Genomic DNA, 72,089 nt, shown 5'->3' with positions numbered 1-72,089 from the left:
CTCTTCTGACTTAGATGATCAAAAATAAAACCAATCAGAACTCCAGTGCACGTAAAAGTATATTTCATGTCAGAAATGCTAAGTGTAACTTAGCAGTGCCACAGAGCAGAGGCAAGAACAGCACAGAGAGAGGGAGATAACACTCTGTCCCTGAGTGTCTGGCTTTTTCTGCAGGGTCGATTCAGAAATGTAAACAAAAAAAACATGCGTGGGTCAATACCAGAGAGAGCCAATAACAAAGCCAAAGGGACATCCAGAAAATAGTACAGGCAAAAACACAAGTCAAAACCAAAGGGTCAAAACACAGAACAAATCCAATAAATCGCACAGGCAAAAACATGGTCAAAAGTATGAACAATAAGGTCAAACACAATGTAAGCAATGACAGGAAAAATGCTTGGTACACTATGTGAACGAGGGCAATACTTCACAAAGTACTGGCTGCAACAGTCTTTTTAGGATTCTGTGAATGAGGAACAGATGAAGCTGATCAGAATAGGCCCTTTTCACATCCCCCTATTTCTTCTGCTGGAAGTAGTTGTTGATGAGTAGAGCATGTACCGGTTACTCAAGCAAAAACAAACTTATCTCAGTTTCAGTGCTTTGTCAGCTGACAATGAGCAGAGAAAAAAATGAGTTTGTGTGATTAACAAAAGAATAAACTTTGTCATATGGAGGAAAAGTGGAACTTGTAATACCCAGCGTTTACGCACTTCTATTTCTTGTAAAAAGGACCTGTTCTGGTGAGGCCGCTCTCTGCAAAAGTTCATGATTAGTAGATGATGTCACATGGTCCCCCAGAACTCTGGGAGTTCATATGAGCAACAGTCTGCACTACAGAACCAGAAGGTGGCGAGACACATGTACACACATACAATAGCAAAATACATGTATCCTTTCATAATACTCCTACTTATATACATGTTGTGTACAAAGTATAATAAATTTACATTATCCCTGATTTATACTGATAGTACAATAGATTCATACTGCTGGATTCATATAAAATTACCCTGTTAGGATGTTTATTGCTTGATACTTCTTTATGTTTAGATATATTTGGATATGTATTTTAATTAACATGCTGATATTGATGTAGCTCATGAACGCTGTGTGAAACAGGGTACTACAGGATACTACACTGAATCAGTTGCCTTTATACCTAGTATGATGCATTTTAGATGTTTATGACAAGACAGTTTGTATCTGGTTGGGGCAGCTGGAACCTGACTGAGTCATGTGGGTTCTTAAACTCCATTGCTGTGTTCTTAGAAGCTGCAGTTAAAAGTAGACCTGTTGTTTAAACTCACCTCAACTGCTGTGTCATCAACAATGTAAATATAAGACACTGCGTTGTACAGGCCCAGTGACACACACAGACACAGATTTTGTAATTTGCTTTGTTATATTAGTCATATTCATAGATCTTTGTATTCTTAATGAGTGTTGAGGTTTAAGGATGTTCATATAGCATTTTTAGCAGTTTTGGGGCATAATAACAATAAATAAACATATTTAACATTTTATTATTCAACACAGATTTTTTCTGTTTCAAATCGTGACTTAAATAGTACTTAATTAAAATGATGAAGTTCTGTCTAGTTTCAGTGATCAACACTCCAGGGAGCAGATGCTACAAAGTGACTGCAGGGTGTCTGGGTCTGTTGAGTGTTCTCCTGCTGGCTGCTATCTCAGTGCTGTGTCTCAAGTTTACTGAGATACAGACCAAATACGACAATGACAATAGAGAGAGACCTGTTACAGACCAAATACATCAATATGACAATACAGAGAGACTAGTTACAGATTAGTAATGAGGATCTTAGGCAGGATAAAGACCAGCTAAATGACAAAATGAAGCAAATAACTGATGAAAAGAAGAAAATACAGACCTGCTACAACATCGCAAAACAACAACAGGACCAGTTACAGAAGGAGAAAGAAAGATGGACTTTAAAGATTAACTGATTGTGGTGAGTAAATACCGGTGCTTAGAGTGACCAATGAGATCCTCTATAAACCATGCTAAAGTAGCATGCTATCCTATACCAGTGCCAATGGTGCAACTGATGATAACAGCTGTTCCTTTAGGGTAGATGTGAAAACAATGTACAATGTAATCCTCGTTTATGAATTAAAAATATGTTACTGCAACACAAGGCTGTAACTTTGGTTTAGACACTGGAGAGGGTGAACAGGACCATCAGTGGGTAGCAACTTTTTGATGCCGCCAGACGTGAGGTCCTTATGTCAGATGTCAAGCATCAAAGGGGTGGAAAGTGTTGGGCTGTAGAGCAGTGAAACTGTTTTATTTTCCTGAACATAAATTTTGGTTGGCTGAAGCTTCTGAAATGGAACTGGCCCAGTGCTGACTCTGGTAAGTATGGCTATTATGGTGACACCATCATAATACAGGTTATAGTGCTACTGAGCATCTGTCAGCTTTTCAAAATGCATGAACTAAATTAAACTTTTTAGCTCACACTGGGAAGTGTGTAATAGTGCACTTAAGTGTTCACCCCATTAAAGCTCTGTAAATTCAAGCTTGGAGACAGAGTTTATCTTTAACAGTTATTTCAGCTGACACTGCTGTTCAACTCATCTCCAACCTATCTCCTATAATCTGCATAGAAAAGCATTGATATTAGAATGGGACTCTCTGGAGAAGCTGCACACGAGTCACCATGCCTGATGCCCAGCGTCAGTGGAACAGTGGAACTGCATTCTCTGGAGTGACAGACCTATGGGATGAGCGGGAATGGTGTAAATTATATAGTTACATGATTAATTGCATAGTTTTTCACGTGAGGAATTACATTTACATTCAGTTTACATTCTACCTTGAGTTTGCAATTTCAACCTTTTCTAATAGTTATGATGTCAGAAATGACAAAACTGTGGCAAATTTATAGATTTTGTTTTGTTCATTTATAACATAACTACATGACATAACAAACGGCAACATGCAGCCACACAAATGTTGCCATGGTGAAAGCACATGGGTGAAAATGGATGGTTATCATTGGAGACAGTGTTGATTGTTTATTTAAAGTGGAAAAAGTCAGGAGGATTTTCTGTACTCTGTTAAAGTTTTGTTGTACAATACTGAGTGAGTCTGGACTTTAACATTGAGACGTCTGCTATGTGTGACGGCAAAAGTTGGGAAAATTGAACTCTAGGCTGACTGCTGCAGTGCGCTGCTGTTGGCACTGGTGGAGGAATCACTGTTCCATTGAAAACAATTGAATATCACCATCATGTAAACACAGTGTTAAACTACTCATATTCAAATATGTCTAACAAGTTTTGTGTAAAAAAACAAATGATGGACAGATACAGCCTTGATACACTCTTGTTCTTTTTCTAATAATTTAAAATGTAACTATTTTTTAGGATCAATTTCAAGATAAAATATTTTGAATAAATTTAATGCTATGTTTAGGTAAAGTATATAAAAAGTATTTTAAAGTACTTGAGTTTTACTGTTTCAAAATCATTTCTGAAACATTGTTTCCTAAAAAAATGTTTTTTGTTTTTCAATTTATTTTGTTTTGTGTAGCCCTTAAAGTGGTGGTGGACTTTCCAGAGCAGTCTGACTGGGCTGGTAATCCATCAGAAATGGAGCTGTGTTTAAAGAAAACAGAAAAAGGAGTCCAGGATTACAGAGTGAATCTACTGTCATGTTGTCTAATAACTACAGGTGAATCTGTGTATTAGCTGTAAGCTAAAATCAGCTTTCTGTCAGAGTGCTGTTTGCAACGTACCTCAGCCAGAGAATGTTATTAGAAGAACCAGCAAGTCTAAAAGCTGCACACATCACCAACTGATTTATATATGAATCAAATTCATTTGAAACATTTAGGAATGTGAGTATCTTAACTTTCACATACAATAAACTACTTTTATAAATGTACATTTTTCTATGGAGTCTCCAAAATGAAGGACTACAGTGTCAGTATACATACAGTATATATAGTTTATAAAGCTGATTTATCTTATAAGGTTTAGCCATCAGCACTTGAAAATGTGTTTATCCTTGGAGTTTTATGACTTATCAGTTTGCTACAGATATGGCAAGAAATGATTAAATGAATGAATGAATGAATGAATGAATAAATAAAAAAAATGTTTTATCAAAACAGTGAACTTCAATTAAATTCTTATATGAATATGCCACATGTAAGATGCTATTACAGAACAGGAGTTGGTGGACATCAGAGGATCCCAGGCCATCAGTGAACTATAAGGAGACCTCAATATGAATTAAAAATTTTTACAGTTGGGAAGGTTCAGAAACATTTTAAAGTGATGCTGTTAAGAATCATTTAATTACCTCTTTTCAATCTCTCAAATATGACCTGAGATCCCTTGGATGTCCCTGCCATCCCCTGCTTGTGTTAAAAAAAATAACACTCACAGACTGTCTTTCAGACCCAACAGTTGATCATAGTAATCAACTATTACCTAGAAGTGTATAAAGCGCTCCAACAGTGTTCTCTGTACCTTTGGTATGTGTTGGAGTGGCATTTGTGATCTAGAGCTAATCATCCAACATCAGCACCTGACCTCACTACTGCTCTTGTGGCTGAATGCAGTCAAATCCTCACAGCAATGTTTCAACATCTAGTATAAAGCTTTGGCAAATAAAGACATCTTAAGTCTAGTCAATATATCTAATATTTATCATTACATGATTTTACAATTATTACAATGTTTTTTGTAACTAAAGAAACACATACATACAGTACACAGCAAAAGAACTGTCAGCTATCAATTACTATATAGTAACAACAAAGGGAAAAAAGCTCTGCCCTAGACTTGTTTTCAAAAGTACTGTACTATGGTTGAAACAGTTATGAAAAATCCTTCCTTTTTCTTTTTAATTATGATCATATTTATCATTATGGGGAATTTTGCTAAAATATTTTTATAGCAACATAGAGATAGAAAAAATGTAATTGAAATGGGTATCAAAACTAAACTCAGATACTAATTATGATATTATTCCTGTCAATAATATTATATGATTTTTTTTCCATGTTTCAATATTCAAACATATGAAGTGAGGATGGAGGTGTTACAGCTTCCGTCTTTAATGCACAGAGAACAGAGTAGACTTTGTGGTCATAAACCACTAAAAAAAGTAAAAAAGAGGAACAAGAGAAAGTGAACAAGACTATATACATACACACACACACACACACACACATACATATATATATATATATATATATATATATAAAAAACGATAAACATGTAGCTTCATGATCTGACCCCAAAGTTGTTTTTTAAGATTAAATGGCTAAAGTGTCTTGCCTGGTAGCAGCTGTAACAGCTGTACCATTATGTTATTATCCAGATAATAAAGGGAACCGGCTCACAGAAGCATCTTCTTGTGTTCTCTCTACTTAAAGTCTCTTTGCACATTGTTGGTTCTACCTTATGAAATCACAGTTTGTAACGTGTTGCAAGACCAGACAGCAAAAATTTGTAAAAGAGGATCTGAGTATTCAAGGCAAGTGAAAATCTTACTGTGAAATATAAGACATTAACATTAATGGTTTAAGTGAAAACGGTTACCTCACTCACTCTCTTGAAATACATATGCATATACAGGGAAATTCACTGGAAAGAAGCCATGAAAATTCTGTTGTAACTCCCATGAGGATGAAGATATCTGAACCAAAAAATATGCTACATACCTTGACGTATGTGTAATCGATTGCATTACATGCGGTGCTGGAAGTGATCTCTGTTTTTTGCCAGACACATGAAGGGCTACGGGGGTTTATTAGCTATGTTATCTATCCACTAGATATGTTACAAAAGAACCACTGTAAATCTTTTTTACTGTTTCTATTTAAATACAGGTCAAAGTGAATTTTACAATCACTGCTTTCTGTTTTTATTCACATTTTAAGTGCTGTCAAAATTGTTTTGAAATATAGGTTTGTGACTCGGCACTGTAAACAACAAATTTCTTTTGTGGTATAGCACTTATTAATTCTCCCAGTTTAGTATTTGAACAACTGTTACATTTAGAATTTCTTAAAATTAAGATTTTTTTTTCTGTTTTCAGTAATAAACACTTCACAGAGAAAGTATGACTATAGATTTCCCGGAGCATAAATCTTGGACAGCTGCAGTTTCTGAAATGGAACTGGCACCATAAAACTGGTTATGATGCTACTGGACTGCAATCAAGTTTTGAAAGGTCTTTGAGATCACTGAGGAGTTTGTTATATCATACCTTAGTTATAAATCATTTACAACATTTACAACATTGAATGTATACACCAATTTGTTATTTTTCTCCAAATTCTATCATAATATATCCAAAATACCATCTCCTCTAGTTAAGAACACAAATAGTATTGATTGAATGTTTAAAATGTGCTCTATTGACAGACGTTTTCCTTTGTTCCAGCAGGTTAAGAGTGAGAGATAATTATCTAAACAAAATATGAGAAGTTATTCAAGATGTATATGCCATGGTGCATCAGTGAGGGTTAACTAATTTTATCCTAGTCTCAAATGGGGTGCAGCTTTCTAGTCTGCTCATCAGCCACAAAGGAACTCCAAAAAGAAGGGCAATCTGAAGCTGGGTGGTCCAGAAGTGTCAGAATGTCTGATTTATTTACAGATTGAATAGTTACAGAATTTAAATGTTACGGGATGGCAGAGAGGCGGAACCAAGTGCAGAGAGGAAAACCTGTGAGAAGGGGTCTTAAATGAATTAATGAAGTAATGGATTGATTCTGCACGTTGGGGTTGAGGTGGCTCAGAGCCAGGCTCTAACCGCCGATGTACTGAATGGCGGCATGAGGAATTATCACTGCAGGAAAGGGCTGACAAAAGGGGACGCTGAAAACAATGTGCTCAAACAAAGGCTGAGATAGAAAAGTAAAATAAAAGATAACCAGAAAACAAAAGACACTGAGGAAGATCATTTTATGTTTCACCTGGTTGTTTCGGCTTAGAGCCGTTTCTTGTTTAAGCCTTCTTTTTGTCTTTTCAGTAGTTTTAGGGCAATTTATTCTTTTTTTTAGCCCTCTTTTTTTTCTTTCTGTTGTTTTGGGGCAATTCCTTTTTTTCAGCCCTCTTTTCTTTTCTTTTCTTTTTCCTTTCCTTTTTTGTCTAAATACCCACCTGGGCTAAGTACCATACCGGTCACCCCTCTACAAAGGTGTGACAAAGTGCTGCTGTTTGCCAGGTCCTAAGTAGAGGGGTCCACAGGTGTGCCAGTTTGGGTCTAATCAGCCCAAGGGCTTCTGGGAATTGGAGTTCCCTGAACTGGTGGCACCTCGCCACCGTCGCCCTCTGCTGCCAGCCGACGGCACAGAAAAGCCTGAGCATGCAATGATTAATCACAAGGAGGAATTACACCAATTTTTCAAATGCATGTAAATTTCAATTGAGATGTAAAATGGACAGAGTTTCCCCTTCAATTATGAGTATGAAGATGATTAGCTGGTGAAGGCTCTTTTCAATCAACCTGAAGTCTAACATTTATCTTACAGATATTATTAATACTAAAATAATTTAGGCTTACCTAATTTAGCCTGAGAAATTACTTATTAACATATCCTTTTATTTCATCATATTGTTTGTAATTGTGTTATCATTTCACTTAAACCACTGTAGTTTCTCTTTCCATGGCTTAACTTCCTATGTAATGATAAAAATGTAACTATAATTAAAAGTGAACATAAATAAAGATTATTATTATTTTTATTATTATTATTATTATTATTATTATTATTATTATTATTATTATTATTATTATCATTATTATTATTATTGTTGTTGTTGTTGTCGTTGCTGCTGGTGTTGTAAAGGGCCTTAAAAGCCTCAAAAGAAAGAAGATAGAAATCAGTCTGTGTATGCCTGTTTCATGAATTCGACAAACATGCAGTGAAGATGGAGGTGTTTCAGCTTCAGCCTTTACTTCAGAGGAATGATAGGGCTGCACAGAGAGCAAAGTGAACTTTATAACCAAAAACAGCCAGAATACACAAATAACACGAGGATCAAGAAGAACAAGAGGAAGTAAGAACAAGATCAGGGAGAAAAAGAACACTTTTGCTCCTCTAAAAAATCTTTCAAAGGATGGTTCTTTAAGGACTATTTATGTAGATGAAATGTGTGAGTGCAAAGAACCTTTTGAAAGTTCAGAACCTCTTCACATAATATAGGCTAAAAAAAGATTTTATACCAATTAAAGGTTCTGGTAACACTTTATAATATTGTTTAATAGGTAACTATGTAGGGACTAAGCATGGATGAATGAATAGTGCTGTATTAACGCTTAAGGAACTACTACTATCAAGGAGCACTATGTAATTACTCTGTAGGCAAAGTGAACTAATGATTAGAATAGTTTACTATTAATTACTTTCATATCTCCTAGCGAGCTACTTAGTAACTATAGTTTCTTTATAAGCACTGCTAATGAATTACTGATCACTTCAACCTTTACTGCATTTTCTTCTTTTCTATACCTTTGCTTTAGTGGCCTAATATGTATTTTTGGTAGGTTATAAGGTTAAAAGTGGCTGGCCAAAACATATAGCTACAAGCTATAATCTTGTCTGCTGCTTAACTAAATTTTTACAAATATTTAAGTATGTCCATTACTCCATGCGAAAAACTGAAAGAAGCTGGCTCTGACTGAAAGACAACAGTTTTTAAGGGGAAACATGAAAATTGTTCCACTGAAAGCATCTGGAAATAGCATCCAACTTTAAAGCATAAACTACCTTCAGTGCCAGTGTAGCGTTATACAGTAGCAGTGAAATGCCGATATAAAAGTATTTTCTCTCTGTATCTTTCATTGCACAAACTCATATGTTTCTGCTCATGGTCAGGTGAGAAGCCATTTAAAAAGTGACCTAAAGTTGTTTTTTCTTCTTTTTTCTTTAGCTCACTGCTAAAAAAACTGAAAGTTTGAATTATTCGAAGAAATAATGGATAGTGTAACAGTTGCTAAGCAGTGACGGGAAAAGAAAAGGAAGAATGTTTAGGAAAGACGTGGAGAGCATCAGCATTATGATTGGCTATGTTTGGCAAAATAATTCTTTTTTTTTGCTGTGCCGCCATTAAAGTTTCCACCACGAGTCAAAACAAATGTTAAGATTTTCCTATAATTGCTCATGGGGGCCACCTGGTGGGTCGGGCCCGCAGCTAGCAGAGTAAAGTAATGAAGTTGTACTGTTGGACTAGTTTGTAACTTAAGACCCAGCAAATCTAATGTTAAGCTAGTAAAATGTTAAGCATTTTAAAGTAGTTTATTGCTATAGCTTATAAACAGCTTTGTCCACCATTATTTTTGGGTTTGAAAAGGGAAATGAACCAGGTTGTGTTGATTTCTGGGCAAGTTCTGCTGCTGAAGTCTACGCTGGTGTTCGCTCGAACTCTTGCCTATCCGATAATTCACACTTCACTTCAGCTAATAAAGTAGTAGAACAGCCCTTAAGATACATAGAGTTTTGTCAGCTTTTTTTTTAATCTAAAGTGCATTAAAGAAAATGGCTTTACTGAGAACCGTTGAATATATCACAAAACCTGTTTAAATCACATTTGGCTAAACTGTGTAAACCACTCTAATCCAGAGTGGTTTACACAGGCCCATGGGTTTTATAGGCATGGGCCACAGGTCTGAGCCACTAGGGGCACATGTGAGCAATTATGACAAAATCTAAATAGCTGCCTTGAGTCACAGTGAGAACTTTCAAGCGGCACAGTAGAAAAAAAAAAATCAAGTCTATTCAAAATGCTGTTGTTCTCCACGTCATTCCTGCTCAATGTCACTTAAACAGAAAACAAATAAATTACAAATAATTTTACTTCACATTAGGCCACATTAGCATGCATTATCTTTGAATTCTGTCAGTTCCACGTCACAAAACCACATATTGTGTAGCTTGCACTTAGACCAACAAACAAAACCAGCATATATGGACTGTTCTACCAAATTAGTTCAAGCTATGGTAAATAAAAAAAAAGGCATTTTAGAGCAGGATGGCCACATGGTGAGCAGTTAGATCTGACTGTTTTGAAATGAATGAGTCCTAAAGTCTGACAATCAGTGTGTAAGCTTAACAACTGTCACTACTGAAATATATTTTCTGCAATTAGGCAAATGTCTTTGTTTTTTAACTCAAAATCTTATGAGCTTATGTGTAGAGCACTTTTCAAAGCTGTGTTTGGTAGTCATGTACTGGCTAAATTGTCACTACTGAAACAGTCACTAATGACACATTTGGTAATGTTTCAGTTTTGTTATGATTGTTTTGTTTGTGACAAAATGAAATGTTCAATAATTTGTTTTAATAAAATGAACATAACTACAGCATAGGGTCACTCAAAGCAAAAGGAATCTAGTCGAAAGTCCAAGTCAGTTAAAAGTCCAAACTGCATTTTCAACTCTGAACCAATTTTATAGAGTGATACAAAATAGATGGCCAGAAATACAAAAGCTGAAAGTAGTGATCTTAACCTTGACACTGAAGCTCTGGGGCATGTGTCAGAAAAAACAACAAACTGCAAGGGTTTGAATAGTTTTGCACTAATAATAAGCTCTGATCTTGATTAAGAGTTCATATATGAATCATCACACCTTGACTATCACAGGATGGGTCATCACTAGGAAAATTTGAATAAAATTATGAGTGTATTTATTCAAGTCTGTCGTAAATACCAGCTGGAATTTATTCTCAAAACATTTTTTTATCATGTAGCACAGCTAAATTACATGATTATGTTCCTAAATACGTTTACTGCATTAGAAACTAACATGTTTTCAAATAACTAGGGGCAGATGTGGACTGTTTAGCCCAAAATCTAGCTACAGTATTCTCCATGGCAGATTTATAGCTGCTGTCTTTTTGCCCTGCAGCTGTCACTCATGTATAATGGTTTTAAAAGAGTAATGAACGCTTTACAGAATTTAGAAAGCTTCAGAAAGCTTTGATTTGCCAGCACTAGTTGAAAGCACAAAGGGAACATGGAATGAGATAAGGTGAGCAAGTCTGCCACAGCAGGCCCTTTTAAAGGGTTGGTGGAGTAAGTGCAGCTGTGGAGCAGATCAGAGAGTGTGGATCCAAAGAGTGAAGGGGAAACATGATACACAAAAACACAAACACCACAAGAGCAACTTTTAGCCATACAGTGTATCTATAAATATGGTAAATAAGTGGAAAAATAAAACCATGGCTCCACTCACATGTATTTATTAATCCCACAAACTTGATGAATTCTGTTCATGAATTCTGTTCATAGAATATATATATATATATATATATATATATATATATATATATATATATATATATTCCACTTATATTTATAGATACACTGCATGGCCAAAACTATGTGGACAGCTGACCATTACATCTAGATGAGCTTGTTGAATATGGTGTTGCCCCTCCCTGCTGTTACAGGCTCCACTCTTCTGTGAAGAAATCCAAAAGATTTTGTGTCTGTATACAGCGCCCTCAACAGTTATTGGCACCCCTCGTTAAGATGTGTTAAAAGCCTTAAAATAAATTCAATTTTAATTTTATTTCAGAAGCATAATCTCACACTGAAAATTGTAGAAAAATGTAACCTTTAACTCAAGTGAAAAAAAAAAAATCCCTGACTAAGAAATCATTATTTTTCATAAAATCACCTGTTCCACAATTATTGGCACCCCTAACAATTCCTAGAAAATAAATGTAATTGAAGCATTTCTGTCATTTCTACTGTAGTTTCTAAAGTTGATCAGAGTATCTAGGAACCTTTAATTAGCAATTCATCACTTCCTGTTTCCCTGGGGTATAAATAGGACATGACACAGAGGCCTATTTCTCTTATCCACTCTTCAACATGGGAAAGACAAGAGAACACACCATTCAAGTAAGGCAGATGTGTGTCGACCTTCATAAGTCAGGCAATGGCTACAAGAAAATAGCCACTCGCCTACACCTGCCCATATCTATAGTCAGAGGAATCGTCAAGAAGTTTAAAACAACTGGAACAGTGGCAAACAAGCCTGGATGAGGACACAAGTTTATCTTGCCACCATGCACAGTGAGGAGGATGGTAAAAGAAGTAAAGTTCTCCAAAGCTCACTGTTAGAGAATTGCATCAAGAGTAGCATCTTGGGGTCACAAAGTCTCCAGAACAACCATCAGGCACTATCTACATGCCAACAAGCTGTTTGGGAGGCATGCATGGAAAAAGCCTTTTCTCACCTACAAGCATAAACGTAAACGTCTGGAGTTTGCTAAGCGGTACTGGGACTTCAACTGGGACCGTGTGCTTTAGTCGGATGAGACCAAGATAGAGCTTTTTGGCAACAAACACTCTAAGTGGGTCTAGCGTAACACAAAAGATGAGTATGCGGAAAAGCTCCTCATGTCCCACTGTGAAGTACGGGGGAGGATCGGTGATGCTGTGGGCCTGTTTCTCTTCCAAAGGCCCCGGGAACCTTGTTAGGGTGCATGGCATCATGAACTCTTTGAAATACTTGGACATTTTAAATCAAAATCTGGTGGCCTCTGCCCGAAAGCTGAAGATGGGTCATCACTGGATCTTTCAGCAAGATAATGACCCTAAACATGTGGCCAAATCTACACAAAAATGGTTCACCAGACACAAAATCAAGCTCCTCACATGGCCATCTCAGTCCCCAGACCTCAACCCAATTGAAAACCTGTGGGGTGAGCTGAAGAGGAGAGTGCATAGGACTCTGGATGATTTAGAGAGATTGTGCAAAGAGGAATGGTGGAAGATCCCTCTCTCTGTATTCTTCCATCTTGTGAAATGTTATAGGAGAAGATTAAGTGCTGTCTTGTTGGCAAAAGGGGGTTGTACAAAGTATTAACATCAGTGGTGCCAATAATTGTGGCACAGATGATTTCATGTAAAAGAATTATTTCTTAATGTGGGATTTTTTTTCCCACTGAATAAATGCACTTGAATTAAAGGTTGGATTTTTCTTTTTTTGCATTGTTGTCCTATATTATTAAAAAAAAAGAAGAATTTATTAGAAGCCTAAGAACACATCTTAACGATGGGTTCCAATAATTGTTGAGGGCGCTGTGTATATATATATATATATATATATCGTATGCAGTAACATTTGTTCTTTGCATCTGCAGCTATTAATGATGAAAGTATGACTGTAGATTTTCCTGAGCACACTTCTTTGGTTGCTGCAGTTTCTGAAATGGAACTGGCTCTGAGTGCAGATTCAGATAATAGTGACCGTGACATTATGATAATGAATAGACTGGTTATAGGATTACTGGGCAGTCAGATTGTAAAAAAAAATAACAGGTAATGGACTTTTTATTATTGGCTTACATATACTATATCCTATTAAAGAGTACTAATGTGCTGCAAACCACTGTGCTCTGCATTTATTCTGCTTTCATTATACCTTAAAGTAAATATACTGTGCTTGTCTTTAAAGGTCCTCAGAAAGACTCAAGATCAAAATAAACACTTAAGATTGTTGGGCAGATTGTGTAATAGTGCTCTTCTCACTATGAATATGATTTTTCTGTTTGACATAGAGCTCTGTAAGTTCAAGCCTGGAGACAGAGTTTGAGTCTCAGGCTTAGCAGGAACTCCAAAAAACAGCTGGAGATACATCAGCCATAAATGTGTGGGCACGTGTTTATTTACTTCACATACATCTTCTGCCTTAAATGTTAGATTTTTTCATTAATGCTATTAAAATAGTTTTACATGGTATATGAAAAGTGCTTAAACAACAAACAAATGATTCATCAATAGATCAAAAGGAAGATAGTAATCTGCTTTTCAGTGACGTGAGAAGGAGATTGTTCTCAATCTGCTAAAATATAACATTTTTTTATGTAAAATCCTCCTGAAGCTCATAGATCTCTTTCTCTCCTGCGCACCTCCAGAAGCCTGACTGCCACATTTTTAGAAACAGAAGTACAGTAGGAGTGTTACAGTCCCCTAGGGCACTTTAAAGTCTTCTAATGCTGAAGTACCAGTGAAGTGTTAGGTAAAGCAGTCCAAAAACTCATATCTTGGGTACGGCAGTTATACTTTAGGGTTACTGTCCAGATTATATGTATATTTCAGGACTTTTCCTTTTTCCCAGAGAAAGCGCAGGTCACATGTTTCTGCTCTAGTGTTCTCTCTTCTAAAACAGAGGGTGACTGCATTTCTGCAACTTGCCAGGTCAACACCCTGAAATCACACATTTTGCAACAGACAGCAAGGCCAGCAAGCGAAATTAGTAAAAAGAGGATGTAAGAGTTCAAAGTAAGTGTAACCTGTAACTACTTCAGCGTAATCCTTTACGCAATTCCAAAGTTTTCCTGCTGTCATGGTGGATTTGGATGTCCTCATCAGCTAATCAGGTTAAGAAAGTGTTTAAAAAATCATATCCCAAATCTGGGAAAGGGTTAGACCAATGACATTGCAAAATATATATATTGTTGCAAGTATTTCCAAAATGGCAAATTAACAGGAGACGGCAAAAACATTCTTTACTTTTAATGTAAGTTAATGCGAAGAGGCTTTATTAAAAGTCATTCTGGAGCATTTCTATTGGTCCTATCATGATGACATTTTTGAACAATGCAAAGGGCATCTGGCTTGTTCAAATGATAGAGAAAAATAAAATTTGACAAAAATGGAGATGCATGTTTTTCTTTGGACAGCGATGATATATTGTTTATTGTTGGCTGGTAACTCTATCTCTCTTATCAATTATCATCATGCAAAAAATTGTGGGAAATGTAATATATTTACCATTACTTTGGTAGGCCAGATTGTTTTTCACCTTTGTCTTCTGAGTTAATGTGCTAACAGAGAACATACTTTCTGTTGATATGTCACAAATAGTGAACTTGGGTAACTTGGAACTTGCCTGAGTTTAACACTGACATTTACAGCTTTGTCAGCTTTTTGTGCAAACTCTTGTGGTAACCTCAGAAATGTATGAATTTACAAGGACTAAACGACCTCCAACAAGTAAGTACACTACATCATAATTCATATGTATTCACTACGTGGCCACATTCTTCCAATGCTAGTTAGATTTGTTATACCGTGTTAGTTTTCTTTTACAGATAATTCCCTTAGGGGGAGGTAACTGTAAGTAATTTTACACCGTTCTGTTTCACAAAACTCTCAGCATATGTGCATCACACATCTATATGCACATGTACACTGATGCCCCATCACAGGTACTGACGTCATGGTGACGATCATCCATAGTAAGGACTGGTAGAGCAACGTCCAGCATTTGAAAGCTGTCTTGAGATCCCTGAGATGAGTGAGACAAACATAACCCTAAGAATGGCACAGATGGTGGAGATAGTGTATCAGGGCTTTCACTTGGATCATGAGGACCTGCATCCCCAAATTGACAAGACTGCTGCAATCATGGCCTGCCCAAGGCCCAAAACCAAAAAGGAGGTAACACAGTACCTGGGACTGGCCTATGATCATATGATCATGGTTAAAGACGCACTATGTAAGAGCTTTTGTTAAAATTAAAAGAAGCAGCATCACTGAGTCAGAAGAAAAAAAAAAACACACTAAAATATAGTGGCATACTCTGCTGCAAGTCACCCTATAAAGACAAAGAAAATGACTTAAAAGTGGTGTCTAGACTGAGTTTTTTGGACCATATCATACATCTTTTCATATTAACATCACACACACAGACTCAAAAATGTCTTAAATGTAAAAGTCACATCCTTGGAGGACATGTCCTTCACCAGGTTTTGACTGAATGCACTCACAAACATCATTCTTCTGCTCTGGGAAGGGGTCTGAAGCACAACCACACACCTAGGGGCAATTTAGTATGTCCAATTGGCCTGACTGCACGTCTTTGGACTGAGGGAGGAAACCCACACAGACACGGTGAGAACATGCAAACTCCCCACAGAAAGGACCCTGGTCCAAATCCCCAAAACTTACATAGAGCAGGTTTAACTACTAGGACATCACTAGCCTGCGCAGTGAACTCACTAAAAAGGGACCTTTAGATCCTGTCAAGTGGACAAAGCAGTGCCAATAGGAAAATCGGTTAAAAAAGAAGTTCACAAATTTTTCGAAATATCTGCAAAATTAAATTGTGTAAAAGATAAAAGAAAAGATGTAAACAAAATCATTCAAAATGGTTTGATGTGAAAGTGCTCCATTGTCTTCACATTATCTAGAGTGGTGAGGATAGGAACCAGGGGTCATGGTGTTTACACAAATATAACCATTTTAATTACTATCCAAAACCACCAGTGAAACTACATGTCATCTTTTTTATATGTCATGTTAATCATGGAAATATAGTGGTAAATCAGAAAGAAAAAAGTTTTCTTCGTGTACTGTTTTGCATGCACTCCTTTTCCATGAATGGATTTAAAAAAATGACATTTCAGGCCAAAACCTTCTCTCAGAATGAACATAAAACAATGTCTTAGGCATCAGGCAAAGTATTCAGACATCTGGTTCTTATCAACACCACTGTAACTAATTCTGTCTCTGTCCATTTCTTTAACTGAGCATTTTAAGTCAAACCACTCTGAATGAGTTTGTTTACACCTTAACAATTAAATTATACAGAAATTAAATTATACAGAAATCCCCCTACCTGTGGTTGAATTCAGCTTTCTGTAAGGGCTGCTGTTGCATTCTTCTGTCATCTCTCTCCTTTATATCTTACAGAATGTCACTTTGGACATTTTCCCTGGTGGAGGGGAAGGGACAGCCCTGTGTCTCACAAGCAGGGGTGCAGTTTTCATCATACAAGTGGGGGGCACCAACACTGAGAGGCTGTAGCCTACATGCAATGCTACCTATAGATGATACCACGTTTTCTTTTCTAATGCCAATATTAAACCAATAGCATCGGCTGATACAGATAATGGGCCTCACTTACCAATACCAAGTTATTTCTTAAATGTGTTCTTGTGGAAGGTTCTAAGAAAAAGTTTATGTCAGATTCATGACGTGTTCTTAAACCGCAGAACTGTTCACACCTTTGTGCTCTTAAATGTGTATAGATTATGATCTTGCTTAAGAATAAATCCCAAATAAGAAAACATTGGTGAACATCAGAATGTTTGTGAAAACTGCGTATGTGGGTTTTAAGAAGAAACTGTTTCTTAAGAACAGTTGGTGAATGAGACCCAGTGAATGAGCCTCTGATGTTTCTTCTGCTGCAGACTGACAGGGGCTCCTTATTGGTACAGTTGATTGTACTCATGGTGTGTTTTTACATTGCAATCAATGAAATATAATTGATGTGTGAAACATCATGGAAAATATTGTCTCCCCAAATTTGCCTCCTTTTTTCCCCATAACATTTTCCAATTAAACTTTCAAACCAGTAAAAAAGTATAGAAACAAAGAAACTCCAGTGATAGTATGATCCAAACAGTTTTATAGTTTTAAAGTAACAACGTCTGTGGTTAAAAAAGCTTTTAAAACATTTTTTATCATGTCCTAATCCTCAAAGCAAGGAAAGTATAGGTCTTTTCATGTTTGCTTTCTTCTATGCTCTAACCTATGTTGTCTTTTTGTCGTGTCAGCTGTATTGTCTTACAGTTGTGTGCCTTTTGGTGTTTTATCTGTATTGTTTTATCTTTCCTGACCCCAGACCCTCTTTCCCTTCTTCCCCAACCTTTTGATTGTCACCTACTTCCCCTCCCTCTTTGCTTCCTGCCCCAACCCCCAGTATCTCTACTTAAACCATATCAGACCATGTATTCATCAGACTGGACTACTGATCAGACTGGACTAGAATGGACTGGTGGCCAGACTAGACTGTTGACACACTGATGACCAAGCTGTGCCCGTGGCATGATTGTCTGCATGCACATGAATAAGACTAGACTCCTGATACTGCTGATTGACTGTTGATCAACCATGCTGTACCCATACTCTGTGTGTGAAAATAAACTCCAGTCAACGCCAAAGCTCCAGTCTCCTGACTTTTCCTGCCAAATTTCTAACACTATCTAGTAATATGGTAGATTATATAGATAGAGTATCATTAAAAATTTGTTTTGTGCCATACTGCTAACAAAAAACATGATGACCATGTGTTTTACAAAATATGAGGAACATGATACATCTTTTACTGTCAGTTACACTCTGTGTGTCTTGGAAACCAAAGGTAGAAGTATAACAGATAGTTATAGATCAGTCCCCTAACTGTTTGTTCTCTAGAAAGAGAAGTACAACTGTACTAGTACATCTCACTTCCCTAAAGCACAAGCTCACAGCTTATGATCTGACCTCAAAGAAGTATTGTTTTGATTGCTTTTTATTAATCAAACATTCCAAGTATCCACATCTTGACGTACAACAGCCTTTATTTAGTTTGTCAGGTCAGCACTTTGAAGCATGCTGTAAAATCAGCAAGTTAAATTATGACGAGGATGTAAAAGCTTATAGGAGAATTCCACCATTTTTCAAAATTGACCAGACTAGACTGGTGACACACTGATGACCAAGCTGTGCCCGTGGCATGATTGTCTGTGTGCCATAGAGATGTAAAGAAAATAATTCAGATCGGTTTGACATGAAATATTTCATTGTAGAGATTGTAACAACTCTGATTTATTTACAGTAGTGGTGATAAGAACCAGTGGACATAATGTCTACATAAATATACATCACAAAACAATTTCTCATTCATCTTCTCAAAAAGCCTAACTGTCATAAACATGAGAAAAGAATGAACAGTATGATTATGCATCATTTCCCTTGCACTACCTCAAAAGCTCACAAAGAGACCTCAATATAGACTATATGGCTAAAAGTATGAGGACACTTGATCATCACAACCATATGAGCTTGCTGTACATCCTATCCCATTCCATTGGCTCACAATGCACGTAACAATTGATCTCCAGTTCATTGTTCAGTGGAGTTGAGGTCAAGGCTCCGTTTAGGCCACTGGAGTTCCTTCACAATAAACTCATCAAATCATGTCTTTATGGATCTCGCTTTGAGCACAGGGGCACAAAGGGCCCTCCCCCAACTGTTGTCACAAAGTTGGAAGCATATAATTGTTTAAAAAGTCTTTGTATGATGTAGCATTAACATTATCCGTGACTGGAAATAAGGGGTCCAGGGATGCAACAGAGCACAGGTGATTTGTATGCTACGTGCACTTCAGCACTCGGCAACCCACTATGTGAGTTTATGTGGTCGGCTACTTTAGGGTTTATTTCACAATAGCAGCATTTACAGTTAATTAAGACAGATATTTCACAAACTGACATGTGGCAGCAGTGGCAAACCTCTGACAGTGTCACACTTAAAGTCACTGAGCTCTTCAATCTGATCCTATTGTACTGCCAGTGTTTGTCTATGGAGATTGCACGGCTATGTGCTTGATTTTATGCAACACCTGGATTTAATAATTTGTAGGGGTATCCACAAACGTTTGGCCATATAGTATACTTTTAGACAAAACAGTACCCACAGCAGCTATACCCTAGGGTTACTGCCAAGTTAACAAATCAATTCTGGGCATTTCCTTTCCTTTGTTCCCCAGAGACTGCACAGGTTTGAAGTTCTTTCCTGTGTGACTGATCACTTTTAGGTGAGAAGGTGGACTTGGGTACTTCTAAAGTATGTTTTTTAAATAACATTGTTAACGTTTAATATTTCGTCACTGTTCTGAAGGTCATTGATCCTACCCTCATTCATCTCGAGAAGACTGACTGTCACAGTGTATAAAGAAGGAGGCAGTGTAGCAGGACTACGCATCACCTCTCTAAAGCACAGCCTCAAAGGTTTACAAAGTGACCCCGTTATATTTTTCAGACAAAACAGTCCAAGTGCCCACATCTCTGGGTACAACAGCTGTACTTTAGGGTCGACATCAAGGTATAATTCAGGCCATTTTTTTCTTTCTACCAGAGATTGCACAAGTCTGGAGTTCTCTTTCCTCAAAAAACTCTTAGTTTGCAAGACAATATATTGAAACCAAGTCTTGCAAGATCAGCAAACAAAATTAATAAAAGAGGACATACACGTTCAAAACAATAGTACCATGCTCAGAGTGACTCAGAATTTTATTTCAAACCGCTACGTTGCTTGAGTCTCATGTAGAGTCAAACATTCCAAACTGATATGAATCAAAACAGCTGAACTGATTTGCACTTCAATACAAGATAACAATCATCAGAGGAGAGCAAAATGGAGATGACTGAGAAAATTTATGCATATTCAAAAATCATTGATGATTCAAGTGTCGACGAGAACCCAAATGAAGAGATTTATGAGATTGAAGACAACTTCAAGACTCGCAGGACCAAAAGCAGTATGGGACCTGAGAACTTAGGTACAGTATATTCATGAGCACATGCACACACATTACCTCTTTTTTCTCATCCTACTATCTTTCCACAGAGCTGTATTACGGTATATTTTGTGTCACACCTTAAGAACAGAACAGAATTTGTCATTTTTCTGTTAAAAATCTAAACACATGGCCTGTAGTAAAGAAGATTAGAATCTGGTTGTGTTGAAGCAGGGGTGTCCAGTCTTATCTTCAAAGGGCTGGTGTGGCTGCAAGTTTTAATTCCAACAAGGCAGGAGTGCACCTGATCAGCAAATGAATTGAGAACAACTGATTAAACAAGTAAAATCAGGTGCGCTTCTACCTAATTGAAATGAAAACCTCCAGATAAGACTGGACACCCCAAGGTAACACAAAGTACAGTGGACTCCAAAAGTCTGAGACCACTGGTGAAAATGCTTCTATTTTGCATTCCTTTCTAATTTAATACAATGGTTATCATCACAAATGATATTATCAGCATAACACTTTGAGTGCAAGGTAGAATCTTTAAATGCTTCATGAATTTAAGAATTTCTTAGTATTTGGTACAGCCCATTTTTGCTTTAATGACAGTGTGTGCTCAAGCTGGCACAGACTCAGAGGATCAGTGGATCAAATCCACTTGAGAGTTATCTGAAAATGTGTTTTAATTAAAAGACTAGGAAAAAAGGCCCTTAAAAAGGCCTTAACAGGGTCAATTTCACAAATGTTTCTCAGTTTGAATAGTGATCCTGGAATAGTGCAAAATGTTGAATATTCCTTCTTCATTTTCATTTTCATAATTTTTCTTTCTTTTAATTTTTTGAGGTTCCAAAACATTGTTGTTTCTATTAAAAAGTGTTGTTTGATGTGGTCTTAAATTTTTGGATTCCACTGTATATTGGCCTTAACTGGACATGGTGAAGTGTTATACGTAACTCATTATGTCTCTCTTTTAACACACCTGTTTTATGAGCATAATTACTGCTGTGCCTATGCATAATTCAGACCCTGATTAAGCCAGTACATAAATGTTTCTCAATGGAAATGATTAATGATTTAAACAGAAACATTAACCCCCCAGTTATCCTTCTGAAATGAATTTAGTTCTGCTCTGTTCAGAACAGATGAGACAAATTCTCTATGGGAAGCTGAGTAATTAATAACATCTCAGTTGCCAGCTCTATGATGCATCTTATAGACTTACTCTGTATAGTTTCAGTGTTCAACACTGCACGAAGCAGATGCTACAAAGTGATGCCACAAAGCAGATGCTACAAAGTGACTGGAGTGAGCCTGGGCCTGTTGTGCGTTGTCCTGCTGCCTACCATCATAGTGCTGCATGCCAGGTTGATTGCAGAGAAAGACAGGTTACAGGCCAGTTACAACAATGTGACGAGAGAGAGAGACCAGTTACAGGCCAGTTACAACAGCCTGATGCTAGAGAGACCCCAGTTTCAGACTAGTTACAATCTAACGATAGAAAGAGACCAGTTACAGGACAAAATAAAGCTATTAACTCAAGAAAAGGAAAAATGGGAGACCAGTTACAACACCACAATAATCCAGTTGGACCAGTTACAAAGGGAGAAAGATGGACTTCATAAGAGGGTCACTGACTGTGGTGAGTAAATACCAGTTTTTAAAGTGACAAATGAACTAAATGAGTGTCTCTTACTAATGCGTTCTCTTCTTTTAACACAAAATACACAGTGAAGTATTTTATAAAATGGTTTAACCAATAATACTTAAAAAAAACTTTTGTTTTGTTTTGTCTTTTGTTAAAAACATAAGTTGCATGATAGAATTTCGCTTTTCCACAGGAAAGGTCCTTCATTATGGAAGTCCTAATTCTGCAGTAGCAATGCACTAAATACCTAATAAAAGAAACTAATTTTACATCATTTTATCACAAACATTCAGAGAGTGCACTTGTAAGTCATTAATACTGGATTCATTTTATTGTTAAAAAAGTGAGATGAGGTAGCTTGAAAATACCAGGCATGATCATGTGCTATATGCAGTCAGTGAACATCTTTCAAAAAATGCAAAGATGCAAAAAGAAATAAAACACAAGTGGATCTTAAAAGTGCTTTTCCAAGATGTAAATTTCTTCTTCTGCTTAAGGGAATGAAGTTGGGCACTAAGCTTCCTGGAAAGGTAATGCAATCAGTATGAAATGCACTAGAGTAGTTGTACGTATGTCAAGTCCACAGTGTGGCTGATCTTGCTTTACAGAGTTACTCCAACACTGCTAAAAGGCCAGTTTGTGTAGAGTGTGCCAGTTTGATACCAGGCTGGTTGGGATCCTGGAGCTTGATCTGAGTGAGAAAGAGGGAAAACTGATTATAGATTGTATGTTTTAGAATTTCCAAGAATAAAAAATGAGTGATAACGGTCAGCAACTCCTGTCTAACGTGGATTTATTCAGGATGGGTGAGCCTAGAATCTAGTTATGATTTCCTCTACGTTCTCTCAGTCATCTTTTATTCTGTCAGCCAAGCACCCAGGAAATCATTCTCCCCCAAGCACAGCACAGTACAGCAGCAGCTCACGGTCATTATTCAGGCAACCCATATTTATAGTATTAATTTTTTATGGGCCAATCAGAACTATAAGAAAGATAACAATAAGGAGAGCCACACTTCATGAGTGTGAAGATGGTTTTATTTTCACATATTTGGAATTCTTCGAAAGTTTTCGAATGGTAGATGAGAAACATCAAATGTGTCATCATTAGCAACTTAGACAATCAACTTCCATTTGATTTTCATCTAAAACTGCTGTAGAACACCTTGATTTCTATGGACAGTCATAACTGCAAAGAGAGCTTAGATACATCCACAAACTGCACTGCAAGCAGCACCCATCAGGGTGCATGCACTTTTCACATGGAACATTTAAATCATAAATGATGGGCAATGTTTTTAGAATGGCACTGATTTATAACTGATGCAGAGTCTGAAAAGGAGATTTTCAAATTTCCTACAAAGCTCCTTTCTTTCTCCTAGGACCTCTCCTAGGACCAATGCCACTGGACGACCCTACAGGGATTGGTTTTTGAACTTAAATTTTTCACTACTTATGAGTTTTTATGTCTATAATTTAAAGGTGAATGTCTTACTTATCAGTTGCTGATGCTTCTGAAAGAGAGATACTATAATGTACTTTTTTTAAAGTGGGTACTTTTATATATAATTGTGTACTTTAAAATAGTTTTAAAGGTACACCACATTCACTTTCCCAGAGGAAAGGGGCACTAGTAAGTAGTAAAATAAAATAAATAGGCTGGAGTCAAAACATGGTGAATGGAGTCAATGCAACTTGAAAAATATAACTGCAATGGAATACAGCTATGTTCCCTAAGAATAGGTATTAAAGAGGTGCTCTTGAGGGAACCACCCCAGTGACAATGTTTTCACCCAAAAAAGTTTTTTGAGTGTAATATAATAATATCAAGTAATTTTTGTCATAGCTTATTAGATGATGAATTAGCCATCATGATAATCTAAAATACTATATTTCTTTCTTTTAATGAAATCAATACTTCCTATATCCATGTTATAGGATGCTTCAGGGTTGGAGACCGAATAAAGGTGAAAGCCTCGGTTACTTCTCCAAAGTATGGATGGGGAGATGCCTCTCACAAGAGTGTTGGTGTGGTTACAGGCAAGAACATTTACAGTCATTTATACAGTTATTAATACACTTGGAAAAAATGTAACCTTAACTCACAGTAACTCACATGTATTAAGTAATCATATATGAATTACACAAAAAACAGTGGTGTTTTGTTTCTCTGCAGCTCTTATGGGTGATCGTTTGAAAGTAGATTTTCCTGATCATAAGTCTTGGCTGGCCGCAGTTTCTGAAACGGAACTGGCTTCCAGTACAGACCCAGGTAAGATCTGCTATTATGATGACACCATAATAGTACATCTACTGGTTATGGCAGTGGCTGTCAAACCAGCCCTAACCAATTAAAAAAGGTCAAAGCAAAACTAAAGTGTAATAAACTAGAGATTAAGTTTCAGTTTCGGTTTCCATTTCCCAAACGCTTTAGCCAGTGTTCTGTCGAACCGTGCATCTTGTTGAAATGTCCAATCACAGCACATATTTATAGGTTGCATAGTAGGCAGCCTCTCTACATTATTCACCACTATCATTGTAATATTTAATTTGATGTGTTTTCATCATCATAAACACAAAAAGGTGATAATAGGGGACAGTGGAGACTGTGTCCTCAGTGTCTGGGATTTTTAAAAAAACTCTATGCTGCCTATAACAGTTGAGATTATAGAAACGGACGGTAAAAACAGAAGTTAGGACACCATTGGGGTAGTCCTAAAGTTAGGACATTTCATGATTTAGGATGTTTCGGTAATACCGTTTTCTGATCTGGAGTTAGGATAAGATAATGAACTTAAGAGCTGTTGTTCTGCAATAGCTATTGTTCTAAATTCAGTCTTAACTGGAGTTGTTACGGTGACTACACAGATAAGATTTCAGAGTTGAAATGTTTCTGTAATACAGCCCCTGGAGGATAACCGCTTAGAGAAAATTGGGCGCAGGTGAGTGTAGAATCAGTGGCATGATACAACTACACTGGTTTCAGCAATGAAAAATGGGTCACACTATAATGCATTTTGTTAGTGATTGTAATTATAATTTAGTAATTAATATTTCGGTTTATCAAGGTGTTTACACACGTAAAAATAAGAGAGAAAAAAATAATAGGTAATACAAAAATAAAAGGAACAATTATAGGTATAAAATTAATGGACATAATAATCAATACAAAAACAAGTACTCACCAAAAGGGTATAGTCTGAAGCTATAGCTTATTTTGACTACCCTTTATAAATCATACGCAATCATGAAGGAACAGTACAGAATGTAGAGTGAATTTTGATTCAAGATATCTTTAGTTTTATATAATATTACAGTAGTGTTAGACATTTTAGTTTTTACATTATGTGCTGTTTCCAACATCATTTATGATCAATTATCACACCCAGAAATCTGTTTCCATAGACCATTTCTATTTCAACATCATCAATCATAATTTTAACTTTATTCTTGGTTTGTCAATTTCTAAATATTATAAACTTTGTTTTACTTAAATTTAGGGATAACTTGTTAATATCAAACCATTTCGTTAAAACTTTCAATTCCCTTCCCACTGTATTCAGTAGCTGTTCTAAACTTTTCCCAGAGCAATATAAATTAGTATCATCAGCAAATAAAACAAATTTAGACACTTTACAGAGATCATTTATATACAGTGTAAACAATATGGGTCCTAACAATGAACCTTGTGGAACTCCACAAGTGACTTTCAATAGTTTAGACTTGATATTATTTATTTGTACATATTAATATCTATTATCAATGTAACTCTTAAAAAAATAGTTTTTCTAAAATCTTTGAGAACTGGGAGAGCAGAGAAACTGGTCTATAATTAATTGAGTTAGAGTAGGTGCACTAGAGGTTTGTATGGACTAAGAGAGGACTTTAATTGGTATAGGTAGAGAGGAACATTCTGAGTAAGATCTGTCTTAATACATACTAAAGTGAGTATCAGTGTGTTCATATAAAGTATGGTGAGTTTAGAAAAGCAAGGATGGAGAGACAGGTTGAACACATCTGAAAGCTCCGAGCATCTTAGTAGGCCAAAGATAGCAAGGATAAAGACACCTTCTAGGAAAGGAAAAATGATCGTAGAGCGGTACTGCATGGAGTGTCAGCAGGCAATGTAACAAGTTATCTGAAGTTGTAGGTAAATGCTGTGGAGGAAGACAGGGTTTGTTTTTTCTGGAAAGAGAAGTGTCAGCCAAGGGTGATATACAGAGACATGAGGAGATCCAGTGATAAGTTCGATGAAGATGTTTACTGCGTCTTCTAGGGGTCATTCATTACTGGGGAAAACAAGCTACCCGTTCTGTCTCCTCCCGGGTCCAGCACAACCTCCCTTCTCACCAAGAAGAAAAGACGGTTGTTCCCCCAACATACTTCATTGAATTATATCCATCATATGGCATTACAAATAGTGTTTCTCACTCACACACAGTTCCCCAAAATGTTCACACATTTTCAAAGAAAGACAAGCTTCTCTGTTCTCTGTTGCCTACAGGTGGTTGGTGAAGGGTGCAGAGTCGTCTCTTATTTTCAAACCAAGCTAATTAGATAATGAATGACTGTTGAAAGAGGATTTTTGCTTATTTGTGTAACTTTTCTTCTCTGATAACAGAGTGAGGTATCTCACCACACTTCCCTTCTTAAATTACGCACAGGAAAAAGCATGTCGAGAATGTTGTATTGAATGTTGAATGTTAAATATTGAATGTTGAATATTGATTATATAGGAGACAATGCTATAGATCCAAGCCTGGTTTACGTAGCGGGCATTCATTACTTATATAAAAAATCAGTATAAATCAGTAAATCAGCAATTCCTCTCTCCATGTTAAAGGATACTTCAGGGTTGGAGACCGAGTCAGGGTGAAAGCCTCTGTTAGTGCTCCAAAATATAAGTGGGGAGATGCCTCTCACAGGAGTGTTGGTGTGGTTACAGGCAAGAACATTTTCAGACATTTATGTTCATTTACAGAATTGAAAAATGTAACCAACTTACAGTTCTTCATTAAGTAATCATACCAATTACACTAAATCTGTATCAGCTGTATGTAGTAAATAATGCTTCTCTCTATCTTCAGCTGTTGATGGTGAAAATATGACTGTAGATTTTCCTGAACATAAATCCTGGAAGGCTGCAGTTTCTGAAGTGGAGCTGGCTCCCAGTGCTGACTCAGGTAAGTTTGACGATTAAAGTGACACCATAATAGTGAAGGAACTGGTTGTAGGATGAAAGGACTTCAGACAAAAATTTAAATTATGATCTGGCCAAAAATCAAATTTACACAATTATACCTTTACTTCAAAAGTCTAGTAGCCAAGATGTGTTTGCTGCCTGAAGTTTACTTATTTATTACATTAAAATAAAATATGTAAATGATTACATTAAAAACGCCAACATATTGGTAAGTAATTTCAAATAAACTTGCTTAGATAGATAGATAGATGGATGGATGGATGGATGGATGCAGATAGATAGATAGACAGATGCAGCCAGGGCTTTTCTAGACTGAAGGTTTTTAACCTATGCTAGGCCTACAGAAATATATTTCACATAGAAAATAATAATTTAATAATGCCGCCCAAAACCTGTTTGCTGTACAAAAAAGGAAATATATGGGTAAGATTTCTTTGTTTTTTTAGTGAAATACATCCTTCTACTTTCTAAAATTAAAGAAACGTTCTGGGCAAGTCATTAGAAACTATTTTAACTTTTCGTTTTTAGCCGTTGAGCGCCATTTACTCCCATTCATTGAGGACTCACTTGTGAGCGGCCTCTGCTGTTTAGCAGTCCTGTTTTTGATATAATGGGGGGAATAGGAAGTGGCCAGGCTTCTCATAAACTGGCTCTAGCTGGGCTACTGTGTCCACTACCCCCGCCTGCTGTGTGCCTACTTCTGTTAGCTGGATCACATGGCCTATTCTGGAAAAAATGCTGAAAGTTGCTGCTACTGACATCGTGAACGACTGTAATATTTACTAAACTCTGGCAGAGTCTGATGCTCAGAGCTGTATGTGTGAGTAAACGAGGTGCATGTATGAGACAAATGACTTGAGAAATCCGGACGTAAAACAACATTTGGCTGTGTTTTTGCCAAGCCAGAGCAGCTGCTGTGTGCTTATGTGTACACTCCACAGATTTACCTCCATATTGATCAGTTCTGTGTATTGTGCACAATAAAGATATTTTACACTTACTTAACTTGTTAAACATGATCCATATTAGTAATACATGATATAAAATACTAAATACAGTAACTAATCAAAAATATTCTTGCCATCTACCTAGTCAAGCTGAGTATTTTTTACTTGTGACACAGAACATGGATTTTACCAAAATAAAATATTTTGAAATGGAATTGTATAAATTTTAGGACGTATATGTTAGTTAGGTTAGATAAAGTTAGTATTGGTATCAGTACTCGGTATCAACATATATTTAAGGAACAGGTATCGGTATTGGTATGAGAAGAGTAAAAGCGATATTGGTGCATCTTTAGCGAGCGGTACAGATTTAAAGAAGGTAAAAAACTGTATAGTAAAGAGAGAGAGAATATGTGACATTATCTATGAAAAAAAAACTAATGTGGTTACCTGAGGTACATGAAGTGAACTGTGTGAACTGGCTGTAGGGTTATGCATAGCAATAGTGTTAATAGTCAGATAGTGACACTGGCCTTTATACAGCTTCTCGTGGGAGTGGATATCGAACAAGAGGAAGGCAATTAAGTCCTGGGTCTAAATAACATAGATAATTGAATGTAAAAAAATGAAGCATGTAAAGCATGGATACCTCAGAGGTCTAAGAACCAATGTGTGCACTCAGGGGTGCTTTAACCTGCTTGTGAGACTTGTGAGCCCTATGGTTGTGGTTAAAATCCATGAAATCAGTATAATTCAACACAACATACCTGAGTTCCCTCCTGACTGATGTGGGCAAATTACACCAGTTTTAGTAAGCATGGAAAGAGGTAGTCACATGGCTAAGAATCAGCAGAACCAATGCCTAACGTAACCATGCATCAAACGGCACATAGCATCCAAAAATTCAAAACCATTTTTTTCAATGAATGTGCACTCACCACCACCGCCAGTCAGAGACATCCAGCATCCAGCACTGCCATTCATCATCTCTCCATTATTGCAGTAACTTAAACCCAGAACCAGACCAGTCGGTTAAGATTCTAAATTTACACTGAGAATGTAGTCAATCTAAAGTGCTAATCATCTTTTTTTATCTCAGCTATAGTTACTACCCTAGTCACATTTAACCTCATACTTTTTAGCTGGAAAACAGTGGGTTGTGAAAAGTAAGGCCTGCTTCACATGTAATACTTCTGTGTGGATGTAACATGGAATCTAAAACTAATATTTAGTTTGATAATATTCATGTATTAAATCAAATGAAAGAATTTGCATTTTTAAAAAGTTGTTTTTTGGTTTTCTGTTTCATTTAATTTCATTTCATCTTTTATCTCAGTTTATTTTGTTGTGTGTCCTGCAGTACATGGAATCTCTAATTACCATGCTGCTTCAGTGCTGTGTCTGCGACGCTCTGCTGCTCTGCGTCACTCACGCCATGCATGCTATATGTGAAGTAGGCCTAAGTTACATTACAACCATATGAGTACAGTAAGAAAGAATATAAAATATAAACTTATCCTGAACTTGAGATGAACATGATTTCATATGTGCTATATCTGCGCTCTGTCCAATCCACTGTGTGATACTGCAACATTTCTCCACTGAAGTGTGGTGCAGCTTACTCGATAAAACCATTAACATCAGCAAAACAACCAAGGTTTGTTTGCAAAGGGGCAAATATGCCCCTTTTCCTGATTTAAACACAGCAGAACTGTTAGCATTATTAGCATGGAACAATTAATAAACTCAGCATTCCATTCCCTCTTCTCCTTTTCTAAGCTCATATTTTCCTATAAGTATCTAGTTGTAACTTCTAAGTCAAATTCAGCCCAGGCAAACAGGTGCATTAAATCGCCCCTGCACACAATTTTGGCATTATATACTTACTACATGCATGGAATGTAATCATACTTTTCTGGCAAACTTATGTTTTCTGTTTCTTTTTTTTCCTCCTGATGCCAAAAATGCACATTTTACATAATTAAAGGACAGTTTGACTGGAAATGAAGAATATGAAAGGTGGTTTCTGATTTTTGCACAGTACTGGCTATTTATTTGTTTATTTATTTAATTCACAATCCTCAAAAATCCTCTTGAGGAAAAAAAGTAAAAGTAGACCCTTTCAGCTCACAAGTACTTCTTAAAGCTTATCATCTAGTAACTACATGCAACACAAGCAATGTGAGTGAGTTATTGTTAATTATTAAGTGTGAAAAATTGAAGTGTGGACCCACTGACAGGTCTGTGAAACTTAAAGGGTCAATGTCTTCATTTATCAGTATTTATTTCTTTAGAAGTTGTGTCTATTCATTCTTAAATGATTCCTATGACTTAGTCTTTACCACATGACACAGACAAATTGATAAACAAACTTTGTACATTATGAGTAACACTTTAACTGCTAGGATAACAAATGAACTCTTGCGCTTATCTAAAATATTGTGATTTTGTATTTCCTCTCTCCATATTATAGAAAACTTCAGGGTTGGAGACCGGGTCAGGGTGAAAGCCTCTGTTAGTACTCCAAAATATAAGTGGGGAAGTGCCTCTCACAAGAGTGTTGGTGTGGTTACAGGCAAGAACACTTTACAGTCATTTATGCTATTGGAAAAATGTTACTGTGACTTGAAGTTCTTCAATTATATCAATTACACTAAAGTTGTATGAACTCTACAGAGTAATAAGTGTCTTTTTTCTCCTTCTGCAGCTATTAGTGGTGAAACTATGACTGTAGATTTTCCTGAGCATAAATCTTGGAAGGCTGAAATTTCTGAAATGGAACTGGCTCCCAGTGAAGACTCAGGTAAGACTGACAATTATGGTCATGAAAATGAGTAAACTGATTATAGGATTATTACGCTTCAGTCAGATATTAAATATAATTGATTTTATTCCCTTTCCCTGTAGTCAATAAGCCTAGATGTGTTTGGTGTCTGAAGTTTCCTTTTTTAGTTTTGCACATTAGTTATGAAGTTAACATGTAATGCTTATATAGTCACAAGTTGACATTGTGCCTAAATAATAATAAAATAATCAGACACTTCAGGACACATCATGTTATTTTAAATAGACTTGCTTATCTGGTTTCTGACACTGTATGACAGTCTATATACTATGCACTACATTTGTATCTAGAGAAATGGACATACATATATATATATATATATATATATATATATATATATATATATATACGTATGTATATTGCATAAATGTTATAAAATGACAATTACCAATAAGTACACCAAAAAGACCACATATTTTTATTTGAAGTCCATTAGACTACACACAAACCAAAGATGAAGTCATTTTACTGCAGCATTTCAAATTAACTGCTAGCCAAAGTTACCAAAACAGTTAGCAGTTAACAATTAGTTCTTTGTGTGTGTGTTCACAAGCCACATAAGCAAGCTATTTGAGAATGACCATATACCTCAACATGTTTTTTAAGCAAGTGTGTGATAATTTAGACATGCAGTGTGCACTAAAGAAACGGATTTCAGACATCAAACATGTTTTGGCTGATTTGAATTTCTGGCCAACCACTGGTATGAAAAACATAGAATTAAACTAAAGGCTTTATGGTGTTATAAAGCTTAAAATTACAAGGCATCTGATTACTCAAATTTTCTTGAGTTGACTCAACTTGAGGGTTCACCCAATGCAAACTCTTAGTTAGGTCAAGCTTTCCCGCAGTTCTTCAGTTCTGCATCTGAGTTCAGTAAATAATATAGATTTTTAAAATATTATTTCACACTAGCTTGGACTTCCCTCAGTCAATTCAATTAGATAATTGGGTGAACTCTAGTGTTCTCAAGTTGAGTTACTTCAAGAAAATCTATGTAATCGTTTACCTTATTATGTCATATTGAGCTGACCTCTCATGTTTTCAGTGTAGGTCGCATTTAAATGAGATTAGATGAGACCTAATTGCTCTTACTACACTTAATAACTTAGGCCATCGTTCTCCTTTCGCCCTGACAATTTCAACTGATGATTTATGTAACTTCTAGCTTTCATTAAAAGCATTAGCAGTCTACCAAATTGCCAATACTGTAATAATAACATTTGTATATGTACTTTGTATATGTATGTACTTGTGCATGTATGCGATTTATTTATTTTTTATTTCACAATCTTTTTTAAGCCTATTAAAGAGAACAAAAAATGAAAGTTACCCATTTAAGATCCTCTTTATGTCACATTCTAAGGCTTATTATTCAGTAACTACATGGAAACCAATGCAAAGTGATTAATTAATTCTTGAAAGGTCATCTGTCTTTATAACGTATCACAAACAGACAAGCAGGTTAATAATTCATGTAAAAAAGCTATTGTAAGTAACATTTAGTAACAACTGCTAAGATAACATATATATTTAAAATATAGTGATATTTGTTTTCTTACTGGAAACAAATGTATTTATTCTCTCCATAATAAAGGAACTTTCAGGGTTGGAGACCAGGTCAGGGTGAAAGCCTCTGTTAGTACTCCAAAATACAAATGGGGAAGTGCATCTCACCGGAGTGTTGGTGTGGTTACAGGCAAGAACATTTATAGTTGTTTGTACCGGTGACAGTTCTTTATTATCATAACATCATAACAATTACAATAGATATGTATCAACACAATATAGTTAAAAGTGTCTTTTTTCTCCATCCTCAGCTATTAGTGGTGAAAGTATGACTGTAGATTTTCCTGAGCATAAATCTTGGAAGGCTGAAATTTCTGAAATGGAACTGGCTCCCAGTGAAGACTCAGGTAAGACTGACTATTATGAATAATGAACAGACTGCTTATGGGATTATTATAGGATATTAAAATAATGATTTAGCCAAAAATTTCACACAATTATTTTCTTACCCCAAATGTACTTGATCAGCTATGATGTGTTTGGTGTCTCAATTTTATTGAATTTTGCACTATCTATGAGGCTAACAACTAATGCATGCTCATAGTCACCTCTTAGCAAACTGCTTGCCTGAATGATGGCGTACTTGCCTCAAACCACATCATGCTGGAAAGTTTAAATGAACTTACTTATCTGGTTTCTGACACTGTGTAAAAGTCTACAAATAAGTCTTCTGACATTGGCCTGAGAAGGGGCCAAGTCTACTGAGAACAGGCACAAACACCAGCGCAGGTGAACAGCAGAGCTCAGTCATAGTGCCAAAAGTTAACTCTTAAATAGACTTTCCAAGAGTCCCGTCATTATCTCTCAGCATGGGTCAGTGGCCCAAGCTCCTCACTCTCCATGCTGGACAGAGTCAGTCTTTATAGTGTTTATGCTCCTCCTCTAATCAGCTGCACTGTCATAAATAAATGTATGTCAGAAACCACATAAACAAGTATATTTACGATAACAGCTCAACATGATTTCAGGCAAGAGGAAAGTGTGTGAAGATTCAGACAAGATATCAGACTACTGAACAAAAAAGTTTTAAAATCTTTTAAACTCTAAAATCTTTTTCGAGGAAACCCGAAAACAGTCCTACAGTAAAATGGGCTGAGCCCTGGAACTTTGCATGCCCATAATATCCCTGTATCTGACAAACTTTCGGTGGAGCTCTTATCTCTTCATGTAGTACATCCAAGGGCATAGCACCAAAATTTGGGCCCCAAAAATGTATTTATCACATTGTATTTCTTTATGAGGTTAGTTGGTATACATTTAAGAGTAAAACAGCCAATAATCAGTAAGATAAGTTGCACTTTCACAGCAAAATATGGTATCTTGGCAAGTGAAAGTGAAATATCTTAAATCTAGTCAATATATCTAATATTTCTAATTCTGAGTTTGTTGTAAGCTTATTTTAAGATTATTTCACTTATTTGTAGATATTTTAACTTGCTTTGAGTAATTTTGGGAAGTACGATTATCTCACTATAGTGGCAGCTAATTATGCTGGTTTCAAGCATGTTTCTTAAAACAAGCAAGAATATCTGCCAAATATAGTGAGAAAATCTGACTTACTATAATGACCTAAATCAAGAAAAATTTAGACAACAGAGTTAAGAAAATCTTACAGTAAGGTTACAACAATCTCAAAATGAAAGATATTAAATATATTAAATAGAGTTAAGATCATTTATCTTGCCCGGTTTCCATGTTTTGCAGTGTTGAATAATCAATCTTGCTGTAGTTTAAAAAGGATTGGACTTTTTTTCGGAGTTGGATACATCTACAGGTTGAGAAATTGAGGAATACAAAACTGAGCTATGATCAGTTTTATGTGATCTTTTCACTATCATAAACTTATTGTAAGCAGCAATATATGGCTAATGCCGCTATGCTTGTTTTAAAGCACTGAAGAGGTACTGAGGAGACTTTTTGTCTACACCCATGTTGTAGTAAAGCCTTTCATTTAATGAAGAGTGCCATTATTTTGCTCTTTTGTTTTACTGAAGAGATATATATGAAAATAAATAGCATAAGGAGCTGTCAGTAGCATTATTCATATCCATTTCATTTGTTCAGACTCTCACTACCTGTGAAGTTTCTTAAAATTCACACTTAGACTAAACCATTTGGCTCTTCAGCTTGCTAATGTTAGTGTGCCTTTAGGCTTTCCTTTACCTTACATTAACCTAAAGTTAGCTAGCTAACCAGCAACTGGGTAAAACCCAACAGCCCTCTTTATTGACCATCATTTGCTAATAAACACATATAGTAGACAGGTATTTTCACTCTGTAGCTACTTACCGTTTGAGTCTGTTTATTCTGAATAAGGCCTAATGTTTTTATGCTTTTAGCCAAAATCTTGTCATTTTAATGAAATCCATATTTCTTCTCTCCACGTAAAAGAAACCTTCAGGATTGGAGACCGGGTCAGGGTGAAAGCCTCTGTAAGTTCTCCAAAATATTACTGGGGAAGAGCTTCTAACCGGAGTGTTGGTGTGGTTACAGGCAAGAACATTTACAGTCATTTATACAGTCACAATTTAAAACATTACTGTAACTCAGATGTTAAGTAATGATATCAATGGCATTAAAACTGTGTCAACTCTTTGCAGTAAATAGTCTTTTTTTCTCCTTCTGCAGCTCTTGCTGGTGAAAGTATGACTGTAGATTTTCCTGAGCATAAATCTTGGAAGGCAGCAGTTTCTGAAATGGAGCTGGCTCCCAGTGCTGATCCAAGTAAGGCTGACTGTTATGGTGACACTGTGATAATGAATTGATTGCTTATGGGATTATTGGGCTTCAGTCAGATATAAAAGCCAAACTTTAAAATCTATCATAGAAGATACTGGCAGCCAGCGTGGTTCTTTCAAACAGGCGTAATATAAGCTCTCTGTTTTGTTCTTGTTAGGATCTCTGGTGCATTTTATATGAGTTGTAGAGGATGGATTCTTTTCCTAAGAAGCTCAGCAAAAAGAGTAGTACAGTGATCAACTCTGCTTGTAAAACACACAAACAAATTTCTCTGCGTCGCTCTGAGATAGAAATGGCCAAACTTTAGCAATATTTCTCAAACAAAAAAAGCTGCTTTAGGGACTGCATTTACTTGCAGGATAAAACAGAGCCTAGGATATCTATTCATATATATATATATATATATATATATATATATATATATATGAGAAAGATGTCATTACTGGTCCAGCTGGCTTATCAGGAAGGTTATAGGAGCTTATTTTAAAAGACTGAGCTATGCTCTGTCTTATCAAGGCTATTTTATTTTGAAAATGAATTGCAAACTCTTTGGAAATTTTAGAAGATAAATCACTGTGAGACACACAAGCATAAAAGTTAGGGTTAATTAGTCGGTCTATGGTGGACAAAAGAACCTTGGTATGATATTTGTGGTTATTAAGTACTTTGGAGAGGTATGACTGGATATTTTCATGGCATTATAGTAGGTGGAGATCTGCTCGTTGAGAATATCATAAAGTACTTGCAGTGCTCTGATTTATGCCGGTTTCATTTAAGCTGGCACATTTCCTCATTCATCCACAGATTTTTTTTTTTCTAGTTTTTCTTCCATTTGGCTGGTGCGAGCATTATCAAAAGGTTCAGACATTTTTAAGCATGAATGGACTGAGGTTTGCCAGTCACCACGTTCAAATTGTTTTTGGATATAATATAATATATATAACTCGAGATGGGCCAAAAAGGGAGGCCCATCTCGAGTTGGCATGCACGGTTGTGAAAGCACCATTAATACTGAGGGGTACATATGCATTTTGAAGCCAAATATGATGCCATCTAGACAATGTCTTTTTCATTGACTTCCCTGCTTGTTTCAACAAGGTGCATTCTGCATGTCACAATAGCATGGCTTCATAGTAAGACAGTGCTAGATTGGACTTTCTGCAGTCTGGGCAATTTATCTTCCTGTCTTCCATTTAAAATGTATAGCACATTATAAGGGGCAATATACAACAATGGACACCCCCGACTGCTGAACAGAAATGGAGAAAAAGAATGGGCCTTTTTACAGTTTTAAGCTGAATACAGGTTAAAAACAGTTTGCTCTCTGTTTTTATTTATATTTTTCATACTGTCCCAACATACACTGCATAAACAATAATAGTAGGTACCTTGAAAACTGTTGTCTTTACTGTTGTCTGTGTTTATAGTTAACAGTACATCATACAGTATTACAAACTACATTAGCAGTAGATTGAAATTACTCTGTTTCAGAATTAATATAAACCTCAACATGATTTAAAACAAGAGAGAAACTGCTTTGTATGGCTTCAGTAACCACATAGAAAACAAGGCAGGGCTAAAAACAGCAAAACGTTATTATAAGTTACATTAAACTGCATAAACAGCAAATTAACTCATGATTATCTGAAATATTGTGATATTTCCTTCATGAAATTAGTATTTCTTCTTTTCATGATAAAGGAAATTTCAGGATTGGAGATGAGGTGAGGGTGAAAGCTTCTGTTAGTTCTCCAAAATATGACTGGGGAGATGCATCTAACAAGAGTGTTGGTGTGGTTACAGGCAAGAACATTTACTTTCATTTCTACAATCATTTAAAAAGTAACCATGTCATGTTGGTACTAAATCTATGTCAACTCTATATATCATATTGTGTCTTTTGTCTCCTTCTCCAGCTATTAGTGGTGAAAGCATGATGGTAGATTTCCCAGAGCATAAATCTTGGAAGGCTGCAGTTTCTGAAATGGAACTGGCTCCCAGTTTTGACTCAGGTAAGAATGACTACTGCAGTAACACCATGAAAATGAACTAACTAGTCTTGTTATAAGATTACTTGACTTCAAGCAGATATTAAAGCAATGACCAAAAAGGATTTATTGAAGAAAAGAATAAAATAAAAATTAGTGCATGACTCCCTTTCAGTTGCTCAAGTGCTCTCTCTGGCTGGACATCTTCTGTCTCAGTAAGCCGAGCAGCTACACCACATCAGCTGTTGAGCTGTTGCTGGTAAATGGTCTTACTTTCACCCTCCGTGACCCGAGCTACACCAAGTAACTCCTTATGTCTCCAAGATTAAATCCATTTATTTCAATTATTTGGGCCATCAATTGATAGTTCTTAAGCCAGTGACATATGAGCATAAAATTTATCTTGTATTGTACCTCTTGAATCTTCAGGACAATGATCTCATTATCATATTACTTGCTTTACTTAACTATGCACTGTTAGTGGAACTCAGGAGAGATGAACTCAGGAGAGATGAACACTTCACTATCACCTTATTCTTGTGAAGATAAACAATGATCATAGGCAAAAATGAAAAGCAATCCGTACGAATGCAGTATATATTAAAAGTACATTTACAATAAAATTAAAGATATTTAGGACCATCAGTCAGTGAAGACGTGTTAAGTGTCTGAAGTTTACCTGTTTAGTTTTTCACTTTAGTTACATGATTAAGAAGTAATGAATGCTTACTGAGCCACCAGTTAGCACTATGAAAAGTGCATGTCTCAGTGATCACCTGCTTGACCTAAAACATTAACAGTTAACTGTTTGGCATACAGTCGCAGAAACCACACAGGTTTATTTAATAGTATTTTAAATTACATTCAGTTTGCTCAGGTCTTGGTGCTGTAACTCAATATCTCCTTGCATTGTATCGATACATCTTGGATTTTTTTTTGGTCAAAAGTAAGATAACCTATCATTAAACACATCTTACCTGCATCAGTTTTAAATACATTCAGTGTAAATTCTGCCTCGATACTGTAAACACATTGCTTGATTCTCTGAACTATTCAGAACATTTGTCAAGTGTTTTTGCTGATTTTGCAATGTTAATTTCATTAAATTATTTCTAATTTACCTGCTAGATTTAATTAAAACTGCTTTACAAAATTTCTACTACTGTAATAAAAACACTTATCTTTAGCATTACATTATGTGTACAGACAGGCAGGGCTAAAAGCCATGTAGGGCAATTATTATAAATAACATTTTGGGAGAACTGCTTAGCTAATAAAATGAATTCTCCTGATAATCTGAAATATTGCAATATTTGTATCTTCTTACTTCTAAATATGTTATAGGAAATTTCAGGGTTGGAGACCGGGTCAGGGTGAAAGCTTCTGTTAGTACTCCAAAATATGGATGGGGAAGTGCCTCTCACAGAAGTGTTGGTGTGGTTACAGGCAAGAGCATTTGCAGTCATTTACACAATTTGAAAAATGTAACTGTAACTTAAAGCACTCTTCATTAAATAATTATGTCAATTACACAAAATGTGTAAATTCGTATTTGGTAAATAATCACTTTCTCTCTCCATTTGCAGCTATTAATGGAGAAAGTATGACTGTAAGTTTTCCTGAGCATAAGGTTTGGACAGCTGCAGTTTCTGAAATGGAACTGGCTCCCAGTGCTGACTCAGGTGAGCTTGACTATTATGGTGAAAACATAATAACGAACAGACTCATTATAGCATTATTGATCTTTAAAAATGGACATATGTACACTACATAAACAGCAGCTACCCTGCAGGCTGAATTTAGGCCTGTACTTTGCATGGGTGGCTATAAGTGTCCATTACCTGTTTGGTATGTTAGCATCATAATGAGGAGGGCCTCCATGAAGCCAGTGCTAGGTTCCATGATGCCACCCAGTGCTCTGGTGAGCAGCTAAAAAAAACAACATCAGGTTCCACAACACAACTTAGTGCTACAAACAGCTGCAACAGGCCTCCATAAGGCACAACAGCTGTGTTAAACTGCAGCTGCTGGGTTATAAACCTTAGCAATACAAGAAAGAGGTCATACATTCTGGGTATCCTGTTGAAGTGCCATTCTGTCCAGCAACATTGTTTTATGGTTAGTTGCATCCAAACCAGTGCCAAGAGTGGTGATAAGGCACATCGTTTCTGGGTACCTGGAATGCTTTAACGATGGGAATTAGTTTGCCCATAGGAGAAGAAAAGACCAGTACAGTTCAGTAGTAAACTTGGAGTCAATGCAAATATGGTGTTGGGCTGTGCTTATTAAGAACAGACTAATAACAATCTTCCATTGCAAATCTGTGTAACTGTATGAGGCCTTCATTGACATATTTTTCTCTTCATAATGTTTTCAATGGAACACCGAAACTGTCACTATCAGATGAATAGTACACAAAGCTTTAATCCTTGAGATATAGAACAAAATCTTTTCACAGTGAGAGGAAAACTCATTGCTATGGGTCTGAAATGATATGTAAATAAAATGTAAAGTGGGCTCTGACTTTCACACACTGCAATTTATTTATTTACTTATTTAAATTACTTCAAATTTATGTTAAATCCTTTTGAAGAGGAGAAACAGTAAAGGTTAACCCCTTAAGCTCCTTTTTCATATCCACATCCTAATTATTCAGTAATAACATGCAAACCAAAACATAGTGACTGAGCTAATATAAAGTTGTACAAATGAAAAAACAACAAATGATTATCTGAAATATTGTGATATTTGTTTTCTTAATAACATCTGTATTTCCTCTATCCATGTTATAGCAAACTTCAGGGTTGGAGACCGGGTGAGGGTGAAAGCTTCTGTTAGTACTCCAAAATACCAGTGGGGAAGTGCCTCTCACAGCAGTGTTGGTGTGGTTACAGGCAAGAACATTTACAATCATTTACACTATTTGAAAAATGTAACTGTGACTATAAGCTCTTCATTAAATAATTATATCAATTACACTGCTTGTGTGATAACTGTATTTGGTAATCACTAACACTAAATTTGTATCAACTCTATATATTAAATAGTGTTTTTTTGCCTTCTGCAGCTGTTGATGGTGAAAGTATGACTGTAGATTTTCCTGAGCATAAATCTTGGAAGGCTGCAGTTTCTGAAATGGAACTGGCTCCCAGTGATAACTCACGTAAGATCTACTATTATGGTGACAACAATAAATTAACTTGTTTTTAGACTTCTGTCAGATATTAATGTAATAATTGAGCCAAAAATCCAGTTTACACATCGTTTAGTGTTTACCCTGCTCCCAACACACCTGACTTAACTAATCAGCTCATTAACAGCGGATTATGGAGGTACAGTGACTGTGATAAAGCTGGGAAAGCATTAACATGCGCAGGACAGTGGGCGTCCAGGACCAGGGTTGAGAAACACTGTGCTAGGGGTTAATTTTTTTATTTATCAATCATTTTTTTAGTTTCATCAGATGGTGTATCTATTTATTCCTGTAAGACAGATGTTTCTAGCTCTGCTCCTTGATGATGTCATGAATGAGTGGAAAAGTTGGATCAGCTGTGTTGGGAGCAGTGGTAAAATGTGCAGGACCAGGGCTGGGAACTTGTGCCATATGATAAGACTATGGTAGCTCAGGTGGCCTTTGTCACAGACAAGCAGGGTAAAAGCTATGTAGGAAAGTTATTAATAACATTTTACAAATTGAACTCTCATGATTATCTGAAACACTGTGATATTTGAGTCTTTCCTGAAATCAGTCCTTCTTCTGACCATGTTATAGAAAACTTCAGGGTTGGAGACCGGGTCAGAGTGAAAGCCTCTGTTAGTACTCCAAAATATGGATGGGGAAGTGCCTCTCATAGTAGTGTTGGTGTGGTTACAGGCAAGAACATTTACAATCATTTACACAGTTATTTATATACTGTAGTTGAAAAAATGTAACTGGGACTCAAAGCTCTTCATTAAAAAGTCAGTTCCAAAAAATCTGTATCAACTGTATATGGTAAACCATGCCCTTTTCCTCACTGTCTTCAGCTGTTCATAGTGAAAGTATGAATGTAGATTTTCCTGACCATAAATCTTGGATGGCTGCTATTTCTGAAATGGAACTGGCTCCCAGTATTGACTCAGGTAAGACAGACTATTATGGCGACACTATGGTAATAAAAGTACTCATTATAGAATTGTTGGGCTTCAGTCAGTAATTAAATCTAAATTAAATTGATCCAGTCAAATTTATACAGTTATCCCTTATACCCCAAATGTAGCCCCAAATCAGGTGATATATGTGTACTTTACTTATTTCGTTTTTCACTTTAGTTGTATGGCTGGCAAGTAATGAACACATTTTAGCACTGTGCTATCCACATGCTTCAATTATCACAAACTTAATCAAAACTCAAAACAGGTTAAATTGGGTAGTAAGTTCAAGTAGATTTGCTTATTTGGTGTCTGACACTGGCCCTGAATGTAGTTGATCAACCAAGATGAGTTTGCATAATTATTCAGTAACTACATGGAAAACAGCACAAAATAATTTAGTTATTATTAAGTCATAAGAGTGAAGAATAGAAGCCTGGACTCGCCAACAGGTCAATGACTTCATTTTTAAGTTTTGCTTTCTATTAATTTTTGTAAGATCATTTCTATGATGATTCAGATGGTCTTTACAATACAAAAGCTGTTATAAATAATTATCATAAGCTATTATACATAATCCTGCGACCTAGAAGGATAAGCTTCTTAGAAAATGTGTGTGTTAGTATTATAAACAACATTTTGACTGCTTAGTAAAAAAGTGAACTCTCATGAATATTTGAAACAATATAATATTTATTTTCTTAATGAAATCTGTATTTAATCTCTCCATGATAAAGAAACCTTCAGAGTTGGAGACCGAGTGAGGGTGAAAGCTTCTGTTAGTTCTCCAAAATATGACTGGGGACGTGCCTCTCACAGCAGTGTTGGTGTGGTTACAGGCAAGAACATTTACAGTCATTTACGGTCATTTACATAGTTGGAAAAATGTAACAGTGACTCATTAAATAAAGATATTAATATTAAACGCTATATAGCCTTCTCATTCCAAATGTCCATCTATACTGGACATTTTTCCCCAGGTATTTTATGTCTATAGAAGCAGGTACAACACTACACTATTTTTTATGTTTTTTTTTTTCTGAAGAAGCCAGTCTTTCTATGGGTTGGGCCTTTTATTAGAAGATTTTCTTTTTTATCTTGTCATAAAAAATCACTGTTTCTAAATTGTCACAGCATTTATTTCAGAAATGTTTTTTTTAGTAAGTTCAATGGTCTTCAATGTCCAGTGTAACTGTACATACAGTAAACAGTAAAGGAAAGGTTTACTGCTTGCTTTGTTATATTGGTGATAATGAATAACATTGGTAATAATGTAAATAAATAAATAAATAAATGCATCATGTTATTTAGTATGCAGTAGTGACCCTGTTCCATAATACAACATTGTTTGTTTTTAAAGTGTCCAGTCTCCAGACTGAGGACCGTAAAGAGTGTTTTTTTTCTCTGCTTACGTAGCTGTTGATGGTGAAAGAATGACTGTAGATTTTCCTGAGCATAAATCTTGGAAAGCTGCAGTTTCTGAAATGGAACTGGCTCCCAGTGTTGACTCAGGTAAGACTGACTATTACTGTGATACCATGATTGAATAGACTAGTTATGGGATTTTTTAACTTTAGCCAGATATTAAAGCCATGATCCAGTCAAATGTATACAGTTATCCCGTGTACCCCAAATGTAGCCCCAAATCAGCCAATATATATTTTGTTTACTTATTTAGCTTTTCACTTTAGCTGTATGGCTGGCAAGTAATGAACACTTCTTAGAATTGTGCTATCCGCATGCTTCAATTATCACAAACTTGTCTCAAAACAGGTTAAGTTGGTTAGTAAGTTTAAGTAGATTTGCTTATCTGGTGTATGAAACTGTATGACAGCCTTTAGATGTATTTGTATGTATAAATGCATTGCATGAACAGTAGAAGATATGTTGAAGCCTGAATGTAGTATGCATTTCTGTCCCTTTTTATAGTTAACAGTCTGCCACACAGTGTGTAACAATGATAGTCAGACTTTGTTTAGAAGACTAAAATCGTAGTGAAAAGCCAGTCCAGTTAAAGAAAAGAAAAAACAATCAGTCTGATTTCAACCAAACAGAGACAAAATCCAAGTATGAGAAAACTGGAACACAAGCAGAAGGTCAAAAGCAAAATACATGCTACAGAAACAATCAGATGGCTCAGTATTGAAAGGGATGGCTCAAACAAGACCTTGCAAGGACCATAACAAAAGGCCAAAATTGCTTACATTAACTTATCAGTGTCAACCTCTAGAGACATTACATTCACAGCCTTCAAACTGTAACTTGGTAGCATTAAAGTCAAGAGCAACAACAACAATGATCCAGTTTTGATTTTCTTTACTAATTTAGACTTCAAAAAATCCTTATTTTTCTTTTAATGGTGGAAACATTTTCTGATAAGGACATTAAGATTATCAAACTGTCCTGCCTGTAGTTCTTCTATCTGGCAGCTTCTTGTTCAACTTTTCTCATTCCACCTTTAATTATTACTTCTTCTGTCTATAATACCTAAATCAGCCTATCTAAATCTTAGTACCTTAATCTAAATCGGTACTTCTTCTAACTGTGTGTTATAGAAACCTTCAGGGTTGGAGATCGGGTCAGAGTGAAAGCCTCTGTTAGTTCTCCAAAATACGGATGGGGAGATGCCTCTCGTAGGAGTGTTGGTGTGGTTACAGGCAAGAACATTTACAATCATTTATGCAACTGGAAAAGTAACTGACTTAAAGCTTTTCATTAAGTTATAATATCAGTTACATTAAATGTGGAGCAACTGTACATGGTTAATAATGATTTTTTCTCTCCATCTTCAGCTATTAGTGGTGAAAGTATGACTGTAGATTTTCCTGAACACAAATCTTGGAAGGCTGCAGTTTCTGAAATGGAACTGGCTCCCAGTGCTGACTCAGGTAGGACTGACTATTATCTCAGCATGGCTAATTTTCATAACTTACTGTACGTTGATCGGGCATAACATTATGACCACCTCCTTGTTTCTGCGCTCATTGTCCATTTTATCAGCTCCACTTATTATATAGGTGCATTTTGTAGTTCTACAATTACAGACTGTAGTCCATCTGTTTCTCTGCATACTTTGTTAGCCCACTTTTACCCTGTTCTTCAGTGGTCAGGACCCCCCTGGACCCTCACAGAGCAGGTACTATTTGGGTAGTGGATCATTCTCAGCACTGCAGTAACACTGATGTGGTGGTGGTGTGTTAGTGTGTTGCGCTGGTCTGAGTGGATCAGACACAGCAGTGCTGCTGGAGTTTTTAAACATCTCAGTGTCACTGCTGGACTGAGAATAGTCCACCAACCAAAAATATCCAGCCAACAGCGTCCTGTGGGCAGCGTCCTGTGACCACTGATGAAGGACTAGAGGATGACCAACACAAACTGTACAGCAGCAGATGAGCTATTGTCTCTGACTTTACATCTACAAGGTGGGCTGACATGGTAGGAGTGTTTAATAGAGTGGACAGTGAGTGGACACAGTGTTTAAAAACTCCAGCAGCTCTGCTGTGTCTGATCCACTCGTACCAGCACAACACACACTAACACACTACCACATCAGTGTTACTGCAGTGCTGAGAATGATCCACCACCCAAATAGTACCTGCTCTGTGGGGGTCCATGGGGGTCCTGACCACTGAAGAACAGGGTAAAAGTGGGCTAACAAAGTATGCAGAGAAACAGATGGACTACAGTCTGTAATTGTAGAACTACAAAATGCACCTATATAATAAGTGGAGCTGATAAAATGGACAATGAGAGTAGAAACAAGGATGCCTGATCAGTGTATGTCATACAATGTCAGAAACCAAAGAAGCAAGTGTATATTTAACAGTACTTAATAAACCTTTAGGGACTGAAGACACAAACTGATCCAGTTTTGAACGCAGAATTTTTTGCCATTCTTCTGTTTTACAAGTTTTCAGTGGTTCAACCATATGGGTCCTTCATTGCTGTATTTTGCAAACGTTTTCAGTGAGAGACAGGACTGGACTGCAGGAAGGCCAGTCTAGCACTCACACTCTAATTATACATCCATGCTGTTGTAACATGTTAAGAATGTGACTTCTTGTTGTCATGTTGAAATAAGCATGGATGGATACAAAGACTTACCCACAAATACCCCTCCCCATGCCATGACAGACTCTGGCTTTTGAAGTTTATGCTGCTAACAATCAGGATGTCCTTTTCCTCTTTGGCTTGTTGCAAACAACATCCATTAGTTCCATAAACAATCTGAAAGGTGGACTCATCAGACCACCATACATCTTTAAACTGTGCAAGTAGGGATGGGTATTAGGATTTTCTTGATACAGATGTTGATACTGGTTATCATTACTGATACTTATCGATGGTCTTATTGGCACTGCTCTCCATAATTTGGTGCAAAAAACAAAGATATCAAAAAATGTGAAAAAAAAAAATCAAAATGCAAAGATGTGAAAAGGCTGTGGTCATCTCTCTACAGTTGAAAATATTAACAACCACAAACAGTACAAAATTGGTTATGCCTGGTTGTCAGCAGCTCAGACTAAGTTCAAACATAGGCTAAACATTAGCAATGTATGCTATATTAGCTACCAAATTCTAATCCAGTACAGATTCACCTTAATATAACTACTTCCCCCTGATAAGCTGATTTAGACTTCAAAATATCCTAATTGTTCTTTTAATGCTGGAAACATTTTCTGATTAGGACATTTAAACTATCAAACTATCCTACCTGTAGTTTAACACAAAGCTGAAGTTGAGCTTTCTATCCGGCAGCTCCTTATTTGAATGTTCCCGTTCCACCTTAAACGGTGTAGCAGTTATTATTATAATTCCTGAGGCGCCAGCACATAACCATTTAAGGTGGAACGGGAACATTCTAACAAGAAGCTGGTGGATAAGAAGCTGACTTCAGCTTCGTAGTTTTAATACTGGTAGCATTTTTGAAAGTTATTTGAAATAAACTTTTCTTATCAGGGTTCTAACAGAGCTTTAATCAGGCTTAAATTTTGTTTTGAACCTGAATGCAGTCCAAGAGTTTCCTGTCAGAGTCAGTCTAACCCACATTTAGAGGTTTTTAACACGAAATCAACTGAACTTGCCAAAATTTTGTCTTAACTTGAACTGGCCCATCATCACTTAAAGTGCTGAATAAAACATCACATTTTTAATGATAGTAGCCTTCATTACATCACAGATAAGTTAAAAAAGTGAATGATCAAAACAGTCAGCTGTCCAAAATTTCATTTAAATTCAGTGATAATTGGTTTAAACATTATGCAATGCTTTCAAACAACAGATTGTTGAGTCTGGATAATCATACGCTGTTCTCATGCTGTGCATTGCTAGTATAATGATATGTTAGCCATCACCTCTTTATTACTAAGATTCTTTCTGTACAGAGAACAAATTACATTGAACATATAAACTGTATTTAAATGTATTAAACTTATTTTAATTTATGTAAATAATCCAGTTTTTAAATTTAATTTGATCTAATTCTCTATTAGTTTAAGAATAACTCAGCTCATTAAAAATCTTTTAAAATGATGAATGGAGGAGGGAAGAATAAAGTAAGGAGGAAAGCTAAAGCTGGGGGAAATACAGTGTAACATCTTGTAAAAGGGAAAGATGGGCTGTGAGAACCCAAATGTGAAATCTAAACTCGACTCAAGCCTGACACATTTCAGAAATGATGTCTGAACCCGACTCTAGCTTCTGACACTGTATAAAAGTCTACAACTAAGTTAAGAGGTCAATTTCTATTAATTCTCGGAAGATGTGATGATGGTGGCTAAGTTGGCCTTTACAAAATATGAAACACGGACAAGCAGGGCTAAAAAGCCATGCAACAAAATTCTAGATGTAACATTTTGGGATAACTGCTTAAATAACTTAATGAATTCTCCTGATGATCCAAAATATTGTGATATTTGTTTCTTTACTGAAATCAGTACTTCTAACTGTGTGTTATAGAAACCTTCAGGGTTGGAGATCGGGTCAGAGTGAAAGCCTCTGTTAGTTCTCCAAAATACGGATGGGGAGATGCCTCTCGTAGGAGTGTTGGTGTGGTTAAAGGCAAGAACATTTATAGTCGTTTTCACAAGTGGAAAAGTAACTGACTTAAAGCTCTTCTTTAAGTTATAATATCAATTACACTAGATGTGGAACAAATGTATATGGTCAATAATTACCTTTTTCTCTCCATCTTCAGCTATTAGTGGTGAAAGTATGACTGTAGATTTTCCTGAACATAAATCTTGGTTGGCTGCAGTTTCTGAAATGGAACTGGCTCCCAGTTCTGACTCAGGTAAGACTGAGTATTATCTCAGCATGGCTAATTTTCATAATTTACTGTACATCATACAGTGTTAGAGACCACACAATGATTAATGCTTTTAGGCATGCAGAATGCACTGGGTGGCTATTAGCTTTATTATTTGTTAGCTCTTCTCTTGTGTTATGTTAGAAAATCTCTGGTAGAACAGCATTTAGAGCCTAGTGACGCCCCCGGGCTTTTATTTCTAAAGTTGGTTCCTTCAATAGGTGTCTATTAATTTCTGTAAGATCATTTCTATGATTACTCAGGTGGTCTTTACGAAATATCACATACAAACAAGCATGTTTATAATCAATGTAAATAAGCAATTCTGAATAACATTTCAACTGCTAAGATAACATTGAATTCTCATGAATATCTGAAATATTGTGACATTTGTTTCTTTAATAAAATCTGTATTTTTTTTCCCCATGATAAAGAAACCTTCAGGGTTGGAGACCGGGTCAGGGTGAAAGCCTCTGTTAGTACTCCAAAATACCAGTGGGGAAAAGCCTCTAACAGGAGTGTTGGTGTAGTTACAGGCAAGAACATTTACACTCATTTATACAGTCTTTTCGAAAAATGTAACCGTGACTCACAGTTTTTCAAGTAATAATATCAATTACTTTAAATAAATAATAACTGTGTGATGGGATCAGTTAGTCTGCCCCATCAACAGGTCAAAAGGTTGCAATGACAAATATCACCAGGTAATCCGAGTGTTGCTAACTGTGTATGGTAAATTGTGTCTTTTTTCTCTCCATCTTCAGCTCTTGATGGTGAAAGTTTGACTGTAGATTTTCCTGAGCATAAATCTTGGAAGGCTGCAGTTTCTGAAATGGAACTGGCTCCCAGTTCTGACTCAAGTAAGACTTACTATAATGGTTGTACCATAATAATTAATTGACTGGGTATAGTAGATTATTGGTTAGAAATGAATGCAATGACCTGGTGAAAAATGTTATTTTTTTAATCAGTTATCAGATTACCCTGAATATAGCCAGTTAACATCCTTTGCATGAACTGTAGTAGCAGCAGCTATCATGAAGACTAAATTTTGCCCAGAATTTTGTAATTTTTTTATAGTTATCTGAATGTCATACAGCATCAGAAAGAACACAAGCAAGTTTCTTTGAGAACTGCTAAAGAGCTCAACATAATTAATACGCAAAAAGCAAGTGTGTGGATCTTGGCTGATCTTGTTTTGTGCACAGGGTCACAGTCAAGCTAGAACAGTAAATGTTCTTCCCCAAACTGCTGCCACAAAGGTGGAAGCATATGATTGTCTAAAAAGTATTTGTATGCTGTAGAATTAACATTACATTTCACTGGAACTAAGAGGCTAAACGAAAAGCCTTGAAAACAGCCCCATACCATTATCTCTCCTCCACCAAACTTAACTGTTGGCGCTATTACCACTGACTCGTGGCATGCTATGACAATGCTATGTTTAAAGTCACTGAGCTCTTCTGTACGACCCATTCTACTGTCAACATTTGTCTTTGGAGCCTACAAGACTATGTGCTAAATTGTACACATTAGCAATGGGTGTGGCTGAAACATCTTTGATGATTAGTGATTAGTAAGGATGTCCACATACTTTTGGCCTTATGGGGTAAGTAACATTAGACTGCTTGAACAACAAATGAACTCTCATGTTTATCTGAAATATTAGAATGTTTATTTCCTTTGTAAAATCTGTATTTCCTTTTATTCATGTTATAGGAAACTTCAGGATTGGAGACGAGGTCAGGGTTAAAGCTTCTGTTAGTTCTCCAAAATACCTGTGGGGAAGTGCCTCTAACAAAAGTGTTGGTGTGGTTACAGGCAAGAACATTTACTATCATTGATAGAGTCGTTTATATAGTTATTTACCCTGTGACTCACAGATCTTCATTAAGTAACCATGTTAATCACACTTCATCTGTATCAGCTCTATGTAGTACACAGTGTCTTTTTTTCTCCATCTTCAGCTATTAGTGGTGAAAGTATGACTGTAGATTTTCCTGAACACAAATCTTGGAAGGCCGCAGTTTCTGAAATGGAACTGGCTCCAAGTTTTGACTCAGGTAAGGCTGACTATTATGGTGATACCCAGTGTCTTTATTTTTTTGTTACTTCCTTAAATTATTTCCTGAATCACAGACTAAATGTGGGTTTCCGATGCATCCTCACCTTGAAATACATCAGGGGTCTACTGACCTTTTTTACTCCCAGGATTGAGGGAATTATATTATGGTGACACTATGAAAATGAACAAAATAGTTATAAGATTACTGGACTTCAGGTAGATATTAAAGGCATGATGTGTCCAAAAAATCAAATTTACACAATTATCCACCTCAAGAATATTTTTAGGCAAAGAAAAATAATGGGTTACATGCTTAAAAAAGGATTAATTGATTCAAATGAAAGAAATGAATAACATGAATAAAGCTTAAACAAATCAGAGCATGAGTCTCTTAGTTGCTGAGTGTTCTCTTTGGCTAGTCATCTTCTACCTTAGTGACACAAGCAGCTCCATCACATCAACTTTTGAGCTGCTGCTGGGAAACAACCTTACTTTCATCCACCATGACCTGAGCTACACCAAGCTTGACTCGCTGTCTCCAAGGTTAACCCCTTTTAAGCGAATTTTTCAAAGCATCAGATCGGGATGCATCAATACCGTTTTATTCAGGTCGAGTATGAGTACTTGTTTTTTTAGTACTTGCTGATACAGAGTCCGATACCATAACGGATTACCTACTTAGAATTAAGTAGTTCTAAGTGTAACTGACTGCAGTGTACCATAACAGTTACATCATTGAAATCTAGCTGATTTTAAATGAAGTGCATTAGCTAGCTATGCTACATTAGTTACCTTGGATTGAGTAGTGTTTCAGTGAAGAAGTGCAGCTTTTGTTCCATGTCAGAAAAGCACCTCTGTACAGCTATAAGTAAAGTATATCTCACAATTATGTTCTCACGCTCCTCATCTGTCTCTTTAACAACAGCTTTTGTAGCTTAATGACAGGTGGAATCACATCTGAAGCTAAAGAATCTGAGGAGCATAACACTTGAGGGGTGTTATGTCTTGTTGAAGTCCTTTGATTGGCTGGTTGAGCTGTAGTTGAAGATGAATGACTCACACTGTACCTTTGAATAGACCATTGTGTATGGACAAAATCTATGATTTAAATGCTCACACTGTATAAAAACGTTACACTACATGAAACGCAGCCCATACACACAGCTCTGTCTATGAACAATTGTCAATAAAGCTGTTTCATTTAAAATAACACACTGCACACCAAGTAATGACCAAACAAGCTGAGAAACGGTACTACAGCAGCTCGGCTGAGCACACGATGCACTGAAATATACATGGTAGGACAATATGTCTCTCTACAGCCTATATTACAAAGACAGTTTTAAAAAAATCACCATATTAATGTTTATACCTTGCATTTCTATTCAGTCAAACAGAGTGAAGTTGGTATATACAGACTTTGTGCTTTACTAAACTATTCACTGTGTATCGATCAGCAAAGACATGTTAGGTGTCTGAAGTTTGCTTATTTAGTTTTGCACTTTAGCTATTAGGCTAATAACTAATGGATAATTACACTCACCTGTTAGCATCATGCAAGTTGCATGTCTGCATGATCGCTTGCCTTAAAACATACTGTTGGTAATTTCATGTATACTTGCTATTCTATGAAAATGCTACAAACATCTATCAAAATGGGCAAAAGTACACTGCATAAATGATAATAACAGCAATCTTCAGGCATGAATTTTGTCCATACTTTTTGTCGCTAAGCCTACAAGCAAGTTTATTTGAGATTACTTAACAACTCAATTTCACGCAAAAAAAAGTGCATGATGCTTTAGGCACGCAGGTTGTACAGGCGGCTCTTGCCGTTCATTATTTGTTAGCTATGTTGGCCTTGCAATGCCACTGCAAAACTAATGAATAAAATATCAGGCACCAAACATGTCTTTGATATAATAAAGGAAAGGAGAAAATTACGTAAATGTTTGTTTAAAAAAACAAACAATGAATTAAACTATAGGCTTTATGTCATATTGAAATGAGATCAGATGAGACCAGCAGCAGATTAGTATGCTTTTAGCTTGCTCAGGTCATGGTGCTGTAACCCAATGTCAAATTCATTTAATTTGTCTCTCTGCCTTTCATTCATATATTTTGTTTTTATGAAGCTCAAAAGTTAGCTTATACTTTGTTAAATACTTCTTACCTGCATCTGTTTCAAACACATTTATTGTATACATTCAGTGAAAACACTGCCCCGATACCACAAACATATTACTATTCAGACCTTTTGACTTCAGAAAAAATGTTTGCTGAAATGATGTTTTTGACCTGTTAATTTCCACTGATGGTTTATGGTGTACCTGCTAGCTTACATTAAAAATATTATTGGTTTACCAAATTAGACCACTCAAAAAAAAAGCACTTTGGCTGAAGAGTATTGTTAAAACCAACAGTTTACCCTTAAACTCCATTTTATTGTCCACATCCTGAGGAATATTTCTCAGTAACTACATGGAAAAAATACAAAGTAATTGAGTTATTCTTAAGTTATAAAAGTGAAGAATGGAAGTGCAGACCTGACAACCAATCCATTAAAGTTAAGGAGTCAGTGAATTTATTTATGAATTTTGGTGTCTTCAGAAGGTGTGTCTGTTAGTTCTCTTAAGAGTAGTTAATAGTGGCTAAAGTGGCTTTACAACAAATGGCACAGACAAGCAGGGCTAGAAGCCGTCTAGGACAATTATTATAAATATCATTCTGGAATAACTGCTTAGATAACAAAATGTATTCTTCTGATATTCTTCTAATAGTCAGAAATATTGTGATGTTAGTTTATTTACTGAAATCAGTCCTTCTTCTTACCATGTTATAGAAAACTTCAGGGTTGGAGACCGGGTCAGAGTGAAAGCCTCTGTTAGTACTCCAAAATACGGATGGGGAAGTGCCTCTCATAGTAGTGTTGGTGTGGTTACAGGCAAGAACATTTACAATAATTTTCACAACTGGGAAAATGTAACTGTGACTCAAAGCTCATTAAGTCATTACATCAATTTCACTACATGTGTGACAACTGTATATGGTAAATAATTACTTTTTTTCTCCATCTTCAGCTATTAATGGTGAAAGAATGACTGTAGATTTTCCTGAGCGTAAATCTTGGACGACTGCAGTTTTCGAAATGGAACTGGCTCCCAGCACGGACTCAGGTGAGTTTCAAGTTGACTGTTATGGTGACAGCATAACAATGAACAGACTCATTATAGGATTTTTAAGCTTCAGTCAGATACCCTGATGTTCATATTTTAGGCGTCGCAGTTTGGCAGTGAAAGCTATGGTTTCCTCCCACAGTCCAAAGCCATGCAGTCAGGCCGAGTGGAGATGCTAAATTGCCCCTAGGTGTGAATAAGTGTGTAAGTGTATAAGTTAAGTCAAAGCAGGAGGAATTATTAAACTGCCCAAATGAAAACTAGGAGTAGGACTATTATCTTTCATCATCCTTCACATGATGAAAGACGAAATACAATAACAACACATTTATCTACCTTATGGTCTCACGAAACAGTATCTCAGAACAAAGCACCATGACAACACTGGAGAGAAAAACAGAGAAAAATCTGTTACATTCAAGATTGTTCTTGTTTGAAAATCCACCTTTTTGACATGCTGCAATTTATAAGATTTAAGCATTGAAATCCCTGTAACATCTGATCCTTAATACTCATTAATTCTTGTTCTAGTTGGAAGATGTTTGGGGTGATACCAGTATTATCACTCCCAGATGCTCATTCTTTGATAACTGGACATAAAGTTCATATTGTGCAGCTGGTGTTTCATTCAACTTTGAAAATCATGCCAGTGTTTTACATGTAATTAGAGATGAAATATAGCACATTTTGTATATTTTGCATACAATTTAAGAAAAGAATAAATTACATGGAGAGTTGGGATGTAACAGAATACAAGTATTGGGAATACATATTCAGTATACGTATATATTATATACCGAAATTAAGTATCTGTATTTAGTCCAGGTTACATTTTGTAAATACAATATTCAGAATACAGTTACTGTTTACATTTTTAGAAGAATATTTTTTGAATACTTATCCACTAAATAAAAACATACAATATCCAAAAAAAAAACACCATCAATGCATGTTTATGATCTATTTTGAAATCAATGCACATGTAGCGAACATGCTTGTTAGATGAATTCTAAAGAGGATCTCAATTAACAGCTTCTTTACAAACAATGAAGTTCCGGCTAAAGCCTGAGTAGACTGATAAATCAATATGATGAACCAATTATTAATCTCAATGTTACAGAGCTCTTTTAAATGAATGATCAAACTAACCTCATTAGTGGCCTCACTTCTCAGGAGAATGTGGGAGCAGCAGTGGAGAGAAAAAGAGTTTTTCATGAAACCTATTAACAAAATAATAAGTTAATTAAATGATGAATTAAGTAAAATAAGTTAAGTTAAAAAAAACCTAGTTACATATGTGTACGACATGATATTATTATTACAGAAACAACAGATGACATCAGGATATGTATCTTTCAAAAGAAAATAAGAATGTTTGCAAATCAAAAAGAAGCTGCTAGTGTTCCTAGAACAACAGACTGACCAACCCAGTGTCCAGATCTTACCATCATTTAATGTGTGAGGGATAACTGGGATCGAGAGAAGCAATAAATGCAACCGGATTCTAAGACTGAACTTGTAGATGTGGAAAAAATATCCCTGTAGAATTCTTTGTAACACTAAAAGCAAGTTTTCTGAAAAGAATGGCAGCTGTAATATTATATTTAGCTCTTTGTGTTTTATTTTTCTGTGTACAAAATGATCATTTTTACTGGATATTAAATAAATGAAAAATGCTGTCTGACTTTTGCACTGTACTACTGTACTTGTTTGTTTGCTTGCTTGCTTTCATTTGTTTGCTTCACCATTTTCTGAAATCCTCTTGAAAAAAAGACAAATAGTACAAGTTCCTTTTTATATCCATCCTAAGGCTTTTCATTCAGTAACTTTTTGTAAATCAACACAATCACTGTACATTTTTTTAATTAAAAAAAATAAATATTTTGATATTTCTTGCCCTAATGAAATCTGTATTTATTCTACCCATATTATAGCAAACTTCAGGGTTGGAGACCGGGTCAGGGTGAAAGCCTCTGTTACTACTCCAAAATACAAGTGGGGAAGTGCCTCTCACAGCAGTGTTGGTGTGGTTACAGGCAAGAACATTTACAATCATTTACACTATTTGAAAAATGTAACTGTAATTCACAGTTTTTTTAATTATATAATCATATTAATTACACTAAATCTATAAACAGAAATTAATTAATTTTTTTTTGCTTGTTTGCTTGCTTGCTTGTTTGCCTTCTTCAGCTATTAATGGTGAAAGTATGACTGTACATTTTCCTGAGCATAGGTCTTGGATGGCCAGCGTTTCTGAAATGGAACTTGCTCCCAGTGCTGACGTAGGTAAGACTGACCATTAAAGGACCATTATTGGACTTGCAAGTCAGAAAAGACAGATTGTTATGGTGACTACTTGATAATGATAGAATGATTATCTTTAAGCGGACAATTCCATCATTTATCAATTATTTTTGTCATTAATTGTATTTATTCCCAAAAGATACGATTATGGTGGTTAAGGTGGCCTTTTATACAACAACAAACAAGGCTAAAAGCCATGTAACAAAGTCATCAGTTAGATTTTACAAAAATGATTTCTTGTAATGATCTGAAATATTGTGATATTTATGTCTTTACTGAAATCAGTGCTTCTTTTAATCCTGTTATAGAAAGCTTCAGGGTTGGAGACCGGGTCAGAGTGAAAGCCTCTGTTAGTCCTCCAAAATATGGATGGGGAAGTGCCTCTCATAGAAGCGTTGGTGTGGTTACAGGCAAGAGCATTTACAGTTGTTTACAGTCATTTATATAACTGTAAAACTGTAAAGACTGTGTTCTTCATTGAGTAATTACAGTGGCCAGTTTGTGAAGTAAATTGTGTCGTCTGTCTCCCTCTGCAGCTATTAATGGTGACAGTATGACTGTAGATTATCCTGAGCATAAAAATTGGAAGGCTGCAGTTTCTGAAATGGAACTGGCTCCCAGTGCTGACTTAGGTAAGACTGACCATAATAGTAACATCATGATAATGAAAGGATTGGGTATCATATCATTGGACTTAAAGGTCAGATATCAATGTAATGATTTAGCCAAAAATTTAGTTTTAACAACAAGTGACACAGACAAGCAGGGCTAAACCCACGTCAGAAAGTTATAGAAGTAACAATTTGGGAGAACTGCTTAGATAACAATCTAATCATCTCCTGATTAGCTGAAATACTGTGATATTTTTGTCTTTACTGAATTCAGTACTTCTTCTAACCATGTTAAAGGAAACTTCAGGGTTGGAGACCGGGTCAGGGTGAAAGCCTCTATTAGTTCTCCAAAATATGACTGGGGACGTGCCTCTCACAGCAGTGTTGGTGTGGTTACAGGTAAGAACATTTAACATTTATTTAAATCATTTAAATTTTTGGAAAAATGTAACTGTAATTCAAAGCTCTTATAAAGTAATCATATCAATTACAAATAAGTAACTAAAGTAAGTATTTATTCATAAAGCACGTTTAAGCCCAAAGTGCTGCACAAATGGGATACGTTTAAAACACATATAAAAGACAACATAATGTTTATAACAAAACAAGATCCAGTGCAATCAATTCACAGAATCAAAGGCTAACCCATAAAAATAGGTTTTTAATCTAGACCTAAAAGCATCAGTAGAGGGTGCAGACCTAATGTCCAGATAGACTGTTCCACAGGCTGTGGCACAGATAGTAACAACTGATCTGATAACCTCAAGGACCTGGAGAAAGAATATGGTTGGAGGAGATCCCTTAATTAGGATGGCAGATCCATTTAGTGACTTAAAAACAAATAAAAGAACTTTGAATTGGATCCTGTAGTTTACAAGAAGCCAGTGTAGGGATGCCAAGATGGGGGTCATGTGGTTCCTCATTTTGTGCCTGTGAGAAGGGAAGCTGCTGCATTTTGGACTAACTGTAAACAAGCTACAGAGGACTTACAAACACCCATGTACAGGCTGATGTAGTACTCTAAGTTAGATGATATGAGAGCATGCATAACCTTCTCCATGTCTGACAGTCAATTTGTTTATCAAACTTGAGGTCAGGGTCAAATATTACCCGAAGGTTTTTTACTTGAAGTTTCACATACTCCAACAGTCCACCAAGATTATTAATTAAACGATTGGGATGCCAGGGACAGCCAAAGAGGATCACTTCAGTTTTACTTTCATTTAGTTGGAGAAAACTGCCTTCCAACCAACTCTTAATTTCAAATAGACATTCATTCATTCAGCCGCTTGAGTAAACATGGGTCTTTAGGCCACAAGGGGAGATACAGCTGTGTTATCGGCATAACAATGGAGTTGCATATCATACTTTCTAATGATTTTTCCCAATGGAAGCATGTATAATGAAAACAGCAATGGTCCTAAAATGCACCCTTGAGGAACTCCACAACTGATGGTAGAAGAAGAGCAATGGAAATTACTAACGTGTACTGTAAAAGTCCTATCACAAAGATAGGACTTAAACCAACTCAGCAGTGTCCCACTGAGGCCTACCATGTGCTCAAGATGCTGAATGAGTAAGTTGTGGTCGACAGTTTCAAAAGCAGCTGTAAGGTCCAGCAAAACCAGAACAGCACACTTTCCTGTATCAACAGCAAAGCAGGTCATTGGTCACCTTTAAGAGTGCTGACTCTGTGCTGTGGAAGGGTTTAAAACCAGGCTGAAAACGGTCAAAAATGTAATTTTCGGCACATGGGCCCATAGTTGTGTAAGCACAACTTTCTCTTGTACCTTATTGAGTAGAGTTAAAGTAGAGTTCAAATCTAGAGGGGGGTCAATGGCAGAGTGTGTCAAATTGACTTTGATTTTCTCAATTTTGCCAAAAAAAACTGCTGAAAATCCTCACAAATTCTAGAGGACTCTCTGGGCAGGGTAATGAACTGGTGGATTCAGAGCAGAATTGCTAGTATTAAAAAATACTCTGGATTCATTGCAGTGTCTAGATATAATATCAACAAAATCGCTTTGTCTGACCTTTTTAGCTGCATTTTGGAAGGTAGACAGACAGCCCTTAATTCATATCAATTACACTAAATAACAAGTACCAAAGATATATAGTAAACATTGTTTTTTTTCTCCATCTTCAGCTGTTGATGGTGAAAGTATGACTGTAGATTTTCCTGAGCATAAAAATTGGAAGGCTGCAGTTTCTGAAATGGAACTGGCTCCCAGTACGGACTCAGGTAAGACTGACCATTATGGTCACACCATAATAATGAATGGGCTAATTATAGCAGTACTGAAGCCTGAATTTTATCTGTGATGCTGACCATTTGTACAGATAACCATATGTCATACAGTGTCAGAAACCACACAAATAAGTATAGTTGAGATTAGTTAACAACTGAACTTGATCTGAGGCAAGAGGCAAGTGTATTATGTTTTAGGCATGCAGTTTGCACAGGTTATTAGCATTCAATAAACTAAAAGCAAAAGCAAAGGTTAACCCCTTTAAACTCCTTTTCATGTCCACATCTTAAGGCTTTTTTATTCAGTAACTACATGAAAACCAGTTCAAAGTGTTTGAGTTATTAAGTTAGTGATAAATGGAAGTCTGCACTCACTGACAGGTCTGTGAATTTGAGGAGTCAAAGCCTTTATTTATCAATCTTCAGAATGTGTGTCTTAATGTAAGATCATTTCTGTAATTATTCAAGTGGTCTGAATTCCATGTAAAGAAGTTATTATAGGTATTTGTTTCCTCTCTCCACATTATAGGAAACTTCAGGATTGGAGACCGAGTCAGAGTGAAGGCCTCTGTTAGTATTCCCAAATACAAGTGGGGAAGTGCCTCTCACAGCAGTGTTGGTGTGGTTACAGGCAAGAACATTTACAATCATTGATACAGTAATTTACGCAATTGAAAAAAACTGTGATTCACTGTTCTTCAATAAGCACTCATATCATTTACACTAAATCTGTATCCTCACCTCTATTTTGTTTTTTATTACTAAACCCCTTGAGGGGAAAAACCTAAAGCACAGAAGAACTAAAGAAACTAAAAGAAAGAACAAAAAGAAACTCTCTCCCAGAGAGGATGGAACAATTTAAAAAGCAAGGCAGAATTCTCACAGAAGAGTGAGGTGGCTTTAACTTTAAAGCCACACCTAGGAAGGCGTAGACGAACGAGAGAAGTAACGCTTTGGCGCTGCCTGCTGTTCAAATGCAGTGTGACATATTTGGATCATTTTACTGAACTGGTTCAAATTTAAAGTTAAAAACCCATTTCAGACTTTTAACTGAATTGGACTTCAGACTAAAACCTTTTGCTTTGACTGACCCCATACCTTAATTATATTTATTTTCATGAGTATTCCATTTTGTCACTACAATACAATAACAAAGCTTCTAAAACATTACCAGATGTTTCTGTAGTGACTGTTTCGATAGTGACAATTTTAGCTACTTTTGAGCTCAAAATTTCATTAAATTTCATTAAAACTCAAAAAAAAGTATTGCAGTTTTGATAGTAACCATTTTTAATGTTACACACTGATTTACAGATTTTGGGACACATTTACTTCAAAACTGTGGAATTTAACTGTTTACCATGTGGTCATGAGGGACAGGGATGCAGTCTCACTTCCTGCTTTAAAATGCCACCTATGGAGTAAAACTCTCCATGTTTGGTAGTGACATGACAACATGACACAGCATTTCTTGACTTTTTTATTTAAAAATTAAACTAATGAGAAATTTAAATCTTTCAACTTGATGTAAGATACAAGCATTCTTTTCACACGTTGAAATGTATGGGTTTGGGACAGCCACCTCCAAATAGAAAGTACCCTATAAATAATGAATTTGTATATATTTAGCTTTTTAAGTATCTCAATTAATGCCTTGGGTTTAACTACATCATAACATAATCCTGGTAAATATTTTAGGTCTGATTTATTATTTGTTTTTTAAATGGTTTTTTAACTGTGGGACCACTGTTTGAACAAATTTTGTAGAACATAGTAAATAATGTCTTTATTCTCCGTCTGCAGCTCTTGATGGTGAAAGTATGACTGTAGATTTTCCTGAGCATAAATCTTGGAAGGCTGCAGTTTCTGAAATGGAACTGGCTCCCAGTGAAGACTCAGGTAAGACTGTATATAATGGTAACACCATAATAATGAGTGTACTGGATTATGGTGTTTTTGGAATTTAGTCAGATGTCGCCTCACCCTGGATGCAGCTGTTCAGCTAAGAGGCACATTCATAGCAAAAAGCTTTTCAACAGGATGGCCAGTTTAGACCCAGTGATTTTATGTTAAACTCCTAGAAAAACAAAGGCAGGTAACATTATAAGAGAATAATATTTGCTACTGCAACTATTTGGCCAGTATAGTGTCAGAAGGGACTCTTCACCTCTGAAGAAATCTAGCTTACTAAATTAAAAACACACAACACTGTCAAAAATATTTAGCTTAAATAAGAAATGATAAAAGTTACTAAACAGTAGTAAACATTAATTAGTAATTTTTGATAGTTAACTCATCGTATCATTGCATAGAAATTATCAAAGTGATCATAGCTCCATGAAGACTAACAAAATAATAGCATTATTAACCAGTGAACCACATTTTTAAACACAGTTTCACTCTGGAAAAACTGAAAATGATTTTATCCTGTTTTCCTTTATGTTGATTTCCTTTAAAATATTCAGTTACAGTAATGTTATAGTAATTCACACAGAGCACAACGTATAACAAAAACATACCATTAAACATTAATAAGAAAAATGATGTATGTGCTTTTAAATGTTGTCCTAATGTAGAAATCCAATGTTAGCTGCTTTCTTGGGCAATAGGAACACGACTAGTCTCAGACTGTAATTGATTGGTAACTGTCATGATGGCAGATTTTCACCGTAATAGCTTTCACACAAAGTAGCAGAACTCTTCTGCTGTGTCTGCCTCACTGATCATAGCAGACTGTCATACTTTATTTAACTGGGATGGCTAGAAGGGTGGCCAAGCTTCATGGGAGCTTCACCTGGCCACCCTTTGGCTACACCCCTACTAACAAGCACTGAACGTTTTTAAGCACCTGTTAGCATTGTGCAAACTGCATTTGAAATAGTCTTGCTTATCTGGTTTCTGACACTGTATAACAGTCTATGACTACATCTGTATCTATAAAAATAGAAAAATACAATGCATAAACAGTAGCAGCTATGTGGAATCCTGAATTGTGTCTATCCTTTTGTCCATTTCTATAGTGAACAATATGTCATACAGTGCCAGAAACCAAATACGAAAGTTACATAACAACACAACATAATTTAAAGCAAAATGTAGGGAATGTAGTGTGCACTAAAGAAGCAAACCCCTGATATCAAACATGTCTTGCTTTAAGGCCATTTTATGTCCACATCAAGGGCTTATTTTTCAGGAACCAATACAAAGTGAATTTTTAAGTCATGAAATTGAAGAATGGAATTAAGTGGTCAATAGATTTGTTTATCAATTTTGGATTCTTCAAAAAGAATTAATGTCTATTAATTCTTGTAAAATACGATAACGGTGGCTCAGGTGATCCTTACAAAAAATGACACATAGACAAACAGGGCTAAAAGAATAATGTAGAAAATGATTATAAATAACATTTTGACTTATAGATTACAAGATAATGAATAAGTGAAATAATGAAATGAATGCTTCCTCTAACCTTGTTAAAGAAAACTTCAGGGTTGGAGTCAGGGTGAAAGCCTCTGTAAGTTCTCAAAAATACATAAAAGACATAGACAAAATGATAAAAAAATCCTTGTACATTATGAGTAACACTTTAACTGTTAAGATAACAAATTAACTCTTGTGATTATTTAAAATATTGTGATTTTGTATTTCTTCTCTCCATATTATAGAAAGCTTCAGGGTTGGAGACCGGGTCAGGGTGAAAGCCTCTGTTAGTTCTCCAAAATATAAGTGGGGAAGTGCCTCTCACCGGAGTGTTGGTGTGGTTACAGGCAAGAACATTTACAGTCATTTATACAATTAGAAAAATGAGTCCTTCAGTAAATAATTATATAAATTACACTAAATCTGTATGATCTCTGTGTAATAAAGAGTGTTTTTGTCTCCTTCTGCAGCTGTTAATGGTGAAACTATGACTATAGATTTCCCCGAGCATAAATCTTGGAAGGCTGCAGTTTCTGAAATGGAACTGGCTCCCAGTACTGACTCAAGTAAGATTGACTACTATGGTGACATCATGATAATGAATGTGTTTATGTGAATATCTGTGTTTACTATATATATATTCATATGTAAAACATTATCCTGTTCCTGTCTTTCAAGATCATTAGAAAGTTTACATTATTATACATGCAACATAAATCTTTAGATCATATGAAGACCATTGAACAGTTTGGCATTAAGAGAAGAGGCACTCCACTGTGAAAATCTTATCATGAATATGATTTTTCTGTTTAATCCAGTGAGTTTAGCAACATCTTGGACGCCGAGCCCGAGTGAAAGCCTAAATACAACCTCCAAAATATAACTGGAAATCTGTCATTCATAAAAGTATGGGCATGATCAAAGGCAAGTATTATTTTACTCCTTAAAAATTTACTTCTACTGTCAAATACAAAGAATCTTCAGAATGGTAAACTATTGCTATGACAGGATGTTATCTAGTTTCTGACCCTGTGTAACAGTCTATGACTACATCTGTATCTATAAAAATAGACAAAATACAATGCATAAACAGTAGCAGCTATGTGGAATCCTGAGTTTTGTCTATCCATTTGTCTATTTTTATAGTTAACAGTAAGTCATACAGTGCCAGAAACCAAATATGAAAGTCTGTTTGCGAATTACTTTACAGCACAACATAATTAAAAGTAAAAAACAAAGTGTCTGAGGAATTTAGGAATGCAGTGTGCACTAAAGAAGCAAACTCCAGATATCACGTCCACATCAAAGGCTTATTTTTCAAAACCAGTGCAACATTAATTTTTAAGTTATGAAAGTAAAGAAAGGAATTCTGGATGTTTTTAAATTGTTTCCACAAAAATAAACAAATAAAAGATAGATTAGCCAAAATGCTTTACCAGTTGCCTATTAACATTACTTAGCAGAGCTAGTGGCACCAGAGACCCTCCTCTATGAGATATGTCTGGCTTACAACTTACGAGTTGTGATATGATTGGCTAAGCTGGGTGCCAGGGCTAAACAACAAAGAACTGCAAACTCCTATTATGTTATGTTAGATAAAACAATGTAGAATATTGTTAAATTTTACATAATAAGAATAGCAACAGTTCATAATGAGTATTGTCCTCTCCATCATCCCTACTGAAAATGTTTAACTCCATGATTCAAGATATCACTGAAATGTTAAGATCATGTCTTGAGCGCTTTGTTAAAGTAATCATTTTTAAAATATTTTTATCATGTTCTGATTACATAAGCACAGTGGAGCCGCTGAATGAATAACATTTCATAGTTCTGGTGTTACGCTCCTCTATATCACCTACGTAAAAATACACTCCTAAAAGGATGGTTCTTCAAGAGTACCTTAGTAAAGAAAGTGTTTCTATAAATAACCACAAACACACAAAAGAACCCTGATTGCATGATTAAAGGGTTCTGTGCATCATGAAAGGGTTCTTTAGATGGTTTTATATAGAACCTTTTTGAAAAATGGTTCTAGATAGCACCAAAAAGGGTTCTACTTTTGTTACAAGTCAAAGAACCCCTTTTTGGTACTTTATAGAACCCTTTTTGCTATGAGTGTAGGTATTAACCCCTTAAAATCACAGGCTTATTACATACTAAGGCTTATGATTCAGTAGCTATAGAGACTTCCGTGCAAACTGGCTGAGATATTCTTAGGTTATAAAAGTGTGTAATGAAACTTTGGGCAAGGAGGAGTGTTTTACATGGGCTTTTTTACCCCTAAAGCAGGCGTCAGCAGCTTGTGGCTTCGGAGCTGCTCTTGTACTGCCCTGTTGTGGCTCCACAGCAGAATTAGATTTTTAGGTAAAAATAAAATAATCCTCCTTGGAAGTAAAATAAAGCTCTGCTGATCGTTCTAATACAGTTTTAACAATAAATGTTCCTAAATGCTGGAGTTAAGGTAGCCTATATCTGCTAATTCTCCCTTTAACCCTGACGCAGACTGCTGGTCACCATAGCAATGACAACAATCGCGCCTAGCTAGCAGTTTTTGAAACGGCAAAGAGAAAGATTTAAGACGAATGTTGATAATTTGAAGATGAATGGACTCATTTGTGTTTATAAGCACTCAGCTGGTTTCCAAAGTCAAATGAGAAGCTGGCGAATGAGAGGCTGACTTCAGCCTTGTGGAAAGTCAAACGTTGGGAGACATTTTACAAGTAACTATTCCACCTTTGTGGAAAAGTTTCCTGCCGGAGATGTGAGAAAAGCGGCTATAGCTGAGCTAAAGCTTAAAGCAGAGCAAAGTAAAACTTATATTACATTTTTAGCCTGTACTAGTACATTAGCACATACTGGGACATATTCACAGCCAAGATGGTAAAATGGACATAAAATGTTGTGGCCCCCAAGGTGGTTTGATTTTTGTTGAAAGGACAAAAAGGCTGTTCTTAACATTTGAGTTGACAACCTCAGCGCTAGAGAATGCAACAGTCACAAACAACAACTTTGGAGTTCTCTCTCTCCTTAAAGTCTCTTCTCTGCAATTTCCCTGGTAGCACAACTGAGGCTTTGCTGGATTAGAGCAGCAGCAGTGCCTCTCCGAAGTCTAGCACCCTGCTATCAGAGTATAATGTAAATTTGGAGATTAAATGTCATGGTGGGATAAAGAAGAATGAATAAGAAAAACGATTGCTGATTTAAACTGAAATTAAAACTGGCCAAGTGATGCCTCGATCACGTTGTTTCATCAACCTAATTTCAAAACGTGGGAAAAGTGTTTTTTTTTTTTGTGGAAAAGATTTATTGGACTATTTTTCCTTTTTTCCTTTTTCATGTTCCTTTGTTCAATTTCATTTCTTTTTAGCTGTGAGAGTGATGGCGGAGTTCCCTGAGCATTCTGGCTGGACTAGGCATCCCTCAGAAATGGAATCTCCACAAGAAAAGGAATTTATTGTGCTATTCAAAATAATTACAAGTGAATCTTTTGAACTGTGCCTTAACTGTAATCTAAATTACTAATCTAAATTAGTAAAATCACTGATTAGTAAAATCACTGATTGTATGCATCACATTGTTTATTGATGTTAAGCAGTTTATGTAAACACATGCTTAAATGTGAATCAAATGAATTTGAAACATCTGAGTAAGCTATGTGTGCATATTAATTTCTATTCATTATTAATAGTTATTTGTATGGAAAATCCTGATGCTTTACAATAAAATGCCTAAAGATGTCTCTCTTTTGCCAAGTTGAAATATCCTAACAACAGCAGCCTAGTAACATGCTCTTATGAGTATTTGAGGATAAGTGTTTGGGTGGAGGGCGGCACGGTGGTGCAGTGGGTAGCGCTGTCGCCTCACAGCAAGAATGGCCTGGGTTTGATTCCCGGCTGGGTGACCGGGGTCATTTCTGTGTGGAGTTTGCATGTTCTCCCCGTGTCTGTGTGGGTTTCCTCCGGGTACTCCGGTTTCCTCCCACAGTCCAAAGACATGCAGTCAGGCTGATTGGGCTAAATTGCCCCTAGGTGTCAGTGTGTGTGTGTGATTGTGTATGTCTGTCTGTCTGCCCTGCGATGGACTGGCGACCTGTCCAGGGTGTATCCTGCCTTCCGCCCAATGACAGCTGGGATAGGCTCCAGCACCCCACCGCGACCCAGAAGGATAATCGGTTTAGATGATGTATGTATGTATGTATGTATGTATGTATGTATGTTTGGGTGGAGCAAACACACACAGACCAAGCAAAATCATCCAGCATCAGTCACTGAATGTAGATGATGCAAAAAGAAAGCACTCTAGGACAGCAAGTGCAAAAGCAGAGTGGTTTAAGAAATAATGCAGGTCTTTGAATCAAAGTACTGCTTCAGAGCTATAAGGGGACACTAATACAGATATGTGTCTGTTAGTTTGAACATCAGTAATACACTTGTTCAAAACACATATGGGAAATGCAACAGAAAGACTTTCCAAACACTAAACCTGCTAGAAAAAGCCAACATAACACTAAACAGTCCAGAGCATCCATTACATTGCATTGGACATTTCAGCACTGGTGTGACACTTAAAGCGAGACAACCTTGCCATGCATGTAGCAAAAGGATTGAGAGTAAACAGTCTCTTCAGAAGAATGGCTGCAACAGAGGTGGGTCTAGTCAGGTGAACAAAGGAAGTCTGTTCAGGCTTTGAGGAGCACAGAACACTAAAGACTCAAGCAGCCAAAATACTCAAATAGGGAGTGGAGCCATGTTCTGTCAACATAAGCATTTTGTGGCTTAAACACATGCTGGACACAATAGACAAGGGCAGTATGTCTTCACACAAAATCAGTTACACCTTCTAGTATAAAAGAACACAAGGAAAAGTAATATCGTCCTACGCCCTTACCTTATAGAGTACGGCAGCATATTCCAACTGATCTGTATGAGTACCAAGGCTTACACTATTTTGTAGTTTATGATTATTACTCACATTATTTGGAAATTCTACACCTACTTATCACATCTGCAGAGTAAGTAGTAGTTAAATTAAAAGCAATGTTTGCACGGTTTTGTATCCCAAACATAGTAGTATCACACAATGTCCCTTAATTATATATATGACATATTAAAAACAATCGCACAAAGGACCTACTACTCGCATTATTATGCTACACAGCCATGGCATCTACACTGGCAGATGTGAGTCTGTCAGAGGTTTTAATAGAGCAAAAATTGGTGCACCGCTTTGCCACCCTGATCCTAAGTGGTCCAACTGTAACAGGGAAGCTGAAAAGCAGCACACTTTTTACTTAAAGTGGAAACACAAAAACTTGATTTGCGACTGGCATGCCCTGTCCTGGAGAAGCTCGAGAAACGTGGACATGAATGCGCAACACCCCGTTCCTATGTAGTGCGTTCTCCTGATGGGGAACAGAAGATAAGAATCGGCATCACCTGCAGCTGATTCCAACTTTTACGAGCGCAGATGACAATACAACAGCAAAGGAGTCAAATTGTGATACTGACTCAAAACAAGCTAATAGATCATCTCAGACTTTCCAGACTTCTGAAGAACTAAGGGTAACCAGATCAGGTTAAGTGATTAACTATTAATTGGAGCTCAGAAAAGTAGTTCAGAGATTTTTAATATTGAAAGGGAACAATGCCTGAGAGGATTTTTTTTACTACTAATAAAAATTAGGACTTTAAATTTGTGATGTTGTGTGAACATTCTGATGTTTCACTGTTATATTGCTGAAACTGAGATACCTAAGCTTTGTAATAGTAAAGTATTTATTAGAGCTTAAGGTGTTTTTAGAATCTGTTTATTGTTGACTTGTTTGGAGTAAAAGTTCTTTTAACTGCATAAAAGCGCTGGAGTCAAAGACAGTGGTTGTAGTTTTACGCTGCAAGCCAATCATATTAGACTACAGTTATGTAGAATGTGAACTTCAGGGTTGGAATATAACAAGTATTAGGAAAATGTATTCAGAATACAGTAATTAAGTATGTGTATTCTGTGCAAGGCAGTATTTAGGATATAGTTACCTTTTATAATTTTAAGAGAATATTTTTAAAACACCTGTCTTTAAACACCATCAGTGCTTGTTTATTAACTATTTTAAAATCAGAGCAGAGTGTGTAAAGTTTTACTCTAAAGAAGAACTCAAAAAATGGCTTCTTAGAGAAAGAAACTTACAGAGTCACAATTGTAACGTACTCATAAAATACATGCACGTAAGGAGAAACAGTACTCAAACAACATTTTTTTAATCTATCTAAATAGCTGCTTGTATTGTAGCCATTGTAGTTCCTATCACCACCACCGTAAAATGAGAGTTGGTATATGAGAACCTTGATAAGTCAGAATGAGTTTACAGCAGAGTTGATAGTAAATAGCCTCCTGATTACATCAACAGAAGTGATAGTAAATAGGCATCTGATTACCTGAAATGGTTACTGATAATCTGCCTGATACCTGAGACATTGTTTTATAATATTGCAGCAAGCTTAGAAAACAAAATTCCCAAAAAAATAAGCATTCAAAGCAAAAGTAACCCTTGATGGTTGCTTCAATGGGAACTGAACTCTGAAGGCTATTTGAGTTTAATTATTGTAGCATCGGGAAGCAGGAGACCATTCCCTGTTCTAACAACAGTTGAGACAATTCAAACTGGTGAGTCATGAGCCATTTTTGCTTGCAAAGACTGAGACTTTGGGGGATGCTACTTTTATATTCATTCATGACACACTTAGCTGTTAACAATTCACTTGCTTATTATTATTATTATTATTGAATGTTTCAAAATCATGTAACTTGAGTATTTTATCAACTTTTCACTCTTAATTTGTCCCGGTCCCAATTTTTTAAAGTGGGTTGCAAGACAAACATGTGAATCGAGAAGGTAGGTGGTTCAATTTTAGTCTTTACTACTTCTTTACTGGGAAGAAGCACTGGAGTGAGAGCAGGCAGGACTGCAGAGAGAGAGTTCTAAAAACAGTCAAAAGCAATATGTGAGGAATGAGAGGCCGAGAGGAACAAGAGGAAGTGAGATCAATCGAAAGGAACAAGCTTAGCCACAAAAACTAGTAAAAGAGGAAAAGTTATGAATACTTAGTGATTTTACTAATAACTGTTATTACACTACAAAAAGGCTTTACTGAAAGTCACCCCTGACTGTCAATTTAGCAATGTTCTGTCTTGTGTTTCTGTCAGTCAGTGAACTCCATTCCCACATCCTACATTTTTCAGTAAGGAGTACTGAAAATCCCTACTTAAGTACAAGTACTGTTACTGTAGTGAAAATGTACTCAAGTACAAGTAAAAGTATTAGTAAATAAAACTGCTTAAGTAAAAGTAAATCAGTAGTCTATTAAAAGGCTTGTTGAGGTTTTACTGTTTAATGAAGTTTGTTTAAGAGAAAAAACTTTTTCAAAATTATGAGTAGATTGCTTACTTAATAATGTAATTTTAGTGAGAGCCCTGCTGCCCATCAGCTCCCTGGATTCTAGCTTACGTTAACAGGTGTTAACCTCTACAGACAGTAAACACATTTACAGCTTTCAAACTGTGTATTTTCACTGATATCTGATATCAGAACACTTCTACCATCAAAATCAGCAGCAACATCAGCAACTTACCCAGCCTTGATTTTACTGTAATATATTTCACTGATAATCATGCTGATCACTTCATACAGAATCAGACATTATTACTGCATTTGCATTTCACAGCTACACAGCCTCTCACAGTCAAAGACAAACACCAAGGCAGATATTTGGATCAGGCTAGTCATCCTAAACCATGACAGGGCAACAGAATCACTGTCACACTGTTTATGAAGAGCCTATATTACAATAGATTTCTTTGCAACACCCGTCAGTTAAAGAATATACTGATTTCTCCCAGGTTCATCATTCATTCTCTTGCACTGATTTGTTTCTTACAAGCAACTCCATCATACCACATACTGTATATCAAAATCAACAATCCATCCAATCGTAATCTCTGATCATGACCCTATTCCTTTTCATTTTAGTGACATACAAAAAACTGCAACAAGGCCAAGATGGTAATTTAATACATCGCTCATCAAACACAAAGAATTTGATATCTACTTTGAAAGAGAGTAGACATCCTTTATGGAAACCAATGATCTGCAAGAAACTTCTCCCATATTATCAAGTGAATTATCAAAATCAGTGATGAGAGGAAACATCATATCATATTCAGTACATAAGAAAAAAAAGGATAGCAGGAAAAGCAAAACAGCCTAGAACAATATTCAAAGCAACTCCAGAGCTCATATGCAGAAAATCCCACTGAAAAACCTCTTAAAAAACAAAACTAAAGCCCAGCTAGATACTCTAATCAATCAAAAAACACAATTTTTACTTTCACAACTTAAACAAAATCACTTAGAGCATAATGACATATCAGGAAAATTCTTAGCAAACCAATTAAAACAAAACAAAGAAAAACACACTATAACCACTATACAAGAGTCAGGGATTCAGGGAACAATACCCAAAACCCAAAAGTAATAAATGAAACTTTTAAAATTAGTGCAAGACCTTATAATCAAGCAATACAGTTACAAACACTCTGATATTGATGCCTTTCTTGATGATCACCATTCGTTGGTTGAACAATGACCAACGATACTCTTTAGAAGCACCATTAACTGAGGAAGAATTTAAGAAAGCAGTTCAATCAATGCCAAACAATAAATCACCAGATGTGGATGGATTCCCTGCTGAATTCTATAAACAATTCTGGCCAACCATTTCCCCCCTGTTTGTAAAGATGGTCAATGAAATAAAAAGAACTTCCTCTATTCCATCCCAAATGAATACAGCACTAATTTCAGTATTACTTGAACCAAATAAAGATTCAACATTATGCTCAAGTTACTGTCCAGGATCACTAATGAACACAGACGTAAAGATTATAAGTAGGGCACTTTCAACAAGACTGGAAAAAGTTATCTCCAGTCTCATCCGTCTGGATTAAACAGGTTTCATAAAAGGGAGACAGTCATCACATAACACACGTCATCTCATCAACCTTATTAACTTTACAATGAAAAGTAATAGTAAAACAATTATCTTTAGATGCGAAATAAGCTTTTGATAAAGTAAACTAGGGCTAAACTAAAATTTGGCTGGGGTACATCACTTATACTCTGGATTAAAATATTATATTCATTACCCGTAGCCTCCATTATAACTAATTACATGACCTCATCAAGCATGGTACCTGACAAGGATGTCCACTCTTGCCACTGTTATTCACAATCTTTATAGAACCACAAGCAGCAGCAATACGTTTCAACCCCCAGTATTGTTCATAATATAAGCCTCTATGCAGATGATGTGCTACTATTTCTCCAACATCCCACTTTATCAATAAAGGAAACCACTAAATTGATTAATAGTTTTTCACATATATCAGATTACTCTGTTCATTGCAACAAATTGAGAGCATTACCAATGAGTGGAACTGGATTGCTGCACTCTAAAACTAACCTTTACGAATTATTACAGGAAGTATTACGTATCAAAGTATAAAGGTAACCACCAAGCCGTTAGAGGCTTCCAATTCCACCTTAACAGTATACCACTATTAAAAACAATAGAAGATGATCTAAATTGCTGGATGAATTTCTCTTATAGGACATATGGCAACAATTAAAATGACAGTTTTACCAAAAGTCCACTATCTATGTTGCCAACTGAACCAACTAAAAAATGGTTCCACAATTTAAACATGGTAACATCAAAATTCTACTGGAGAAACATGAAACCTAGGATACAACTCACAACTTTACAAAAAGACAAAAATAAGGGGGACTAAGTGCACAGAATTTTCAGTTTTATTATTTAAAAATTACAGTAAAGATCATTACTGTAACCCCTTGCTTGATGTGGAACAGTCATACTGCAATGAAATATCCATTGCAGATTTACCTTTTCTTAGTAAATCCATAAAATATCATGAATGTTTTAAAAGCATGACAATCTCAACGACATTAAAAGCTTGGTGAAAGATTATTAAATTAACAATTTTTCAAATGACACATAACATATACACACCATATGCCACAATCCAGACTATACAATTAGCAAATGACCCCTTATATATAAGAAGTGGAAAGAAAAAAGCATAACACATTTACAACACCTCTTTATGAATAACACTTCAAAAGCTTCCAAGAATTAACCAAAACATTGGACTTAGAGGAAAATCAATATTTAAAATATTATCAATTAAAAAGTACACTTAAAACCAAAATGAATACATTTCAGACCAAATCATCAGCCCTAAGAAAGTTTTAAGTTGTATGCTGTCATAGGTACTTTAATTTCAACTACCTCAATACCAACGAATAAATGGGAAAAGAATTTAGATATTAGCACTGATACACAATTCTGGACACAAATCTGTAAAAATATATTCATTATGAGTAAAAACACAAACATACAATTAATTCAATATAAAATCATTCATAGGACACACATTACGCAATACAAATTGTTCAAAATGGGACTTGGCAATTCAAGCATATGTACACAATGACTATTTTCATGCTTTCTGGATTTGCAC

At 36.1% G+C, this 72,089-nt stretch overlaps 1 protein-coding gene across 3 annotated transcripts; it reads left to right on the top strand.

The window, feature by feature from the left end:
- The first annotated feature begins 20,052 nt into the window (after positions 1–20,052).
- Positions 20,053–65,241, top strand: LOC118815656 (E3 ubiquitin-protein ligase KEG-like). Of its 3 annotated transcripts, XM_036581920.1 has the most exons (44): positions 20,053–20,335; positions 21,531–21,938; positions 23,882–23,983; positions 24,120–24,215; positions 26,787–26,888; positions 27,031–27,126; positions 30,567–30,668; positions 30,801–30,896; positions 32,536–32,637; positions 32,759–32,854; positions 34,899–35,000; positions 35,136–35,231; positions 36,948–37,049; positions 37,163–37,258; positions 38,579–38,680; positions 38,821–38,916; positions 40,027–40,128; positions 40,302–40,397; positions 41,007–41,108; positions 41,261–41,356; positions 42,103–42,204; positions 42,782–42,877; positions 43,921–44,022; positions 44,158–44,253; positions 47,324–47,425; positions 47,562–47,657; positions 48,107–48,208; positions 48,437–48,532; positions 49,392–49,493; positions 49,640–49,735; positions 52,580–52,681; positions 52,818–52,913; positions 54,848–54,949; positions 55,107–55,202; positions 55,529–55,630; positions 55,757–55,852; positions 56,129–56,230; positions 57,978–58,073; positions 58,609–58,710; positions 59,883–59,978; positions 61,745–61,846; positions 61,970–62,065; positions 62,318–62,423; positions 64,870–65,241. In XM_036581920.1, the coding sequence occupies exons 1-43, from the start codon at positions 20,191–20,193 to the stop codon at positions 62,380–62,382; spliced, it is 4,578 nt and encodes a 1,525-aa protein (XP_036437813.1). In that variant the 5' UTR covers positions 20,053–20,190; the 3' UTR covers positions 62,383–62,423; positions 64,870–65,241. The 3 variants fall into 3 exon arrangements, with proteins under 3 accessions (XP_036437813.1, XP_036437815.1, XP_036437816.1); XM_036581922.1 differs by lacking the exons at positions 57,978–58,073; positions 58,609–58,710; XM_036581923.1 differs by lacking the exons at positions 40,027–40,128; positions 40,302–40,397; positions 41,007–41,108; ... (1 more) ...; positions 42,103–42,204; positions 42,782–42,877.
- The last annotated feature ends 6,848 nt before the right edge of the window (positions 65,242–72,089 follow it).

This window comes from Colossoma macropomum, unplaced genomic scaffold (genome assembly GCF_904425465.1).
Source record: "Colossoma macropomum unplaced genomic scaffold, Colossoma_macropomum, whole genome shotgun sequence".
In the NCBI taxonomy this organism is placed as follows: Eukaryota; Metazoa; Chordata; class Actinopteri; order Characiformes; family Serrasalmidae; genus Colossoma; species Colossoma macropomum.
This window is presented reverse-complemented; position numbering and strand designations above follow the sequence as displayed.

Coding starts and splice junctions, on each gene's coding strand:
- LOC118815656 (XM_036581920.1), top strand. CDS start 20,191: ATGGAGATGACTGAGAAAATTTATGCATATTCAAAAATCATTGATGAT. Junction 32,638..32,758: donor GAGTGTTGGTGTGGTTACAG/GCAAGAACATTT, acceptor CTCCATCCTCAG/CTATTAGTGGTGAAAGTATG. Junction 59,979..61,744: donor GGCTCCCAGTGAAGACTCAG/GTAAGACTGTAT, acceptor TCCATATTATAG/AAAGCTTCAGGGTTGGAGAC.